The sequence below is a fragment of the Elaeis guineensis genome, chromosome 4, assembly GCF_000442705.2.
Source record: "Elaeis guineensis isolate ETL-2024a chromosome 4, EG11, whole genome shotgun sequence".
Taxonomy (NCBI): domain Eukaryota; kingdom Viridiplantae; phylum Streptophyta; class Magnoliopsida; order Arecales; family Arecaceae; genus Elaeis; species Elaeis guineensis.
In genome coordinates this window covers 122,903,502-122,958,234 of record NC_025996.2, presented here as the reverse complement: position 1 = coordinate 122,958,234, position 54,733 = coordinate 122,903,502, and the positions used below count along the sequence as shown (strand labels likewise).

At 36.0% G+C, this 54,733-nt stretch overlaps 1 protein-coding gene across 1 annotated transcript; it reads right to left on the bottom strand.

Annotated features, from left to right (window-relative positions):
• Positions 1–29,074: 29,074 nt before the first annotated feature.
• LOC105042718 (uncharacterized) lies at positions 29,075–53,694 on the bottom strand. Its single transcript, XM_010920017.3, has 10 exons — positions 53,262–53,694; positions 53,075–53,180; positions 52,923–52,983; positions 52,541–52,836; positions 48,369–48,508; positions 42,335–42,409; positions 36,371–36,461; positions 34,484–34,687; positions 32,517–32,561; positions 29,075–29,684 (listed from the first exon to the last, which is right to left on the bottom strand). The coding sequence occupies exons 1-10, from the start codon at positions 53,508–53,510 to the stop codon at positions 29,599–29,601; spliced, it is 1,353 nt and encodes a 450-aa protein (XP_010918319.1). The 5' UTR covers positions 53,511–53,694; the 3' UTR covers positions 29,075–29,598.
• Positions 53,695–54,733: the final 1,039 nt, after the last annotated feature.

Here is a 54,733-nt window from a genome sequence, read left to right as displayed (position 1 = left end):
TATTTGCACAAAAAAAAATCAAAACCTAATCAGTATATAAATTAATTAAGCCTAAAGATATGGACTTTAGTCTAAAGGTTCTCCCACTATTTTATATAAATTGATAGCTTCTACCTCCAATTCAAAGAATTACCTTAATTCCTTAGCGGGTACTAGAATCCGCACAGATTGCACACGAGCCTGACTTTGGTTGGCTCACCCATGTGCATCTATGGATAGATTTTTTAACTAATTATTTTATCAAATAATTTTTAATATTTGATTTAGCCCAGATAACTTTTCAGTTGACTTTGATCTTCTCTGCAAGCTCTGGTTAGGTCCAACCATTAACATGATCATTCTTAAAAATCAACTATCAAATGATCAAGTCCAATTTTGGTCGGCTAACCTGATCACTTGCTAGAGAGACTCGACTAAGTCATCATATTATAAATGATAATTTCAATAATAGATGAGCACCAGGTCTTTGGACCTCCAATGATCATCATACTAATGGACCTATTATCACCCAACATAATGGAAAGCTATGATTTAGTTATTACCATAACTATCTTATTTAAGAAACCTAATAATTTAGAAGATTTAATTTATGAATTAAGAGAAGAGAAGAGAAGAGAAAAGATCAATCAGTAAACCACAATCCTCCCACTGACTTCATCAAGTCATTGAATCGGATTAGTGTCATGCTGGTTAAAATGGCACCTAAATCAGTCACACTGATAAATCTTAATGACATAGATGAACTCGAATCATTTAGCGATCTAATCAAGATATAATTCATCATATTGATCAGATAAGTGAGATCGATGGGAGGGTATACTAAGCTTGTCTTAGATATAATCAAAATGGCCAGATAAGCCACTCCCAATTAAAAATTATCGATCAAAATATTAAACTTATCTTAGATACCAATTGATTAATTAGTTTCAATTTGACTAGCCTAATAATTCGGATTCAACCACTGAGCCATAATCAAAGTCTATTTAGTCTAATCAAAGCATAAACTTGACCATCTACAACTATTGTACTGGTTTTAAAAAAATTCTGGTTTAATCTAATTCAACATTTGGTTAGATTTAATCAATTTCTCTATATGGTCCATTAACTCTTTGATTCTAACCTTGGTCTAACCCAATTAAGAGGATCTGATTTGAGCTAACCCATGCCCCTATATTTTATGCAATGTCATTAGATCTTAAATTATAATTCTAGATCTAATCGATTCTATACTTAATTCTTAATTAAGTTTCAGCATCAACATGGATTTAGGTTAAGTTTTGAAACTATTTCTTATGTAAATTTTTTACATTAAATCATAAAATCTTTTCGATCACATCTAAATTTTTATGATTTCAAATCAAAATAATTTTGATTATTAAGATTAGATGTAATTACTTTTCTCTGCAACTTGCATCACATACAACAAATCCTAAGATTTCAAGATCTAAGATTTTGTTGGAAAGTAAGCTTTTCTTTTTGCTTTCTTCTTCATGAGACCTCACAGTGGCATCTCTACATGCCAAAAGAGTACTCCATCGAATGGAAGGAGAGGGTCATGTAATCCTACTTACTCCTTTGATCATACGATCTTGTGATTATCCAATCTGAGTACTTTACTACTCAGATCATCTAATCTGGCATGTAAAGGACTGATCAAATATCAAATCTAAAATTAAAACATATTTAGATCTAATCTAAATAACATATAATCAGATCTAAAAATATAAGAAATCATATCATAATGAAACAAGGCTCTGATACTAATTAAAAGAAAAGCAAGATAGTACTATACTTGTAATTTCAAAATTTTTTACAATGGATCTATTAAATTAAATAATTTAATCTATTTTATATGCATAAGATCTAATCTAGACTATCAGATCAAGATATATGATATGATTTAATATGACATAAAGATTTGAAAATAAAGATCTACATCGATCTAATCGATGCTGCAGACTAGATCTAACTCTTAGATCTATCAAAAACAATCAAATAAGTTCAGGAACTATTATCGAACTATAATCTGCTGATCCAACACTTGAACATGTGCTCCTTCAGGTTGCTTGCAGCCACACAAAGGTGTCCGACCTCTACATATCTTTTATTATTGTCTCGTCTCTCGTCTCAGTCCAAGGAGAGTTATGTTCCAAGCAGTTACCTTCCTTTAGAGCCATTGGAAGTCCTTTAACAAGTAGCATCGGAGAAAGGTCTTAGTCTGGTGGATGATAACATGGTTGGTTGGGTCTTATCCCATACCATGGGGTGCAAAAAGACCAGTAATGGTTATGCGCTGCCAAAAGAATAAAGTCCACTATGGTGTATCATGGCAGATCATCCACACAAAGATCGATACAGATCAGGCTCCTCGAGAGTGCTAGCTCGTAAGAATCTTTGAAGGCTGATGTACTTTTTCTTCTCTTGAACTCTTAGACACTCCAAAGAAGAGGAAGAATTAGAGGAGGAACGGAAGAGAGGAGAGGGCTCTTGTGGAGAAACAAAAATCAGCAAGCAACAATATGGGGCATCCACTATTGGAGCCCCCTTTAAATAACAAGGGACTAGAGTTTTGGGTCAAGAGGAGAGGCACCAAAGTCTCCACGCCAAAACCAATTTTGGCATCTCAAAAATTTCAAAAATAGCATATGGCATGAGGAAGAGATTTGATATTTTTCATGCCAAAAAACTCTTCAAAAAATTCAAGAAAAAAAATCTCTTGGCGCCACCCTTGTTTCCAAACATAAAAAATTTCTTTTCTTCTTATCTCCTTATCTCTAATTTGGATAATATTTAAATTAAGCAGGAGATAAGGCTGAAGCAAAATTCAGTGTAGCGGTAAAATGGTAATTTTAAAATTTTTTTAAAATTATGATTTTACAGTGAAAAAATATTAATTAATCTAATTAATTAACATGAATTTACCTTACACTAGGATCTAAATATGATATATAGTATGCATGCATTAAAATTTGAAATTCGAATTTGAACAATAAATACTTTACTGTAATGTGTTTAGAACACAATATCTTTGTGCGGGTAGTAGATCACCGCAATCTGATCATCGTTGGAAGAGTCTGATCATCGCGATACAGTCACACAGCGTGTCTGGCCTCTGCGAATCATCCACATGAAGTTTTCGATCTGATCGACTCCTCACGAGTGCTAGCTCGTTGTAGAGCCTTTCGACGGCCGATATTGATCGAACTCCTTCGACCGATGTCTATCGATTCTTCGGATGCTCTGGATTGTCAGCAGACATGCTTGAGAGGATGATGAAGATCTTCCTGAAATGTGGTGGGCTCACGACACTCGTAGCTCACCTTCTCACTTCCCTGACCACAAGCTGAAACCCTGGGGAACTCACTGAAACCCTGTGCACCTTTTTTTTTCTCTCAAAAGGATATGGATCTTCACCTCACGCACAAGGATTCCTCACACCCAGATTTTCTCTCCAAAATTTTTTCAATTACCCATGCCCAACTCTTCTCCTCCTTTTAAAACAACAACAAACGTCTTATCCACGTGAGAGGATAAAGATGAGTAATTGCACATTTGAATTCAAATCAAATTTTGAATTCAAATGGAAACCAATTTATCCCTATCCACTAAGGGTGTGAGAAGAGAAGGGCATGGCTTAATTTGTGCGTCAGTGATTTCATGAGAAACATTTTCTCGTGTAATAAATGGGGTGTTAAAAGAGGATAAGGTCAAGGCGCTAAGATTGGTTGCTCATTCAAATTCAAACTTTATTTTGAATTTGAATGGCCAACCAATCATCCTTATCCACTCATTTGGCGCATTAAAGTAGGGTGTGAGGAAGGCTTTGCGTGAGAAAAATTCATGAGAACTTCCTTCTCGTGAATTCAAATGGGCGCAGTGGAAGTGAGGTGGCGCAGGGAGAATGGGTCAAGGTGGTTTCATTATTTAAACCAACCTAATTGAACCAAATAAGTTAGGCCCAATTAGACTAATTTAAACCCAACTTAATTAGGCTTAATTAGGCTCAATAAAATCTTAATCAAATCAAAAATTGATTAAGCTCAACCCCTAATCATATCAAGGACCAAACCATCTCGATGATTAGGTCAACTCTTAACCTAATCGGGTCAAATCCAACTGAATCCAATTCAATTGGACTTGATCCAAAAATAATTACTCAATCAATTTGAGTTAATTAACAATCAAATCACTAATTAAACCTCTCATAAATATTGAGTCCAAATCCGATGGGTAATCGGACATCAGAATTCATCGATATGTAACCCTGATCAAAGAGTCCTAAACCAGTGCGACTCTTGACCCCGGTACCCAAAATGTGTGAAATTTGTGATCAGAGAATCTTGATTCTCGATCACAGAATCTCAGACATGAAGGACTCTTCACCAGCTATCAGATCAGATAGAAATCTCTAATGTGTGTAACCCCGCAGGTTCGAACCTAAGCCAGTAGCACAGGAACCAATTCCTGTACTAATCGAAGTGACCATCTAGCAATGATACCCGATATCCGGATAGGTCGAATAGTCGCAATCACAACATTCAGAACCTACGTGAATATGGTTACTGTATAATTCATCCTTTTGACCCCTGTGTTTAGGATGACTCAGGGTTAAACTGTCAACCCTGATCAGATCATCCGAATCGTGCTCAACTCAAACAGTCCTGTGACTCCTCACTAGGACTACCTTGACCAAGGTTTTGCTAAATTGAAACACGACTGTACACAGCTCCTAAATTGGAGTGGTCAATCCCATCTTGACACACGCACCGACAAGTCAAGTACTTGACTACATCTAGTAGCCTTCCATCACTGAATTAGAAATTCAGATAGTCCAGTGCCTAAGTGTAGTGAGTTGCTTGCAAGTCACCGTGGCAGTCTCAGGTCGGATGGACATTTATACCCATATTCCATTGGAGCAAATCTTGACAGTAGAAATAGCTTCGGAGTCGGTCACGTTCAGTGCAGATGTACCCTTACATCTCACCTGTATGCCATACCAGTGTCTCCACACTCTTTGGTTAAGAGGACAACCATCCTATATGGCATACAACGATCAATGCTTGATAAATATTGTCGTCCTTGGTAGCAACGTATCATTTGGTCGCGAACAGATTTAAGGACTAAACGACAAATCCTCTTTTATCGAGTCTAAATAGTCCTAAGGACTTCACCACAACATAAGAGTTCATTAGAAGATGAAATATTTTGTAATGAAAAAAAAATATCAAAATAATTTTTATTAATTCATAATTCATGTACATATACAAAAGGAGCACAACCGTCAACAGGCTGACGATTGGCTTTAGGACACTATTCCCAACAATCTCCCACTTGACCTAAAGTCAATCAGTGCAGTATCTAATATCCATCTTCGACTTGTAGTTGTCGAACTCCTTCACCACAATGGCTTTAGTGAATGGATCGGCCAAGTTCTCTTTTCCGTCGATCTTCTGAAGGTCGACGTCACCTCGATCCATAATTTTTCGGATGAGATGGTAGCGGCACAGAATATGCTTCGTCCGCTAGTGTGTCTTCGGTTCCTTCGCCTGAGCAATGGCTCCAGAGCTGTCACAGTAGAGCAGAACTGGACCAACAATGGAGGGTGCTACTCCGAGCTCGGTGATGAACTTTCTTAGCCATACCGCTTCTTTGGCAGCATCTGATGCAGTGACATACTCCGCCTCGCAAACTGAATCAGCCACTGTATGCTGCTTGAAACTCTTCCAGCAGATAGCCCCACCATAAAGGGTAAAAATAAATTCCGACACACTTTTGCTGTCATCATGATCAAACAGGAAACTAGAGTCTGTAAACCCTATAAGTCTCAAGTCTGATTCACCATAAACAAGCCACTGGTCCTTAGTATTTCTTAAATACTTCAGGATGGTTTTAACAACCTTCCAGTGATTCTCTCCTAGATCAGATTGGTATCTACTCACTACCCCTAGTGAGTATGCCACATCTGGTCGTGTACATATCATGGCGTACATGATAGATCCCACTGTCGAAGCATATGAAATTCTACCCATACGTTCTCTCTCTTGAGGTGTTGTCGGACAATCCCTCTTCGAGAGAGAAATTCCATGGCCTATCAGTAGATAGCCTTTCTTGGAATTCTCCATGCTGAATCTTTTCAGTATAGTATCAATGTACGTGGACTGGGATAAGCCAAGCAGCCTTTTAGATCTATCCCTATAGATCCTCATCCCTAGGATGTAGGAAGCTTCTTCCAGATCCTTCATGGAGAATTATGACGACAACCAAATTTTTATTCCCCGTAATGCAAGGACATCATTCCCGATTAAGAGAATGTCATCCACATACAATACAAGAAATACTATTACTGGACTATTAGCCCACTTATAAATGCAGGGCTCTTCTCCGTTCTTAACGAAGCCATACGTCTTGATCATCCTATCAAAATGTATGTTCCAACTCCGGGATGCCTGCTTAAGTCCATAAATGGACCTCTGTAGCCTGCATACCTTAGACTCATCTGTGGATGTGAATCCTTCAGGTTGTATCATATACACCTCTTCGTCCAGCTCTCCATTTAGAAAAGTTGTCTTCACATCCATCTGTCAGATTTCATAGTCCAGATGGGCAGCTATCGCAAGCATAATCTGAATGGATTTGAGCATTACCACAGGAGAAAATGTCTCATCATAGTCTATACCATAACGTTGACGATATCCCTTGGCAACCAGACAGGCTTTATAGGTTTTCACCTTTCCGTCTGCACCCTTCTTCCTCTTGAAGACCCACTTACACCCTATGGGTTTTACTCCTTCGGGTGGGTCAACCAATGTCCACACATCATTGACCTTCATGGACTCTATTTCGGATTTCATGGCCTTTAGCCATTTTTCAGAGTCGGATCTCTGTATTGCATCTATGTAGGTGATCGGATCATCATCATTTTCATCAAGTTCGATAAAATCGTCATCCCGGACCAAGAAACCATAGTATCTGTCCAGTTAACATGGTACTCTACCAGATCGCCTTAAGGGTGCTTGAACAAAGGGCTCCGGATCTGATCTAATCAAATCCAGTTCAGGTTCAGCAACTTGCGTCGGATTTTTCATCTGTCGAATTTCGTCAAGTTCGACCTTAGAGGCAACAGTCCCTTCACCAAGGAACTCCCTTTCCAAAAAGATTGCCTTAAGGCTGACAAACACTTTTTGCTCATCAGCTAGGTAGAAGTAATACCCTTTGGTCTCTTTTAGGTACCCTATAAAATTACACTTGTCAGACCTAGGTCCAAGTTTGTCCGTAATTAAACGTTTAACATAAGTCGGACACCCACAAATCCTAAGGTGCGAGAGTACTGGCTTACGTCCTATCCATATCTCATATGGTATTTTGGTTACAGACTTACTCGAAACCCTATTTAGAAGGTAACAAGCTGATTCAAGCACATATCCCCAAAGAGAGATAGGCAGACCAGCAAACCCCATCATAGATTGAGCCATATCCAACAAAGTCCGATTCCTCCTTTCAGACACACCATTATGCTGTGGTGTTCTAGGAGGTGTCCACTGAGAGAGAATTTCATTCTCCTCAAGATATGTCAGAAAATCATTGGAAAGGTATTCACCTTCTCGATCAGATCGAAGAATTTTAATACACTTTTTAATTTGTTTTTCTACCTCATTTCAAAATAGTTTGAATATTTCAAACGACTCCGACTTATGCTTCATTAAATAGACATACCCATACCTCGATAGGTCATCCGTGAAGGTTATGAAGTAGAAATATCCACCTCTTGCACTTGAGCTCATGGGTCCACATACATCAGAATGTACCAGAGCCAAGAGTTCACTGGCTCGCTCACCTTTTTCAGTAAAAGGTGACTTGATCATTTTACCAAGAAGACAGAACTCACAGGTTGGAAGTGATTCACAATCACCTACTTCAAGAATTTTTTCTTGAGCCAACCTGTTTATCCTGTTCTTATTGATATGACCTAGTCTACAGTGCCAAAGGTTGACTTCTGACACATTATCTATTCTAGGACATTTACCGGAGGTTTGAACCACATTAACAGATTGTGATAGAAAGTAAATTTCATTATTAAGTTGTCCAACAAACATTGTAACACCATTCAAAATGATATTGCAAATATTTTTTTTTATTAAAAATTGATAACCGTTCATGGCCAAAAGGCCTACAGAAATAATATTTAATAAAAAGCTTGGACTATAGTGACATTCACTTAGAATTATATTTCGAGAATTGATTACAAGGTTCATGATTCCTAATGCTAGAACCGAAACTTTGCTTCCATCTCCAACATTCAGGAATCTCTCACCTTCATCAAATCTCCTACTGACCTGCAGACCCTGCATCGAATTACAAATATGATAAGGACTTTCGGTATCCAATACCCAGGCAGTAGTATCACAAATGAAAAAGTTGCAAGGTGTTATCATATAAGTACCTTGCTTCTTCTTCGGCCTGTTCGGGTCTAGTGAGGCAACGTATAGAGGACAGTTCCTCTTCTAGTGCCCCTGCTTCTTGCAAAAGAAGCACTCCATCTGGCTCTGATCGGGCTTGCGCTTCTTAGTCTGACCCTGTGCAGACATCCCAGCATGCGGCTGCACCTTCTTATTCTTCTTCTTCTTGTTCTTCTTCCCTTTCTTAAAGGGTCGACGACCAGAAGAAGACCCTCCCACAATATTTACCAACTCCTTATGGAGCTGGTGGTCCTTCTCAAAGTTCTACAGCAACCCCAACAAGCCATGGTAGTTCACTGCAGGCTTTGTCATTCGAAAATGAGTAAGGAAGGGAAGGTAGGACTTGAGCAGAGAATTAAGGATCGCATCCTTACCGAGCTGCTCGTGCAGGGGAAAGCCCAGTTTACTTAGGCGCTCAATTATTTCGATTATGTACAGTACATGATTAGTGACTGAGGCTCCATCCCTCATCCGAGCATTGAAAATGGCACAACTAGTTTTATGCCTTTCAACATCATCAGGCGTGCCAAAGGAGTCATTCAATATTTGAAGCATCTCTTGTGGTTGGGCGTTCTCGAACCTGCGGCTGAACTTATCATTCATTGCCGCCAGCATAATGCACCGAATGGTGGTGCGGTCGTTGAGCCACTTCTGGTAAGTGTCTCGGACCACCCCTCTAGCATTCGGGGCTGGCTCCTCAGGTGTCGGATCCGTTACTACATAAAGGATCCACTCATGCTCAAGGATGATTTTTAATTTTTGATACCAGCTATCGAAATTAGGTCCCATGAGCTTGTCATTATCTAATAATGACCGGAGTGAAAGGGTAGTGGCCATAGCTGCATAAAGAAAAATCAGACCTATATTAGTACATAAATTATTAATACTAAAGACTTGGACTTTAGTCTAAAGTTTCTCTCAGTATTTTTACGAACTGATAGCCTCAACCTCCAATTCGAAGAATTACTTTAATTTCTTAGTGGGTACTAGAATTCACACAGACTACACACAAGCCCAACTTTGGTTGGTCAACCCATGTGCATCAATGGGTAGGTTCATAACCAGTTGTTTCTCTAAACAACTTCTAGTAATTGATTTTGCTCCAGAACCTAATCAGTAGGCTTTGGCCTCCACTGAAAAGATCTGGTTAGGTCCAACCATTAACATGACTTGATCTGATGAATCGGACCAATAAATGATCAGGTCCGACTTTGGCCGGCCAACCTGACCACCATCAGAAAGACTCAAACCAAATTATCATATTATGAATGATAATTCTATTAGTCAATAAGCACCAGGCCTTTGGGCCTCCAATGATTATTAAACTAATGGACTGATTATCACTCACTTAATGGGAGGCTATGACTTAGTTATCACTATAACTTAATCATTTTAGGGACCTAATAATTTTGAAGATTTTATTAAAAGATAGATGAGAAGAAAATATCATATCCAGTCAATTTCAATCCTCTCACTGATTTCACCAAGTCAGATTAAAAAAGATTTAATTAAAGTCGGTATTAGGAGCACCTAAATCAGTCACACTGATTTACCTAATGACATGGGTGAGCCCTAATCACCAAGTGATCTAATCAAAACCTAATTCACCAGGTTGGCCAGGTAAGTGAGATCGGTGGTGGGGATAAGCCATTAACTCGTCAGAGATCGAATCACTGCGAGTAGCTCCCACTTAAAAATCACTGGTCAAACTGCCAAACTTACCTTAGACACCAACTGGTTCATTAGTTTTAATTTAATCAACTTAGTAAATAGGGTTCCACCGCGTAGCCATGAATTAAGTCCATCTTGGTCTAGTTAAAGACATTGACCCATTCAACTACAACTATTGGAGTTGACTCTAGAGTATCCTTGACCAAATCTAATTCAACTTTTGATTAGATTTGATCAATTACTCTAATTTAGTCTATTTCTTTAAGCTAACCTTAGGTCTAACCCATTGACCCACAAGTTTATGCAATTGTCTTAGGTCTTAATTCACAATTCTAGACCTATTAGACAACACTTTTTTTTTTTAATTAAGTATTTGGACTGATGGGTCAGGATTTGGTATTTCGAAAATAATTTTTAAATTTGAAAGATTTTATTTTCTGTTCACCAAATATGTTGACTCATTTCATAAATAGATCAGCACATTTCATAAATAGCAATCCTATTGCTAATTACATAACAGAAAATAACTCAATCAAAATAAATCATGAATATTCTTTTAGATCTAATCTAACACATTCATGATAAATTTTATAATTGAACATATACAATTAATTTCTTTCGCTGCTTCATCAGCATGGGATATAATTGCAGCGGCACCCCAACCGCCATAGGAGACCCCATCGAATGGGAGGAAAGGACCTTTAAACCCTACTTTTCTCCTATGATCGGACGGCCATGGCAAGCAACCCAATTCGATTACTTGCTACTTGGATCAAGTATATCTAAATATACCAATTTCAAAATTTAAATTTTAAATTTCAAATTTTAAATTTTAAATTTTAAATTTCAAATAAATTTTAAATTTTAAATTTCAAAATTTTGAATTTCAAATTTTGAATTTCAAATTTTGAATTTTAAATTTTGAATTTTAAATTTGAAATTTCTACCAAATTTTAAATTTTAAATTTTAAATTTCAAATTTTTGAATTTTAAATTTCAAATTTCAAATTTCAAATTTCAAAATTCAAATTTCAAATTTTGAATTTCAAATTTTAAATTTTGAACAATTTTTAAAATTTAAATTTTAAATTTTGAATTTTAAATTTTAAATTTAAACTTTTTTAGATTACAACTTAATCTACGCATGCAAATATATATATCATATCTTAGAACCTTGCTCTGATACCATTTGAAGCGAAATTCAGTACAGGGGTAAAATAATAATTTTAAAACTTTTTTAAAATTATGATTTTACAGCAGAAAAATATTAATTAATCTAATTAATTAACATAAATTTATCCTACACTAGGATTTAAATATGATATATAACATGCATATATTTAAATTTAAAATTCGAATTTGAACAATAAACACTTTACTGTAATGTGTTCAGAACACAATACCTTTGTGCGGGTAGTAGATCGCCGAAATCTGATCACCGTTGGAAGAGTCTGATCATCGTGATATAGTCACACAGCGTGTCTGGCCTCTGTGGATCGTCCACACAAAATTTTCGATCTGATCGACTCCTCACGAGTACAAGCTCGTTGTAGAGCCCTTTCAACGGTCGATGTTGATCGAACTCCTTTGATCGATGTCTGTTGATTCTTTAGATACTCTAGATCATCAGCAGACGTACTTGAGAGGATGATGAAGATCTTTCTGAAATTTGGTGGGCTCACGACACTCGTAGCTCACCTTCTCACTTCCCTAACCCTAGGCTGAAACCCTGGGGAACTCACTGAAACTCTACGCACCTTTTTTTTTCTCTCGAAAGGATATGGACCTTCACCTCACACACAAGGATTCCTCACACCCAGATTTTCTCTCCAAAATTTTTTCAATTATCCACGCCCAACTCTTCTCCTCCTTTTAAAACAACAACAAACGTCTTATCCACGTGAGAGGATAAAGATGAGTAATTGCACATTTGAATTCAAATCAAATTTTGAATTCAAATGGAAATCAATTTATCCCTATCCACTAAGGGCGTGAGAAGAGGAGGGCGTGGCTTAATTTGTGCGTCAGTGATTTCCTGAGAAATATTTTCTCATGTAATAAATGGGGCGTTAAAAGAGGATAAGGTCAAGGCACTAAGATTGGTTGCTCATTCAAATTCAAACTTTATTTTGAATTTGAATGGCCAACCAATCATCCTTATCCACTCATTTGGCACATTAAAGTAGAGCGTGAGGAAGGCTTTGAATGAGAAAAAATTCATGAAAACTTCCTTCTCGTGAATTCAATGGGCACAGTGGAAGTGAGGTGGCGCAGGCAGAATGGGTCAAGATGGTTTCATTATTTAAACCAACCTAATTGAACCAAATAAGTTAGGCCCAATTAGACTAATTTAAACCCAACTTAATTAGGCTTAACTAGGCTCAATAAAATCTTAATCAAATCAAAAATTGATTAAGCCCAACCTCTGATCATATCAGGGACCAAACCATCTCGACGATTAGGTCAACTCTTAACCTAATCAGGTCAAACCCAACTGAATCCAATTCAATTGGACTTGATCCAAAAATAATTACTCAATCAAATTGAGTTAATTAGTGATCAAATCACTAATTAAACCTCTCATAAATATTGAGTCCAAATCCGATGGGTAATCGGGCATCAGAATTCATCGATATGTAACCCTGACCGAAGAGTCCTAAACCAGTGGGACTCTTGACCCCGGTACCCAAAATGTGTGAAATTCATGATCAGAGAATCCTGATTCTCGATCACAGAATCTCAGACATGAAGGACTCTTCACCAGCTATCAGATCAGATAGGAACCTCTAATGTGTGTGACCCCGCAAGTTCGAACCTAAGCCGGTAGCACAGGAACCAATTCCTGTACTAATTGAAGTGACCATCTAGCAATGGTACCCGATATCCGGATAGATCGAATAGTCACAATCACAACACTCAGAACCTACATGAATATGGTTACTGTATAATTCATTCTTTTGACCCCTGTGTTTAGGATGACTCAGGGTTAAACTGTCAACCCTGATCAGATCATCCGAATCGTGCTCAACTCAAACAATCCTGTGACTCCTCACTAGGACTATCTTGATCAAGGTTTTGCTAAATTGAAACACGACTATACATAGCTCCTAAATTGGAGTGGTCAATCCCATCTTGACACACGCACCGACAAGTCAAGTACTTGACTACACCCAACAGTCTTCCGTCACTGAATTAGAAATTCAGGTAGTCCAGTGCCTAAGTGCAGTGAGTTGCTTGCAAGTCACCGTGGCGGTCTCAGGTCAAAAGGATATTTATACCCATATTCCATCGGAGCAAATCTTGATAGTAGAAATAGCTCCGGAGTCGGTCACGTTCAGTGCAGATGTACCCTTACATCTCACCTATATGCCATACCAGTGTCTACACACTCTTTGGTTAAGAGAACCACCATCCTATATGGCATACAACGATCTATGCTTGATAAACGTTGTCGTCCTTGGTAGCAACATATTATTTGGTCGCGAACAGATTTAAGGACTAAACGATAAATCCTCCTTTGTCGAGTCTAAATAGTCATAAGGACTTCACCATAACATAGGAGTTCATTAGAAGATGAAATATTTTATGATGAAAAAAAATGTTGAAATAATTTTTATTAATTCATAATTCATGTACATATACAAAAGGAGTACAACCGTCAATAGGCTGATGATTGGCTTTGGGACACTATTTCCAACAAAGGCCATGACTCATCATGCTTTGCTACCCACCCTCTTTGTGCCATCTCTCTTCATGCTAAAAATTCACATGCCAAAACCCTTTTGGCATTGAGAAGAGAGGCATGGGTCCAAGGTGGCGCAAGGGGAAGAGATAGAGTCCTAGCTGACTTAGACTCTTCATTGCCAATTTGATTCTAAATCAAATTAAATTTGGTTTGAACCCAATGATAAGAAAGAATCTAATCTAATTAGGAACACAATCACTCTAATAAATTTTTAATTCAATTAAAAATTTATTGAGCTCAAATCCTGATCAAATCAGAAATAAGCTTGCAATCAGGCTTGATCAAATCAAACCCAATCCAAGTCAAACTGAATCTAATTCAATTAGACTTGATTCAAAACTCTTTGCTCAATCAAATTGAGTCAATCAGTAATATAATTGCTAATAAATTCTTCATTAATAGCAAAGTCCAGTCCAGTGGGACTCTCCTCCAGAGTTCCAATCCCAGTGAGACTCTTCACCAGAATCACAATCCAATTGGACTCTTCAGCCATCAGATCAAATCGAATCTTCTAATGTGTGTGATCCCATAGGTTTGAACCTAAGTCGGTAGTATAAAAATAAATTCTTATACTAATCGATGTAACTATCTAGCAATGAGACCTGACGTCCGGATAGATCGAAAGATTACAAAACAATATTCTAGAACTTACTGATGTATGGTTACTGTATATTCATCCCTTTGATCCAAATGCTCAAGGTGACTTAGGGTTTGCCTGTCAACCTCAAAATAGTCAACCACATTATATTTCAACCTTTTAAATCCATCACATAGATTATCCTGATCAAGATTTTATTAAATTTAAATACACTGATGCATATCGCCTACTTATTCAGAGAGGTCAATTTCATCTTGACTCACGAACCGACTTGATAAGTACTTGACTACACCCAGATACCTTCCGTCACTGAATTAAAAATTCAGATAATTCGATACTAAAGTACAATGAGTTGCTTACAAGTCACTGTGGTGATCTTAGATCGGAGGGACACTTATACCCATACCCTTCACAAGCTACTCTTGACAGTAGAGTGCTTGGCAAATGGTCACGTTCAATATAAATGTACTCCTATATTCTACTTGCATGCTATACCAGTATCTTTACCTCTTTGGTTAAGAGGACAACCAATCTATATGGCACACAATGATCTATACTTGATATAGCTATCGTCTTATTAACAGTATATCATTTGGACGCGAATATATTTTAAAGACTAAATGATAAATCTTTCTTTGTCAATTAATTATAGTCCTAAGGACTTCATCACAACACAGGAGTTCAAATAAGATGCACAAAATATGATGAAAAATTTAAATAATTTTTATTAATAAAAATTTATATATAATTTATAATTATAAGCACAATCATCAACAGGCTGATGATTGACTTTGGAACATAATTTTCAACATTAAATTTTCAAACAGTTATACAAGTAATCTAGCTCGATGCGTCAATATCAAAGATTACAGGTTTTATGGGCTAAAGAGCCATGACTGCCATGTATTCATACAATGATTACTTTCATTGGCTTGGTATGATCTCCTTTCCAACTCCATATAGAATTTTTTGATCGAGCTTAGCCTTCTATTCAGAGATATTTGTGCTACCAAACTATCCATCGATCACATCTCTAGTCTCGAGATTAGCAGTGTAGAGACCATATGTAAGTTGGAGAAGATATTTTCTTTCATCTTTTTTGACTTCATGGAGTACCTCATGATTCATCTGGTATATAAAGCTAGGGTGAGGGGTCCCGTGTAGTACAGATGGATATATCCATTTAAAAGATACATGCACAGTCTCAAGAAGAAAGTGAAAAATAAGGTCCGAGTCAAAGGTTCTATTATGGAGGCTTATATAATAGAAGAGATTTTAAATTTTAATCGATACTACTTTAATCTCAGTGTGCAAATCAAGCTGACTCAAGTGAGCTGAAACGATGACGGTGGTGTTAAGGGATCAAAGTAGAAGATTCAATATTTGCCTATCCCACTCGAAAATTTGGGCATGAGGTTCGTTGGGTTTTCTTCGATACTAAACTTCAACAAGCAGAGATATATATTTTGCTAAACTACATGAAGATCGACCCATATATCCTGTAAGTGTCCATCATAATCTCAACTCTTTAATCACTTATTTCAGTATACTTATTTTATGCATGTTTAGGCAATATGATGAGATACTGAAAGAAAAAAATTCAAGCATAAATGATGAAGAAATATCAACAAAATGCTCAAGAACTTTACATGTTGGTTCCATCAATTGGTAAGCATCCATTGTCATTTTATATATTTTAATTTTTTAATTTATTTTTTTATAATATACAGGTCATTCAAGGGAGCGAGTCCATACCAACGAAGCTGAGACCATTAGGTTACAGGACTGAAAAATACATGACATGCTATAATGGCTGTGATGTAAATGGTTTCAAATTTCATACCCAGTAATATGAAAATTATAAAAGCACAATAAATAGTGGTGTGTGTATAAAAGGCAGCTGATGGGAAGATAAGGTGGAGAGTGATTACTATGAAATCCTCGAAGAAATGATCAAGATGAGTTACATTAGAGATAATAGTGTCATTCTATTTAAGTGTCAATGGTTCGATACTGACAATAGTATGAAGGTTGATCCATGGTACAAGCTTATTGAAATCAAACATGGATCAAAAGCTTATGTCAATGAGCCATTTGTACTAGCTGCACAAGCTGCTCAAGTATATTATACTCCTTTTTCATTAAAGAAAAGAAGAAGAAAAGATTGGTGGGCTATATGCAAAATTAAATCTTGAGCCGTTCATTGCGCACTCGAAGAAGAAGAAGAGCCCTAATTATCAGAATACTTTCAAAAGGATGAGACAGTAAGAGTTCATCAATCATTCGATGATGTGGAATTAGATGCTTCAGAAATTCTCTAATATGAAGATAGCCAATATGAGGAGGTTGATCCAACTAAGATTGTTTTAAAGAACAATCTTTCCTAAGAAAGGGAAGAAGAGGAAGAGGTAGAAGAAGAGGAAGAATTGAAAAAAGATTCCGAAGGATACCAAACATCTGAAGAGGTCGATGAGTAGTGCTAAGTATATAATTCTTGGATCATTTTAATTACTTGTCTTGCATCATTTACATTGCCATCCATAATTATATAATTAATTTGATGAATCTATTTATTTTTATTTTTAGAGAACCTACATCATATCTTCCAGAGGGAGCCGCGCCAGTCGAGGAGAGAGCTATCACGTGGCCAGCTCATATTGTTCTACACCTCTCTCATCGGACGATAAGCTCTAACACTTAATTTATAATTTTTGTTTATATCATTTTGTCATTTATTAACTAATATAATATTCTTTGTATTAGATATTTTACGCTCAGGTTCGAAGGATAGGAGGTCACTAATAACCCCATAATCGCATGCAGTAGCGACCACCAGCTCTCAGACACAGTGCCATGGTCGAGGACCTGTCCAACTCGCGGCACCTCTAACTCGACCAGAGGATAGAAAGATCATCCATATCTAGAGCCACTCATAAGTACTACATACTCAATTAATATGTTTAGAATTTGATAATTTTAGAGTAAATATTTATTCTTCAAAATCAATTTTACAATATATTCAGAGAGCCTTCTACATCTCATGTTGTTATCGGGATCATACGCCAATTACTACTGGGATCGATGAATGAGATCTCGAGTTGGTCATTAAAAATCATGATACAGCTTGGGAGATATTTCTGATAAGTCAAAACTAGTTTAATTTTTAATTTTTCAGTATGTTGGTATTTTAATTACATATTAATACATACTTGCTTCTATCTTGCAGGAGTACTATCAATTCGAGACTCTCCAGGACGAGAAGGTTGGCCGTCAGACCTTCAAGGAGGTGGCGACACAGAGGTTTCGAGATGGCCTCTACAGCCTCAGATAGTCTGCCATCCAGCACACCGATTTTCAGTCACCATCAAACTGGAGGTCCTTCACGGATCACTGGATATGAGCAGACATATGGTAGGCCCTCTGCAATCAGTAGAGCAGTGAGGAGTACTCCAATAGGTGACAGAGGATCCGACAGAATCAGATCATTCAACAGGATCCGATCAGAAATACGGTAGCTCGATCGGCACACATGTTGTGGCCGACAGACTGGTAAAAAATCTATACCAAAATTCTTCACTAGAACTATAAAAATTTTTATATATTTTTTTTAATTAATTTAATTTTATTATTTACTTATTATAGACACGGTAGTTTGATCATCACCAGACCAGTTACAGTTGTGGGAGGCCACACACCAGTCTAGGAGGACTGGTGACTATTTAGATTCTACGTCATGACAGATCGCATTAAGAACTTCAAATTTTATTTACTAATTAAATTGTTGCATAATCTAATTTTTATATTAGAACTAATGTATTTCTGAACTGTGCAGACGTGTTACACGAAGTATGTTGCTAGAGGTACGGCGATGATCCATCTTCTCAGCCCCCTTTGATCTTGAAGGATGGCTCAGCACCACCAAGGGGTGAGTAGGAGCTGGGTCATAGAATTCGGCCACAGTTTCGATCCTCCACCAACTCGATATCCTTCGACATCCTCACTGACCTCAACGTCCCAGACCTAGAGTGATCCACACATGAAGGAGATCATGCAGAGGCTTCTGAGCCAACGACCTTAGAACTTTCTGGATGCCATCCGTGATACGATCGTAGAACTTCTCTGGGACCCGTAGCTATGCGATTGGTGGGCTCGTCATCACAACCATCACATCAGGTAATTATATTACTAAACCCTTTTATTTGTTTTAAATTTTCATATTTAGAAGCTTCATATATTTAAGTTTGAGTCCAAGAAGGAGATCTAGATACTAAAAATTTAATCTAACCATCCAATTGATGGGTCGGGGTGTCTGTAGCTCCGTATTATCGAATAGAATATTAAGAACAATCTGTTCGAGAATCGAATTAGTGTATCGAAAGATACGCCTCCATATCGAAAGATACACATGTATTGAAACTTATTAATATTATTTTATTTTTTTTATTACAGGATGCTGGGATATCCAGCTCTCATCTACCAACTGCTGGAGAGGAGCAGGAGGAGAAGGAGGTGGACAACGACGAGGATCGGACCTAATTTTTTTTTATGTATTATATTTTTTTTGATGTATTGTATTTTTTTTATGTATTGTATTTTTTTATACTGATTTTTTAAAAAAATTATATAATTTATATTTTTAATATAATATAATTAATTTTTAATTTCTGTTGTCATATTATCTTTAGATTTTAATTATAACATGTATTAAGAACCATAATTCATTATGATTAATTAAAATAGATTTTAAAATATAAAATAAAATTAATTATTAGCGACGGTATTAATGACGAAAAATATCATTGCTAATACTTATTAGCGATGGCATTAACAACGATATCGCCATCTCTAATTTTTTTAAAAAAATTATTTAATTTAAAATTTTAAAAAAAATAGAGATGGCATTAGTGATGGTATTGTTTGTTACTAGTAATTATTAGCGACAAAACTAGCCACGAAAATACCATTGCTAATATTTTTTAAATTTTTAAAAAAAATTAATTTAAAAATTAAAAAATAATTAACGATGGAGTTCTTCCATCGCTAGCGCCGTCGCTAATAGTCATACTAGCGACGGTGATATTTTTCATCGCTAATAAATGTATTTAGTAATAAGATTTTTTCAGATTAGTTGTTGCGATGGATTTAGCGACGGTTGGTGGACTGTTAGCGAGATAGATAGCCGTCGCTAATAGTTAGGATTCTTGTGATATAAAAAGTATCGGTAGATGACGCCGCAATATAAAATATTAAAAATATTACTTTTTATTCTTCACCTATTGATGTTTTTTTTGATGTTTTAAAAAATATCGAAAGATTATTTTGCAATGCTTATAAGCATCACTATATAACACATCGATAATGATCCAATGTACTGTCATGATAATTATTTAAATTAATTCAACCACTGTTGAATGGGACCGTCCACTACAATAAATAATTTTAGATACACCAGGACTACTATATAATCATTTAAATTAATCCAACTACTGCAAAAATGGAACTGGCCACTATAATAAATAATTTCAGGTACATTGCTAATCCAACCACTACTAAATAGGAATGGCTACTATAATAAATAATTTTAGATATGATAGAACTATGATATAATCATTTAAACTAATCCAATGGGACTGACCACCATGATAAATAATTTCAAACATTCATTCGCCCAAAAAAAAAAAAAAATTACAAACTCACAAAAAACTAATACCCATAGACTAGTTTCTCATCCTAAGTTTGATATTTTGAAAAGAAACGGCATGATCCCCATACAACTGTTCTCGAAAAACAAAAGATTCATCTTATAAATTAGAAAATCAAAAAAAAAAAAGGCAATGTACCTTTTACCCGATTTTCCACTTACTTTTCCACTTCGATTAGGTGGATGGATGCTTCAATTTGATGGAAAAGTCTTCGACTTAGAGAAATATGCCTTTAATTTTTGTGATTTGGGAAAGAACAGAGCTTCAAAATCATACAAAATTGTATATTTGGAAAAAAAAAAAAAAAAAAAAAAAGAGGAAGAAGAAGAAGAAAACCTTCTCTGCTACCAAAATTAATAAACAATGAGCCAACTCCAAGTTGCATGCTTTCATGCAATTCAAATCTGGAAGTTCTTCATTGCTTCATCCGCCTCTCATGCGAACATACCCACCAGCTTTCTTCTTTTTGGGACAACTAGATGTTTGCTACTCCACCAGCAAGGATGAGAGTAAGTTGGATTCCACTGGCATATTGATGTACGGGTATCTATGAAAAGAAAGAAATGAGGCGACCTTTAACAACAATAGCTCCTCATTCATCAAAACCATTGCCGCCGTCACCTTCGTCTTCATCGACTGATCAGAGACAAGCAACCCAAGAAGATCTGAGCTGCTTGGAATATAGTGCTCATGTTCTCTCTCTCTCTTATACATCTCAAGCCACTGATTTTTTTCCTTGTACTTTGATCTCAGACCCAACAAAATCTGGGTCAGGTCTTTGAAACAAAAACAAAATGCCCGTTAGTGCAACAGCCATAAAATAAAGGCTAATATGTTTCGCTCGATTCAGCGGGTCAATTCTTCAAGTTTGGCTTGTACAGTTCTCAGAAAAATTCTAAGCTAGCATGGCTTGCTGGTGTAGGATGAAAAGGCTCTTGCTGCAAGATTAACAGGTCCAACAGCCCAAAAGTTCCCTAGATGATGACCTCTCAGGTGCTTCAAGCCCAAGTGTAATAGGGTTATGTGGAGGCACTTGACTGATCGCCTTAGTCCCATGAGCTCAAATTATCTGGTGTTAGTCTAGAAGGATATGTTGTGGTAGTTAGCAAAATCTAGCTAGATTCACAACCTGAAGTTGGAACTTCTGCTCGTCTTCTACCGGCAAGAAACATCAAGTCTCACACTTCTACATCCTCGACAACAAAAAATTATGACATTTAATTGCACACCGACATCTTGTACCGTTAACTTTACCATATATATATATATACCATTAATCACCTCCTTCACACACTAACTCCCATCAAACCAAACTCTTTAAGGTGTTGCAACCTACCATACCTCCACTTAGCCCCTCACTCCCACCTTTCCCCTTGTTCCACAGCCAAGCCTTGACCCAGTGCAGGCCGCTAGCTCAACTCCCAGACTCATCCTATGTGGTCCATTGTTCACCTCCCTAATTTGCTTTTATAATGCATGAATCCATAGCTAATACACTCAAACTGTAGCAGCTTCACTAGAAATTTTATTGAACTTGTCGAATCCTAACTTCTAAATCAGATTTTAATTATTTGCGATGGATTTACGGAAAGAGATTCTAATCCAGCGTGCTCAAAGAGCACGTATCAAATGATTATCTTTAGAAACTTAAGATGCAATACCTTTGCATGGATCTAGATCGGCTCCCTCACATATGCTTTGTGCATCAAAATTCGCATTTGTGAAGCTGTCCCATGGTCCCCACCTAAACAAGCAAGGAATAAACAAGCCATTTCATACCCCTATTTCTACCTAACTTTGACATTATTTTTGACCAGGGTCATGCGTATGGCCCCTTAAAAATTTTGAGCTATATTACACAACAACAGGCCTAGCTAGCCTGGTGCCGTTCTCAAGGCTCAAAGTTCAGTGGGACCCATGCAGACCAATCATTCGCGTACTATACGTAGTAGGTGCTTATTTTCTAACATAATTAAAAAAAATTGCATGCAATATTGTAGCATTTTTCTTTGCTAAAGGAAGCAAAAAAGGCTGTCTGCGGATCAGGGAACAGTCCAACCCTAGAAGCAATCGCGGGACCACGGCCAAGTTGTGAGCCCCACACAAATGGGACTGTACGTTACGTGGTCCCTCCATTTTGAGGTGCAGGGATTGGTAACGTAGCATTTAAAACTTTGGCACAAAAAAATGAGCAAAAAAAAAAAAAAAAACCTCATTAGGAAACGAATGAGTAGTTATATATATATATATTTATTTATTATACGCGTTTGACCGGTCCACTACGCGTGTCAGAGGTGTCAGTCATGGTCGTATCGTTTCTGACAGTGATGCGTAGCTGCCACTTGTCGTACGGACGAAATCCCAACCGTCTGATCGTTGGCCGGGGTTGATCTCGGGCTGGTCGTGGATTTGGACAGATCTGGACCGTCTGCCGGGTGGGGGCCCCATTTGATTGCAGCACTAGCCGTTACGGATGGGGATGGGACCACGCAAAGTTCTCTCGGCCTTCTTTTTCTTTTTCTTTTTCTTTTTTTGGGTGAAGTCTCGGTCTCTTTGATGGTCACACCCAACTTAACTGGATGGAGAAAATGTGATATGTAAATTTTTTTTTTTTGAAAAAATTATTAGCAAGTAGCAAGTGACAATCCACATTAATATGCAATAAAAATCTTCTACTAAAATAAAGTTGTAGTTCATTTTTGAGGATAAAAACTCGAGTTTTATCTTATTTTTTAAAAAAATTATTGATTTGATTTAGATTAAAAAATAATGTGCTTGCAAAAAAAAAAAAAAAAATTGGCCAAGTTTGCTCAAAACTTGGCCTTAAGTTATGAGTCTATCATGAGTAAACATTAGATGAGCCAACATGGTTTGACCTCAAAAGTAGTTCTTTGTATACTGAAGACTTTATTGAAATGTGAGTTAAAATGTTGATGACTTTAATGGTAGCAACTTGCACAAACATCCTTTTTAAGCTTTGTCTGCTTTTTGGTCATGTCATAATTACTTCTATATAAAAATGGCTAAAATATTTTCTTTGATCATGTATTGGACCTTAACCTAGATGTGACCTAATAATCCAAAATACTCTGATTTGGGATGTAGGTTATGCTTGACTGCCCTTGCCGCGATGACTTGATTAGCTAAAATATCATCGACTAAACCCAATCTAACTAGTGAATAATTAGGCTTTGGTCTAGATCTAAAATATGACTAAGGAAAATGTAGTCAATTCTGTATCATATGCTTGATCTCTGCATTTCGGTCATCTCTAGCTAAACCCAACCTTCTTTGTAACCCATTATTAGCCAATCTCTATCCCTAATTGTCCCATCCCCTCACCCTTCTCCCAACTATGACCCTCTTTAAACCATAATCCCTAATTTGGCAGAACACAGCATGTTCCCTTTCCCAACTTTTAGTAGTCCAGCCTTGTTATTTTCCTTGATCAGCCAAAGCCTCCAATAGCCATTCCCACTCCAACCAACCATCCATAGCTGTCCTCCCAAGTAAGCACCCCTCTCAAGCGAGCAGTTTTAACCTTCCAAGTTCATATGGCATATAGTTAAATAATTAAGATTCGCATACATCATGCCGATGTCAAAGGTTTAATTGCATCATTAATTTTTTTTGGTTCTTGATTCCATCATTAATTAGCCTATCGTAACCATAACTACAGCTACCAAACCCATATATCAAATTATGAAGCATCCCTCGCACTGCAAGGTACCTTAATTAGATCCCATGTCCTAAAGCATCAAAAGATGACTACATTAATTATATCCAATGTGCAAGGAAAAGCATATGTTTTATGTTTGAATTTGGTGTTTATATTGCATTAGATGGCTTCCCATGTTTACCAAGATGGGTGTTGAATGTTTTATTTTAGATTTTTTTTATCATAAATCGTCATAAGTATTTGAGATTATATATATATTGCAGTCAACATAATATTTTATATTATAAAAAATAAAAAAATTATTTAAAAAATTAAAATGATTAAAATATCTTTAATTCAATTAGAATGGATTTGCAAAAGAAAATAATTTATAATAAATTTTAGAGATTTATAAAAATAAACATGAAAATTTTTTTTATTATTTGAACAAAACAAAAATTTTAAAATATATCTGAAGTCATCATTGATAGCTGCTAATACGAAGCTGAATCTCTATTTTAGTCCACATTATTTATCTAATAAAATTTTAAAAAGACAATCATGGAATCAACCAATCCATTCTTATAAGATTCTCAAGATTTTTTTTTTTTTTTCCTTTTCCCTTTGACGAAACACATGATGCCCATGATTAAATCAACCGTAGCCCAACCTAATCATCAGCACCAAATTTATGCCTGGAAAAAAAAAAAAATTCCATAACAATGCGACACGTTGCTACAAGAATTATTGAAAAATTGGCATCGCTCTCGATACAATCGATTGGCGTTGAATCGAAGGATGCTAAATATGAAAAGAAGTCAGCAGTCACATCCTGTTCATTGTTGATTAGCCCTCACAAACCGAGCAAAAAGCTTTCCTTTCTTGTGCAGTTAAATTAATTAAAGAAACTTTTCTCACTTGCAAGCTGCCTGCAGGCCGTTAACCCATTGAGGTATTGGAATCATATTGCGAGTGTCGTACGTGGAATAATGATTGTTATTAAAGTATAATAAAGATAGGGAAGAGGGAAAGATCAAAGACAGTGTTTGAGCTTTTTTTTTAAACAAGGCAGCAAGATGAAGGACTATGGGGGAGATTAATTTACTAATTGTGGTGGCTTCTTTTAAGTAATGGTTTTGATAAGATAAGGTGTAGCTGATATGAGTGGAGAGTATGGGTGCCATGATTTAGTTCGTTGTTTGTGAAAGCTGACTAATATCCGTACTGGTTGGGTGTCGGTTTGCATGAGGGAGGGAATCTAATGTGGTGAAATGAAGCATATGGTGGTAGAGGTTGAGGTTTTAATATTCTTTTTTTTTTTCTTTTTTGTACATGAATATTTTTAAGTATTTCGCTGACAAATATATATATATATATACATATAAAATCTTATATATATATATATATATATATATATTTTTATATTATATATTATATATATTTTATATATATATATATATATATATATATATATATATATATATATATATATATATCGATCATTATTATCCAACAGGTGTGAAGAAATGAGATGATTGGAATTGAAGTAACTGAAATACTGTTAACTCAATAATGATAGATATACAAAAAAGAAATACTTTACAACACTATCATGCAAATAATAAATTTAGGAAGATGCATATAAAATTTTAAATATTCATATAAATATAGGTGGAAAATTTTTTGACGTTAATACTAATTAGACTAACGTTATCAAGAAGATTGTGAGAGAAGACATATAATCAAAAACAATTTATAAAGATACTATATATAAATAATGAACTTGTAAAGGTATATATAATTTCAAATAAATATAAGGGTGTGTGTGTGTGTAATATAAAAGAAAAATAGAAAGAGAGATGCTTGGACTCTGTGATCAGACAACATTTTATCATTAGAAAGTCATGATACAAGGGGCCTACTGGTCTCATGCATCCAGGATTTGGAATTGGGAACCGCGAGTGCAGAAAGGAATCTAATATTCTGTGGATTGTCTCACATTCACTAGGTCTGAATACTTTTTTCATAGGGACGGCTAAGAGAAATTATCAATTAGCCAAAGTAGAGATCAACATAAAGCGTTCCTTTTTGAACAAATCCCACAACCTCAATAGATGCATGATTACGATGAAGATATTAAAAAGGATGGTAAACTTTATGAACAATCAATAAATAGTAAACTTTTGGAACAATCAATTTATTTTCAATTAATTTAACAAACAAAGTAACTGAAAGAATTATTTTGATAAGAAAAATTAAGAATGGTCCAGATATGTTTTGAAGTCTTGGGATATAGATTGGGAGAACATTGGTATGACATGGACCTTTTTGTATTATTTTTATGACATCTCATGCTTAAGATTTAGAGATTAATATCGTCACAATGGTTATTGTAAAATTATTATTTTAATATTAGATTATCTCAAATCATATATTGTAGAATAAATAGTAGTTGTTTTAAAAGTCAATATTGTTTTCAATGAACATCCGTTCCTACAACATCTCTGTAATTGAAACCTTATAAGAAATTTCATAGGACAAAGGATTTTTTAGATGGCTCGACAAGCAGGGCACTAAATATATAGTGTATATTGAATAAGTTGGTCAGAATTAGCATGGGAGTGTAAGAGTTCCAAAAGATTTTGGTGTTCAGAATTCAGAAAAAATTAAGATATTTAAGATCACCTTTTAGAAAGAATCCATCATCAATCAACAAAATGAAAGAATCCATTATCCTTATATTTTTTGATTTTCTAATCAGCAAGTCCCTCATTACTTCAATCTCGCTTCATCGTCGTGGCCTCTATCCCTTCCATGGCAAAATAGTACTTATATTTGGATAGATTGTTGGGGCATCCAATGAAGCCCTAAATCGCAATGTATTACTCATATGAAATATATATATATATATCCTCAATAAAGATCCTTGCCAAGATGAAAATTTTACTAGTGAGCAAAGGTTAAATAATCCTATTTGCTTAAAAGAATCTTGTAAATATGCTTAAGGAAAAAATGATATCAAAACTGAAATAAAACTTAGGGGTCTCCAAATTCATCATACTCTAATCCCATAAGCTAGATTGTCACTTGAAGTACTTGAAAATGGGGTCTCATTTGTAAATATATGATGAATGAAGGAAAGAAAAAAAAAAAAGATATGAGTGATACTAAAGGATTTCTATCACAACCCAATGAACAATTTTCTTGCCATGTAGCATGATGGGATTGATACACTTTCATCATACTCTAGTCCCATAAGCTAGATTGTCACTTGAAGTACTTGAAAATGGGGTCTCATTTGTAAATATACGATGAATGAAGGAAAGAAAAAAAAGATATGAGTGATACTAAAGGATTTCTATCACAATCCCATGAACAATTTTCTTGCCATGTAGCATGATGGGATTAAAACTTTAAAGGATCCATTGCTTATAGACTTGATAAACTTTTCATGTGCAAATAAAAAGTCCCAAAATCATGCTAATATATATATATATATATATATATATATATATATATATATATATATATATATATATATATATATATATATATATATATATATATATGTATGTATATGTATATGTGTGTGTGTGTGTGTGTGTGTGTGTGTGTGTGTGAATCTCAGCCCTGTTATATTGGTATATATAAACTGATAATATCTAAATTATTGGCCGATATGATATATTCATCTCAGCCAATATCTTTGATTCATTATTTTTATGTTCTTAAATAAATTATTAATGAACAAATTATGAACTTGATCTTTGAGTACAATTTTTAATCTTGAATTTTATGATATCCATCTAGATTTTGATATCTCGGTTCAAAAATATAGATGGATGTCTTGGAAAATCTCAATTCCCTCCAAAATTTTCCATTAACCATGTGAACCGAGATAAACTGAGATAATTAATATATGGAGATTTGAAAGCCTTGAGCAGTAGATTAGCTAAATTTATCAACTGCAAGAGTAATTAATCCAAAGTATATTTTCCCCTGAGTCCATTTCAATCCATGAAATGTCCTTCTCAACAGGACGAATGGGTTCATCTCCACCATGATGTATCCTCCTTGGAATCCCCCATTTTAGAGGCACAAAAGATACAAGGCTTACCACTTTGAGTCACCTGAGCTTGTCTATTGTAATAATGAGCTACGGATTGTCAGTCTTTTGCTTTATTCTCTGACTCACCAGCACCAAATGTTTTGAACAGTGGAGGATATTTTTGCGTCCAACTTTTGTCTGCTGATGAGCGAAGGCTGAACAATGGAATTCCACGACAAGCTACAGTCATATGCTGGCAAGGAAGCCAATTTACCATGCTTCAGTTGGATCATTCTTCCTCAACTTGTTGGTTATCATTGGATTTTCTTCCCTACTTTGTTGGATATCTTTGGAACAAATGGTTCAAAGATGCTGCATTTCACAGTATTCACAAGGGAACTTATTGGCAGGATCACCACAAAAGGTCTAGCAAATTTTATCAACCTGTCCGCTTTCTCTTGTACACCATGTAGACAAGTAATGCTCATTGACATGTGATCTTGATGGGTCCATTTTATGGTTATTCACTGATGTCCCCGGATCGCCACCAAGATTTCTACTTCTTCCCAATTTCATTGTAAAATCCATTGTTTGGTTACAATGTGGCTAGAGTAACAATTCTCCACTAGCAATTCAAGTATAATCTCAAGCTAAGTTCAAGAAAAATTATATCTTATACTGTGTACATCAGCATCACTGTGCACTGCCAATCATCTCACCTCCTTCCTATAGCTCGATCAATATGACAAGTTCATCTTGCATGGGGCACATATAAAACAGATAAGATGATTGATATAGTGCACAGCCAGATGAGAGAATGAAGTATAGGGATAATTTTTCCTAGTCCAAACACATTCTTCAAAAAATTGTTGTGATTTAGCACCCATCATACAGATGTTGATGGTTGGCCTTTTGAGGAAGACAGATCTAGGAGAAAATCCAACCATTTGTCATAGAGTTGCACCATGAAGCCTAGAAGTCCTGTTCATTTGCACCAGCATCGTACAGCTGCTGCTTTCATGCAGAAAGCACTCCCATCGTTGTCCTTGTTGATAATTACAGATCAGTCGTATTAATTTCTCCACCCCCAATAATTGCTTCAGCTGTCCTAGCCATTCTGATATATGTGAACCCAGATGCCAGATGGAAGGAATAATAGTTTGAGAAACACAGAAAAGCAATACCCAAACAAGCAATGAGAATCCACCCAAGTCCTTGCTAATACCCTCAAGTTGTTTTCAGTCTCATAATAATATATCAAAGGAAAAAAGAGAGAATTTCCTAGAACTTGTTGAAAAAATTAAATCTCACATACTAATTATAGTTCCTCTCTGGAGCCACATCCTCCTTATTTGAGCGCAAACTTGAATGGAAGGAAAACTAGGAGGAAAAAGGGGGGAAATCAGTTGTTTGTAGTTCAACATAGAAACTACCGGATATTCTATCGCATTAGATATCAGACAAAAACATTGTTACCAATCTGTGAACCCAAACTTGAGAACCGTATGTCCAGCTACTACCCAAATTGAATTGATCTGCAGGTGAACAAATTTTGGGATTTGGACAATGTATCTCTATTGTAACTTGGCTGTGGTACTGCTTGTCAGAACATAAAAACTATAAAAGCAGGGGGATCCAGGTTAGATTTGTGATGCACTTTGATACTCTCCACAGTAAAACTGATCAAACATCTCTGCAGAAGCTGACTATGGTGCATCAGTCATGAAGAGTGGTGCTCTGGAGCCAACCACAGTTTCACTTTTTTGTCAGCACCGGCTGTGGCTAAACCCATAGTGGGTCCACCACCTGCAAAAGTTGGCAGGAAACAGTGATATAAGCAAACCAGTGTACCAATAAGTAAACGTGGTTAGATCTATTAAATGCTACCGTATGTAACAGCGGTCTGGTGGTAAATATGCTACACTCTCGTAACTAGGTGAAGTTTATTCATGATGTATCTTTGGTTGTATCTGGGGTGGTCATCAATGTGAACCAAGTTGGGCTCTGTCACATTTTGGAGCTACTGATTCAAGAAATACTTGGGCAACTAAATCAAGCGGCCAGGTTTATGGGCTGTCAACATCAACTTGATGTAATAATTACAAGCTAATAGCCTGATTTGAGTGCACAAAAAAAACCATAAGATTTTACAGAATATGGGCTTTCAGATGTTTTCCTAAACCATTGGATAAATAATTCCTAATTGACTATTCAGGTATCTAGTCATAGACCAAAAAACCATAGTAATTCGGCAGGTCCATAAGAATTAAAGAAAAAATCTGATGGGACTCAGTTTCCCCCACAATTTGTATGAACGAGTCCACAATGTACATGACTTTTTCCTCAAGATCTCTTCCAAGCTCTAGCCTATTTTCCACCTTTCCTTTTCCTTCTGAAGCCCTACAAATCTTTGCTGCTGCGGTAAAGGATTTAATTGCCTACAATTGGGCAGTTTACAATTCTACTTGCAGCAATTGGAATTCTAAGCAGCTAATGCAGCTATTTGGCTTGCAATTCAATTGCAGAAAAATGCCCCAAAAGTCACATTTAGTATGGTAGGTCAAAACCAGCCATGTAACAGTTGTGACTTGGGTTGCAAATCCTATCTCACCTATCTTGTATTCTCACACCCTCTCACTAGCTTAATTTATATTACAATTTAATATATGTAATTATTATTATATAAAATGATTTCATAACAATATACTACAATAACAATTATTGTTATAATATCATAACAATAGTTTAATAATAAGATTACTATTTTTATCATATATATCACAATAATATGACCATTATGATATTGTAAGATTTTTTTTATTTTAATCATTATTACATAATACTTTAATTATTTTTACATTAAAATGATCACCATATAATGATTTTCAGAATAACATGATTGTTGTCAGTTATTTATATAATAATAATAAAACTTCTATAATATTGCAATTTTGTCATAATGATTTATATTTTAACATTTATTATCAAATATGATTATAATCATTTAATAATATATAATATACTAATACAATATGTATTAGATTTAATTATTATATAATAATACAATTATTATATTTTTTGGAGAAAAATTACATATTATAAAACATTTTGAAGAAGCTAATAGTTGGTCATCTATTATTCAAATATAACAATGAAAAAAGAAAGTAGTTCACTACTCCTAAAGGGGTAAACTTACCTGGTTATTTGTAAGGCTACTACACCTCTTTTCGCATCATACAACCAAATAGCTGTAGATGTATTTGAAGTTGCTGATCATGGACAACCAAACATATCTTTGCATTTGCATTTCTAATGGTAGCAATTCCAATTGCAATTGCAATTTCTATTGCAACAATTGGAATTGCAGGCAACCAAACAGCATCTAAACACACCACTCCAACTGCCCCTCCACCAGGAATCCTCCATCGCTTATTTATCTCGTGCTAATTTAAGGTTTGAGGTGGGGTTGGGAGTGGCCACAAGGAGCAGTGAGGATTGGATAGCTTGGTTCAAGTGCAAAGGCCATCAATGGGAACAAGGAAGTCGAATTCTGTAGAGAACAGTGACTTAAATAAAATATGCAGGGAAGGCAGGGTGAAAGACCAAGTGGATCCTGCACTAAAGGCCTTCCAGTACAGATGCCTGGATGAGGAAGGAGAAGATAAAGGTAGCAATCCTAAGAAAACCAGAGCTTGTTAACTGAAAGATGGTCACTGTCTGCTGCTCCATCAGCAACTGTGTCGTTCTGTAGCTCTGTGCTAAATTAAGGTTTGAGGTGGGGTTAGGAGCGGACATAAGGAGTGGCAAGAACTGGATAGTATAGATCAAGTGCAAAGGCCATAAATGGGAACAAGGAAGTAGAATTCTGGAAAAAATGATGATTTGAATAAACAAGCGAGGGAATGCACGGTTGAAGGACAAAGTGCATCTTGCACTGAAGGCCTTCCAATAAAGATTCCTAGATGAGATGGAAGAAGACAGGTAGCAATCCCAAGAAAACCAGAGGCTTCTTTACTGAAAGATGGTGCATGTGTTGAAGAGAAGAGGGACCTCATTAGAGATCCAATGTTTATAAAGCATGAGATATGTTTCAGTCTGCCCCTAAGGCATAAAAGAGGCGATCCATGACCACTATTCCATGGCACAAAGAAATGATGGCAGGATCGCTAACAACTAAACTTTCTTTTCATGCTTGTTTGAAATCAAGCTTGTCCCAATGTTTAGCAAGGCATGACCCACATATTCATCAGTAAAATAGAGTTCTTTTATTCAGCTTAAATGATTTTTTTCCTCTTTAAGTGTATGCTTTCTTAACTCTATGATCCATATGCTGAAAATTAGGTTAACTTTGAAGGATATTTACACATTTACATCTACAGGCTTCCAATGACTGCTCTTGATCATAGTAAATTTTCTGCAAACAATTCACAAGACTTAGCCAGACGGAACAGACTAAAGAACAGCCAAGTAAATTTTAGGATTCTTTAGTAGCATCACTACAATCGTTTGGTAAATCCTCTAGTGATTTCCACCATGCAAACAAGCAGGCCAAAAAGCAATTATATATCTAAAGGTAGATAGAAGGCACCAGAGTCTTGAGAATTGGAAGAAGTTCTAAAGAAATCTGAAGATTCTTACCCATAGGAATCAATTGAGGAGCCCAAGCAATGCCTGTGATGTCACCTGCATCATGTGGTAATTAACATGATAAGAAAGCAGGATAACAAAATAACTCTTTAACATGTTCTTTGAGCTAATCATCATGCTCCCAAGGTGGAATACACACTAAATTTGCAACAATGAGCCCATCTACATATAATTATGATCAGAACTTCATTTGGACATACCTTACAAAGGAAGATTTAGCCAGCTCATATCATATTCATTATTGAGGAGCAAATTGCAAACAAAGATAAACATCTGGACCATTCTGAAACTACGCGATCCTCTTACATGTTAATGCAAGATGCCTTATCTAATAAATACAAGCAGCAAGGTTTCAAAGTGTTGATGCTGGTGAGCATGCCAAAGTCCACTGGCCAACAAGGCACATGCTGTGCTGGCTAACATGCCACATCATGGTGAGATATAAAAAAGAAAAAAAATAAATCCATATAATAATAGTGAAGCAATATACGGGTAAAGGGGTGGCATTCCATGTTGACACGCAAGATTATATGATATTCTCCCGCAACACCACATGTCAAATTTTATTTTTTCATTTTTTATATTTTTTAAATAAGAAATAAAAGTATAAATAGTATAGAAAAAAATAATACCAAATACAGCAACCTTCACTGATATGGGAGACCATCTTTGGAAAGAAGAATTCTCAGAGACCCTTTTGATCTCATCATGGGATTAATTGGTGAGAGCAACCTTTAATGTAAAATGCTATCATTATTATCAATTAAGTCCCTGCAACATAGGGGTTGAGTGCTAGTTTTTAAGTAAAGCGTTTAATAATAACTTAGTAGGTGTTGTGCTGACCAGTGCAGGGTGCTGGTATTGGCCCCTGCATGGTTCATGCTGGCCAGCATGGACCAGCATTTGAAAATATTGATATGAAGCAACTAAGTATTAGTAATATCACGTCTAAACCATCTTCATTGTATGATAAAAGTAAGGTCCAACATATGTCATCCTTGCATGTGTGTATTTCCTGTTTCTTCTGTTTATATTATTTTTATATGCCTCCATTAGAGACAATTAGCTTCTAGTGTTACACCTGACACAATACAGCATCATTTGATTATGTTTGGTTTGAATTATCTAGGCAAATACATGACAATTAAACCTCATAAATCTAAACCAACGAACAAAATTAGATGAACAGAACAATTAGTTATATATCACAATGTCATAGTGGCACATGGAACAAATGCAAGGGAGGTCACCACCAAGTTTGTCGATCACCACCCCTAGGCTTCAAACCTCCAATGCATGAATAAAACTAAACCTACCTACCAATAGATGACCATAAACCAGATGATTTTGCATGCCATCTAGGTATGAAAGCCAAGGTTGATACTTGACAATGCTTCTCCAAATACGTGTATTACTTTCCATATTTTTTTCCTTGCCAAATACATTATAATTCATCCGAAAGTATAATTTAATACACATCTTCTATTCAGCATTCTTTTGAGCTTTACTTAGGATCCGTTGTCGCTAGTTCAAAAAGGTTCAAAGGCCTCTCCAACGCAACCAGTAAGGCCTGGTCAAACTCATGATATGTGGCAGAAGGCCATTGGCTGAGCAAAAAGCTAACTACTGACACATAACATTGAAATATATCAAGGGACGCAAGAATGTGGAAATATAGCCAGATCAAGAAATACACTGACCAAGCCTAGCATGGTACCAAAACCTAACAAGGAATCAGCTTTCCAATTACAAGCTATTCTTTTTGGTATTCTTTTTTCTATTTAGCAAGGACTTAACAATTACCAAAGCACAATCAATGAACATCACACTAAGGCCAATTTTACAGGTGCTATATCAGTCAAGCTAAAATAGATATCAACACTTTAAATTCAGGAAAAAAAAAAAGTTAGCGAATGACTAAGCCATAGAGAGATCAAAGGCATTTAAACTTCACAAACCTTCATGTGCTTTAACAGCCGTATCCAAAACCCTCCCTGTTTCAGCACATAACCATTGCAATGTTGAGCCACTAGTGACTGCCAGAATTTTTCCGTTGGGAGAGATGCTAATGCGGTCATAATGTGAAACAGATCCTTTGGCATCATGAAGTGGAATTGCAAACACTTTTAGGGTTTTCGGGTCCTCATCAAGATGATATCGAACTAAAGAAAGAAAACAAGCAGAAGCAAGGAGCAACAAAGTTAGAAAAACAGAAGTCTGTGCGATCATCATGAATGGTCAAGAGAAATCATATGCATAGTATATGAAATGGGTTGCTATTATTGATAGGAAACAATGCTTACATAATTATAAGTGGGTTATTGGAAAGTCAAGAATTCCATTACCATGAACATCCAGCCTTTTCCAACTATTTGGGTTGGCCTTATCTTTCCTTATTCACCAATTATATAGGAATGAAAATATAATAATATAAGAAATGCATACAAATTTAGGTTGCAGGGAAATTATATTAAGGCTTTATCATGATACACAAGCCTCCATTACTCAAGAATCAAAGATAAAAATTCAGCCTAAGTAGCCTCCTTGTTCTATCGTAAGGGAATCTGTGCATGTTGAACTAGAGAGAAATAGACAAATTCAAATTTGAAAATGTTGTTAAGAAAGTTCACATGATAATCCAAAAACAAGATATTGTTAAAATACTGACAATTATATCAAGTACAAATGCCCCTCATTACATTTGACATATGAAACAGCTATTCAAATTATGGCTGTTATTGAGTTGTTATCCTGTTATAACTGCTATCATATAACAGGAACAATAACTCACTGAGAAAATAATATTTTATTCTATGAACAGTGACATGAACAAATGATGCTGTTATTTTACGATGCTGTTCTATCGTAAGGGAATCTGTGCATGTTGAACTAGAGAGAAATAGACAAATTCAAATTTGAAAATGTTGTTAAGAAAGTTCACATGATAATCCAAAAACAAGATATTGTTAAAATACTGACAATTATATCAAGTACAAATGCCCCTCATTACATTTGACATATGAAACAGCTATTCAAGTTATGGCTGTTATTGAGTTGTTATCCTGTTATAACTGCTATCATATAACAGGAACAATAACTCACTGAGAAAATAATATTTTATTCTATGAACAGTGACATGAACAAATGATGCTGTTATTTTACGATGCTGTTCTATCGTAAGGGAATCTGTGCATGTTGAACTAGAGAGAAATAGACAAATTCAAATTTGAAAATGTTGTTAAGAAAGTTCACATGATAATCCAAAAACAAGATATTGTTAAAATACTGACAATTATATCAAGTACAAATGCCCCTCATTACATTTGACATATGAAACAGCTATTCAAATTATGGCTGTTATTGAGTTGTTATCCTGTTATAACTGCTATCATATAACAGGAACAATAACTCACTGAGAAAATAATATTTTATTCTATGAACAGTGACATGAACAAATGATGCTGTTATTTTACAGCAGTTGCCATATTATGTTATGCCAGAAAATTCCAGTCAAACAGTTGACTGAACTAACAACTGTTATTTACATTATAGCACGGAATTCATGTCGAGGGATATCCGCAATATTGAAACCTTGGAATGAAAAGCATTAGAATATAGCAACTGCAAAACTTCAATGTTCCAGTAACATAAATAAATCGGTATTTGATATAAATCAGCTAACTGAAGTGCAAAAGCTATTTCAACTTTGAGATAGTAAAGGCAGTAAAAAGGTAAAGCTAATGGAACAGCATGCCCATCGCAATCTATTTCCTACAGTACTAATTTTTGGGTGCTAAAGAAATCTATTTCTGACTGAAGAATTCAGTTATCTTATTTGAACATACCATTGATATTCCATATTCGTAAGGAACCATCCTTTGATGCGGTAATTATCTGCTCTGAATTTGGAGTGAAACACAACCAAGTTACCGCGCTCTGAGAACCAATCGATGTCATTGCATATGTTGAAAGAAAGAGAACATGTATCTATTTAGTACATTCTAGTCGCAATGTGATTAGAAGGACCAAATAATGATAATTACATAAAACAGTTGACATAGATAAACCAACAAAATAACAGCTGCAAAAACACCAACAGTCACAAATTGAACATTGAAGAAAATAATGAAACGAAGACAAGGTATCAAAGTGAGATGTCCAAAATAAAAACTGTAAAAGTACAATTACAGCTAATAATAAAACCTTTTAAGCCAAAATAAAGTACAAAGCCAAATTCATAAGCAATCATACGACGAAAAAAAGTTATAAGAAAGAAAACAAGAAAATGAATCATTAAACTAAATGGTCATCCTCAGGTTGAAAACCAAAGATATAAGACAGAAAACAAGAAAATGAATCATTAAACTAAATAGTCATTCCTCAGGTTGAAAACCAAAATGGCTGATAAAAGCAGTAAAGCAGTACATCTCCTGAAGATAAACCTATATCTTAAATTGCAGTTGTATTTATTTTATCTGTTTAGTTGTAAAGGAAGATTTGGAGATGCGAGACAGCAAAAACTGCTTTTAGATTCATCTCCATGCATAAATCTAGAAAGGATGTATAAGCTACATAGATATTTTGATGTAGATAAGTTATCTAAAACTCATTCTGAATCTAATCTGATTTCAATTCTCATAACTTATCGACTGCACTTGTTTGATTTAGAGTCTAGGAGACTGTTAACAATCCCCACTAATATTTAATAACAAAGGCAAGATGAAATACGTACTGCACAGTAAATGTTGATCATCCAAACATGATGCTAAAACCCAAAAGCAGAGTTCACCACTGTCCCGAACTGGGTAGTTCTGGGCATGCCAAACTGGCAGCCACTGGAGGCTCTCTCTCCCTCTCCTTCCCTTCCCCACTCCTCTCTCTCTTTTCTTCTCTTTTCTTCTCCCTCCGCCCTGCTGTATCAGTTCGAGCCCCAGTATGGATTGGTTTGGGGGCATACCAAACCATACTGCCCGCCGGCCGGCCAGCATGGGGTCCGGTTCCAGTTCAGCGATCCTTGCCCATAAGAATCTTTCAAAGGGTGTGCAATACAAAGGGACAAAAGCATGGATACCCACACATGCATGCATGTGAACTTCAACTTCATTTTAAGATTTGACAGAATTTCATCTTTCCTGTTTTACTAGTCCATAAAAGGGCCAATCAACCCTAGAGCTATTCCATTGGACCATTTCCATTAACTTTCAGTTCCATTTTCAGAAAAGGATCAGTCCTCTCTAAGCTCTACATGTTTGGTGTTCCTAGAGCCACATGGAAACTAGTATATGCTCCCATAAGGGCACCCATTTACTCCACCAGAGTGGTAACATCCACTTATATCTGTTAACTTGAGTGCATTGATAATGCATCATAGATGGATATATTGCACACTCTGCTGACAAATTATCAGCAACATACTGGAGCAGGTGCCTCTCTACAGTGAGCACCGAGTCGTAAAGGTGCACAGTAAACCAGATCACGATAAATATAGCCTAGCTATGCAAGATGAAATTAAGGCAGCATAAGCCCGTACCCTGCTTTTCCATTTTTGAATTTAAGTGATTAAACAGCTTTTATTCCTACTTTGTATGGTAACAAACTCTGCTATGTTGAGTACTTTTTTCTTTCTTTTTTAGTGATGATGTGATCATACAATTACAATCTACATATGGGACATAATGATTATGCAAAGGGACGTGAACTACATCAGACCAAAGGTTAGACATTAAACTATATGAAAGCACACAAGCCACCACAACATTGGTATATGAGTTTCCCATACTATCAGCAGCATGTATAAACATAGCTACTTGTGCCCATGAAGACTCGTCATGAATTAAGCTTACTGCTGTCCACTACCTAGATACTCACATCCAGCTCCTTCGACTTGTGTCAAATACATAATCAAATCAGATACATGTCAGACAGTTGGATATTTCTTTTTAATTACAGCTTTTGCTCTTTTTCAAGATTGGTTAATAATGTACATTTTTATTAAAAAATTGCTAAATATCATTTTTAAAATCCTTGAGGTAGCTAGGAATTTGGATGAGAAACATGCATATTGGAAACCTTAACATATAATATCTTTTAATTGTTATAATATTTAATATATTTTTTATTAAAATTATCTTTTCTCCATATCCCTGTATCTTGCTACTTTTGCTTTCCAAGTCCAACACTTGGGCACACGTCCAATCTAATTCTAGCATCCATGTCCATGCAAAACCAAATATTTTGTAAGATATTTGTTTACAGTTACTCTGTATGATAAATTACTTATAAGCATGAAATGCTTGATTTGAACTTCACACGAAACAGATAGTCAAGTGCCTGTTTGGTTGCAAATTTTACTAGAAGAGGTTTACAAAAAAACTCAGAATGAAAGAATTCCACAAAAAAATGGTTTTTCAGTTGTTTTACATAAAACCTGTTTTGTCAAAACTGAGAAGACAACACCTACAAAATTAGTTTCATGAAAAACAAGTCTGTCCATGTTTCTCATGAAAAATGTTTTACAGAAAATCATGTTTTACGATGATGTATTTTGGAAAAACTCATATGCAACCAAACGGCCCCCATGTAATTTATAATCTTATTTTTATATAAATTAGTTAGAAATTTTATTTATTTCATGTAAAACATATCTATAGATTAGCATGAAACAATTTAATTGGTCTGTGCCTCACAAGATCAGGGAAAGCAGTTATCTAAATATGTTATTGCACATATTTTTCAAACTTGCATACTATCTGTTCTAGCACATATCATGTTCAATACTTACTCTGTTCGGTCATCATGCCTCTAATCTATATGGTAACTCTTAGTGCTCCTTAGTGTTATGACAAGTCTAGAGCTTTTTACCCATGGTTCACCAAACTGTCCTGAATGGTTTGGAATGTGCTAAATCATACCAACGGTTGACCGGAATGGTTCCAGAGTTCGAAATGAGAAACTAGTGAGAGGGTAGCAAGGAGGGGCAAAGGGAGAAAAAAAGAGAAGAGAGAGGAGGAAGGGAAGAAGAGAAAGAGAAGGAAGGGCCTCTGGACGCCATTGGAGGGCAGCCGAGATCGCTACATTGCTACCGAGCTCGACGAAACCCAGAGGAGAGTGGGAGGAAAGGAGAGGGAGAGGAGGCCACCGAAAGCCTTCGGGTTGCCGGTGAGGCTGCCGCTATGCTAGTGAACGCTTTGGATTTGTCACATAAAGTCAGCGACAGTTGCCGACTTCACTAGTTTTTTAAATTTTCTTGGGATTTTCATTTGAAGTTAGCAACTGGTGAAGTTGACAACTATGTTGCCCACTTCACATGGTAAACCCAAAAAAAAAATCGAAATAGAGACCAAAGCCTCTATTTTGATCAAAAGGAGGACGAAGCCCCTCCTTCAGCCTTTTCCAGCATAGCAGCAAGCACAGTAGCCTCCTCTCCCTCTCCTCTCTCTCCCCCCTCCTCTGGGTTCCACCAAGCTCAACAATGGCACAGCGAGCTTAGCTACCCTCCGGCAGCATCTGAAGGCCCTCTCCCCCTCTCCCTCTCTGCCTCTCTATCTTTTCCCCTCACATTTGTCCTTCACCTCTCTCTATGTCGATTTGGATCCGATATGGAATGGCAAAGGACATACCAAACCATACCGCTGGCCAACTGGCTTAAGTTCGGATACCGGCACGGCGAATCTTGTTTTTACCTTTTCTTTTCTTTGTTCCTTCACTTTTGTTTTTTTTATTCTTCTAGTCTTTCAAATATATTAGCCTTAATTATACAAAAAACCACAGAAAATCAAGAAGTCATGAACCCAATCCTGTATCCTGATTATAACAAGATCTTACCAATCTTCATCTTAGCTTTTGTTGTTGACCCTACTCAAATTCAGATTTGCTGTCAACTTACAGCAACTTAAGTTCTTATTCCTCTACATAAACCATCATTACCAAACCATAATAGAGATCTCAATTCCATGCATTTAACCCTACATATCCAACACAAAATCTATGACGGAATCCATCTTCCTATTCAGAACTTCAATGGAGAAAGGGTAGAACCATAATCGGTTCCCTTGTATGAGCAATGGCTACTAACTTCACTTCAAAAAAAAAAAAAAAGGCTGAAACCCCTATTGCATTCAAAATAAGGGCTCCACCCCTATTATAGTGCTACAAAGGAGGGTGGGCTTCAAAAGCCGCCTTTCTCCCTCCCTCCGTCTCTCTCTCTCCATTGCCCTCTCCCTCCCTCCCTCTCTTTTCCTCTCTCTCTCTCACCTTCTCCCTCTCCACCTCCCTTGCTAGTTTCTTGAACCAAGGAGTGGAACCATGCCGATCCACCCCCAGTACAGCTTGGTACAACCCAAAACAGATAATTAGGGTGGTAAATCCTTTGTAGTCTCCCCGCTCTAAAGATTAGTTAAAAACAGATTTTCCGATCAATTCAGATTATCCTAGAAAATTTGTTCAGGAAACAGATTCAATTCATCTAAGAAATAAATCTGCAGACTCCAGCATTCACATAAAGGAACATAAAACTGCTCCTTCCTAATGCAAACATTGACCACCCATTATTGTCATTAAGGTTCGGAATCTTGGTAATGAACCATTCAAGTGTTGGTACAATACATACACTGGTACCAACACCCAATACAAGAGGCATACCACTCTTGCTACACTACCTATACGGCACAATATGCCCTGCACCAGATGGTTACATCATGTCCATAGATATCAATACCAAATGATCATTTTATCCCTAAATGTATGAGACCAGTATGGTACTTATAGTGTCAGAACCTACCAAGACCCTCAAAATCAATAAAAATGAAAATCAACTAGCACAATATTAACATAGTTTGTCAACATCAATCCATACAAACTGATATAGTTGGGACATACCTATCCAGTCGATTGCAATGTCCCAAGAGTGGTACCAATCCCAGGTTCCATCCATCATTGTTCATGGGGGGGAGAGAGAGAGAGAGAGAGAGAGAGAGAGAGAGGAAGTGCCAATACCAACTACCACCTCTATATTTCTACCAACCTTCATTATTTAAACCCAAAGAGGGAAAGAGAAAAGCATGCGGCCCTCACTATGATGTGACTTTACAGTATTACATATATTCTCATTTAAGAATTATAAGATTTCCATGCACCTCTTTGGTTTCATCATATAAAGAAAAGGTGTTTCTATTAGAAGAGAGAAGTCTACTAATCAACACTCACATTGAGCAAATAAGTCCATTTATTTTCCAAACTAACCTCCTTGATTGCGCAAGCCCGAACCTATTGCTTAGAAATTTCTTGCTGCTTTATTTTCAGTTTCTATACTTTTGATTTGTTGCTTATCTTACTATGTAGTTTCCAGTTTCCAGCATTAAGGACATTTTCATATATGATTTCCCATACCCCGCGCTCATTGTGATTCCTAAACTCATTTCCGTTGCTGGCAATGATGCGCTTAAGAGGGAGTGGGAAGAAATAAAATAAGCATGCAAAATAAGACCAGCAATCCAGATGAAATAGAATGTTTACAAATAGCATTAGCACCATCCACGTCTGAAATGTTCTAGCGGAACAATTACAAGCTTCATAGTGGACATTCATCGCCAACAATATCTTTTAACATGTGACATTTGTACAATCTTTGATTAGCATTAAAAATATCTTCTTTTCCCAATTGCAAGTGACCATCATGATAATAAAGAGAGTAGCATTGCTCCATCATAATATAGACTGTATTCAATTGGCATAAATTCATCCAATTTTTTTTGCATAACAAAAGAAGGCTAAATACATTCTCATGTAACACTATTTTGAGCAAGTTTTACCTTATGACCCTTGAGTTGCATAACTTTCACAATCTCCTTCACTGAACCATCCTTGGAATAGATGATCTCCCAAACCTGAAAGACCAATGGAGCAAAAAGTTTTATAAAAAGACTAATACCTTGACAAAGTTACATTTCAAAGCATCCAGAGAGGATGTCACGCAAGACTTACAAGAGAAAAATGACATCCCAAAAAAAGAAGATTTCCTTAACAAAGGAAACAACAAAAAGGGTTAGCCTATTGCTTTCTGGAAGGTAAAAAACTCAAAAATATCAACACAACTAAGAAAACAGTATGATGTCACAAGGCACACAAGAACAGATTTAAGTATCAATCATAATCAGATCAATCCTTTATACTGAGTGCTTCAGCAACCTTATGTAGTCAATACTTGATCTATTGCCTGGTCCATGACTAGAAAATGGAAAAGATATTTGGTTTCATGATATCCATAAACAAGAAAACTGAAATTGTCAAGGTACAATAAGGTTGCAGTAACTGATTATTTCAGATAGAACATACTTCCTGTTGCAACAGACATTAACATAAATTTCTATAGAATAAAAAATCATATTAGGTGCACCATAAATACAATATCCATTGAACGGTGAAGAGTTTTGACTTTAGAAGCACCTATCCATACGGAGGCAATATCTACACACAACTTCATAGGCTTGAAACGTGTATATAGCAGAAAAAAATGAGTTCTCTAGAGAAAACACAAATTTGCTATATAATATAAAAACCTTAACTCAATCTGCAAACCAATATCCTTATTTATGAAGGGGGAGAATGTTGGGATTCGGATACACAGCAGAAAATAGATTTTAAAATTTTAATCATGCATCGACACTTTACTCCATGTGATCGAACCCCAATCCCATAATCACCTTGATGATTCTAATCAAACATGAAACATATAGATATCAAAGGAGCAAAAGGAATTGATATACCTTCTAATCAATCTGATTTGATTGCTGATTGGTCTCCCTTGAGGCACACAAGTGTATGCCCTCCAACGGTAATCCACATGAGTCTCGATCAAGGACTTTCCCAATCTAGTTTCGCTGAATTTCTTCTGAAAAATTCAGCACACTCCTTTCTTCCTCTTCTCCTTGCGCCACCAACCTTTGGCTTATGACTTCTCTCTTTTCCTCTCTCTTAGGCATGTGGAAAATCAGTCTCTAAACCCCTTGGGCGTCAGCCCCTTTTATAGACAAGTATCCATATAGGACCCCAACTCTTGGGCATCCCATGTGAGTCATCCCTGGAGTCGTTTTAGGACTCCACCATAAACCCAACGCCCAACCCTTGAGCGTGTGAAATGGGGGGCATGGAGGGATCCTTGTCCAACAAGGATTCAAAGGAAAGAGACGGAGAGAGTTAGTTAGGCACCAACCAATTATCATAACTAATTCCTAATCCAATTAGGAATCCTAATAGATGGGGATTCATAGATTTAATCAGGTGCTAGCATGCTTAACCTAAACCAATTAGGATTTCTACCAAATCCTTATTGATTTAGAACTTCTTAAGCCTAATCAAAAGTCCAAGACCAATTTTCTTTTGTGTGTGATCCATTGGATTTCACATCTATCCAGTAGTAGGTCCGGACTTAAGTCAACCTAATCTGATTAGGTCCTAGACTAAATCAGCCCGTACGTTACAATTAATTAGAACTCTTCTAATTAAATTGCTGAATTAAACTCTTTAATTAATGAGAACCTACAAGTCAAAATTGACGTTTAGCAATGTGTCATGACTATCCAGAAGATGTGAAATTTGACGGAATATCAAAATATCCTTCCGTGATGAATTATCGTGCAATTCAATTCTTCGATCACACAACATCCCAGACAGATTATGAACATGAAATCATGTCAAGCCCGAATACCTATCAATACATTATATATATATATATATATATATATATATATATATATATATATATATATATATATATATATCGATCTAATGATGATGACTTAGTTGATGAATCATTAAAAACTCTTTCTAATGTTCATCCTGCTCTGGCCAGAGACTCACTAAGTCATTATCTTGTGAGATCACATCGGATGTTCTCTCATCTTATAAGGAGTAATCGATTTCTTGTTGACCACTCACAACATTCATGCACGCTTCACCATATCCAAAGCATCCCACACACGTCTCAGAAAGTTATGCTAAGATATGAACCAAAATACAGATCCATATGCACAAAGTATCATAGCAATCTCAAATCTAAAAATCACTTGCGCCACTCCCACTGGAGAACCATCTTTGACATACTGGTAAAGCTCCATCAGATGTTCTCCCTCTGGATCAGCTTAGTAAATTCATTCTTTTAATGAGCATCCACATTCTTGTGTTAGTATTCCTACACAAGTGATTGTGAGATCAATCATCCTCTCTATCGAGCATACAAAGGACGTGCCAGTCTTATCGGTATCATCAATCTCCAACTCGATGATCCTACGACTGAGAACATTTAAGACTAAAGCTATCATGATTTTAGATCTCACTGGCATAATCTCATCACGGTCCTAAATCCATTGTCCTAATCTATGAGATTTGTCATAATCTTAGGGATTCGTCATAATCTTAATTAAGTCATAGTGAAATAAAAGATACAGCATATGACGAAATATAATGCCTCATATTATTAATATTTAACAAATGTAATGTACATGAGTATGGAGATATTACAGAAAAGGTCCATCACATCATCCATGCAATTGACTTGCAGGGCACATTCTTTCAGAGAAGTCCAAGGGCTTTCTCTTCAAACTACCAGAAGGGGAATGAGGCTGTCAGGCCAAATGATGTCCAAAGCCATCCCATTGTCCTACTCTAGAACAGGGTGGACTAAAGCTAAGAGAGGAAAGGGGTTGAGAGGGATCTTTGGGTTCCAAGGCATCCATCAAGAAAACTAGCAGATAGAGAGGTGACTTAGTTATACTTACTGAGACAGCTCCATCTAGGAGCAGTCTTTCAAGGGACTTACTTCATATAAGACTCATTTGAAAGTCAGGCTCAGCTTGCCGGTGGTTCAAAATGGCAGAAGAACAACCTTTTGTGAAACGAGAAGATCAGGAATAATGAGAATGCCCATAAGAAAACCATATCTCAAGGATATATTGGTGATTCTTAGAGTTGGTCTATGACTCTGTGGAGGCTATGCAATTGTTGTGAGACTGAAGCAAGGCAGGCCTGAACTTCAAAAAGATTTGATAGATTGGAATAGAAGGTATCAACTTAAACTTCAGAGGAAAGGGAGGCAAGGTGATTAAAAAGAATGAAATAGGAGTGTTTAGAAAAATCAGGAAGACTTATTGTGATTAAAAAATAATGAAATCAGAGTGTTTAGAAAAATCAGGAAGACTTATTGAAGAATTACACTCTCAATGCTAATTGTTAAAGACACAATAACATAATGAAATACATAATGGATAGGTTAGTGTTCTTTGTCTATTTTATTTGCATAAGAGAAGATTAAAATTTAACTGTAGTCATCATGATATATATAAGATCATGTGAGGGAAGATATCTGTAGATTACTTAAAAATGTTCTTATTTTTCAAGTCAAATCTATACATCAATATAAAGCAACACAAATTGGTATAAGTTTGGGGAAAAAAGTTTGAAGCAGACTGTAGAAGTGTAGAAGTTTGATTGGACAGCCTTTCTACGTGAAACCTTGTTAATTGTTTTTTGAACATTTATTAACTATATTGTTGTTCATTTTTCACACCACCCATACACAGACTTTTTAATCCTTGTTGGAATTGCTGTTAGTGATAGAACTTTTGTCAGTGGGATTTTTTTTTTTTTTTTTTGCTTGCTTGCTTTGGCAGTAGAGCTTTTAATAAAAAGTTTTTGCAAACTACATTTCTAAAATGTTGTGGAACTTTAACATCCATTTGGTAAACCAATCATCTATTTGGTAACTAAACTAAGAAAGTACTTTTAGTATGAGAAAATGATAATAAAGGATATTATATAGTGCTTTCAATTTTTTAACTCCTTGTACCATCAAGAATTATTATTATAAAGTATTCTTGATTTAGTTGAATAGGATAATATTAGAATAGTATAATATTGTAAGATAAATATATAATGGTATAATATTATAGGATTATAAAAATGTTATACTATTAAAATATCATTATTATAGTATAATAGTGATAGGAACATAGTATTGCATAATATTAGCATAATATAATATAATATCATGCAATATAATATTGTATACTATAGTGCAATAATAAAATGTATTATAATAATATAATACTATTATATTATTATAATACTATTATAATATAATATAATAATCTATTATAAAAAGAATATAATATCATATTATTATTATAATATAATATGATATAACTTAAGTAACATAACATAATGTACCAATATTTGTTGATAATTATAATAAAATATTTTGATATAAAGTATGACAATTATTATTACTACACATTAATATATTATGACAGAATATAATATTTTTGTAATATATGATGTGATATTATTATTTTGGTAATAATAATATAATAGTATAGTCTAATATTATTTTCACATTAACAAAATATAGTGTAAAGTTTGTTAATCTATAATTCATACATTGTAATTTAGTTTAAGTATTATAATAAGCAATGTAATTATTTTTGGTTAGAGGTATTTTGGTCATATAAACTTCTTCCTAATGGCCTTCAGAAAGCACTTTTGGGGAGAATATCCAACTTGAAGCTTTTGCCAAGTAGAGATTTTTCAACTTCTGGGAGCAACAGAAAGTTGTTTCAGTTTTTCTTTTTTTTTTTTAAACCAAACACCTATATATCGCCCGAAAGTGCTTTTTGGGCTCCAGAAAACACTTATGGCCCCTCCAAAAGCAAACTCAAATAGGGCCTGCGCCTTAGACCATCACACTCATCACCTTAAGTTAGAAACCTAGTGTTGAATGGTGGTTGGCAATGATGCTTCAAGGATGTGAAGACACAATAAGAAAAGAACAAAACCCTCAAGGAACAACAGGTGATGCCCAGAGCCACAGGATATGGGGCTCTCTCTAAAGAATAAGTGATACTCATTTAGTAAGGCTACACCAAGCCATAAGGCCTCAAAATCCAGAGAGCTTGATGGAAAAGAGGATAATCTGAAAGATTCATTACCCAGCAGGTTGGGGACCATGGAAAGTTCTAATTTTTTACCTTGAGCTTCTCTCTCTATGAATACGCCACCAAGGCAAAACCTTTAAGCAACACGTTCTAGAACTTACAAGTATTACATTTTTAGACAACTTCCTTATAGATAACTGTCTATATACAAAATATATATATATATATATATATATATATATAATAAATCTAAGTTTGAGAAGTTTCAAGGTTCCTGTATGATATCAAACTTTAGCAACATGCCAAAACATTTTCTTTAAAAATAAAACAATGTGCACCAGCATCCTACTATAATTCAATGCAACTCTTTTGAGTAAAAATAAATGCAGCAGCAGCACCATAATGTATAACTCCACTATTATAATTATTAAAAAAATATAGAGATATAAGGAAATTCAAATATATGCAGATGAATTTTCATAGCAGCAAAGGTAAATTGATCTTATGTAAGCAGCAGCACCATATTGTAAAACTTCCACATCATAACTATTAAAAAGTATAGAGGTATATGGCAATGAAAATATATGCATATGCATTTCTAGAGCAGCAAAGATATGCTAATTTTATATACTTTATGTATGACACCGCTAGTTCAATATACTCTTTTTCTTGATTTAAACATTCTGGGTGATTCATGAATGAAAGAGGTCACAAGTATTGCTAATAGGCCCTTTGGTTCAGTAGTCAGGGCACCAAAATTTCATGGAGAAGTTGCTTTTGTCTACTGGTTAAAGTATGCCTGAACTACTTCCTCTAGCAATAAAAAAAAGTACTTAGAATTCATGAAGATGAGACCCACTTCCCATAGTCATGAAATGAGGCACCACCAAGTTGTTAGGGCCCTACAAAGAAAACCAACCTTCACATCTGCAGTAAAGGCTGCAGCAGCCAGGAAACGTCCATTTGGTGATATAGTAGCCATGTTGTTTTTCAACTGATTTGTGTCAACAGTTCCCAAGTCTTTCCCACTTTTACCATGCCAAAGTTTAATATCAGTCCCTGAAACAGAAAGTGATTGGTGACTGCCAGATATAATTGTACAGCAGAAGCCTCTTAAGAGAATGCTACAGGAAACTTCTCTTATGACACAATAAACACCAAAATGTCAATATGTTCTTAAAGAATTTTAACTCTTAGCAGGCAAATGAAAACATGATAAACTGAACTGCTCATTGCAGACTATGCTTCACAGCAAATAATTCAGAAGTTCCCACCAAACAGATGATTATCTGGTGACTAGAGTAAAAGTGGAACTTATTTGAGCTATTAGACAATAATAATGATGCCAAGCATCAAAAAACTATATCTTGCATGACAGCAGCAACTCACATGAAAGACTAATGATAGTCAAACCAAGTTCATTTACCAAAGGAGGCTATTTGCATAGCTACTGTTTGATCAAGGGAAGTAATTTGCTGCACTCAAATTTAGTAGAAAGAATAACTTTAGTCAATTTTTTTTTTTCTCATGGTCCTGATTTTCAGAACTATTTTAGGACTGGCTGGTCTAGTAACTTGTAACTCATCATTTGACTTTTCATCATGTAAATATTAAGTTGTCATCTGATTCTAAAGCTACCATGCAACTACTTTATAAGCAAATTTTAGTGTGTTTGAAGCATGTCAGCAGATAGTTCTTTAATTTATGACTAGGGGTCCTGTTTTGTGTAGAATGTATCTATGAGGTTCTTGGTTTATTCATAAATTTGTTGCAAAAAGTTTCTATTAGCTATAAGATAAAATTTGTGGTCAGTCTTGGAATGTTTTCATAATCTTATACTTTATATGACATGGTCTGATGATATATTTGGTCAGTAACATTTTCTTTTATAATGATTGACATGGTGGATGGGCTTCATTTCAATCTGATTATGTAACTTTTAAATAACCTGCACAATTTATTTTATATATATTGTGGCACTATTACAATTAAAATGTACCTATCGGCCAACTCTGGCAAGTAGCCATAATTGCTTTTAACATCAAATTTTCATTCTATATTTTGAATTCTTTTTTACTTCATGAAGAGCTAAGCATTCTTTTAGGAACTTCTCTTCATGGCATTTAGGAACTTCTCATTGTCGTTGCATTCATAATGCCTACCATCCCCATTTCAATAATTCTTGATATTGATAGACCAACAAAGCCTTGGCTAACCATCAACCAAACTATCAAGGATACGTGTTAGCTAGGAAGGAATGGGCCAACAATGTATATCAAACTTAGCTTAGATACCATCTTACTTACCTCTTGGCAAAAGTTTAAGCTGTTGGGGAATGTATCGACAATGTATATCAGGCTTCACACTAAATGTCTCTTTATGAGTGAACTTGCATTAATACTATTAAATTAGACTCTTGAGCACCGCCACAATCTTCTAAGCTCAAGACACTTCACCAATTGTCTGGGTGTCTCCAACCTTTCAACATTTTGACCTCCAAAAATCATGACTAGCAAACAATTTTGCATATAAAATTTATAAAAATAGAAATATATGTAGACTAGCCAGTGGCGCTACTAGTTAAAGAAAATTGCATTCATGCTACAATAACATCAAAGAAAAGAGTGGTTGTAACAATTTAGAAGAAGATTCTAGCACTTCAAACCATAATTTTTATTTGGAAATCCAATTGAAAATTTTAAGCGTCACTAATAGTCATGAGATGTTATTCAACAAAGGACTCTTATTAGAAATGCCAAGTACCCATACTCCTAGCTAATATAAGCGAGACACTCTACTTGGAGCATCATGCCATGTGATCCAAGTGTTCCAGAGCATCAAAACTCTAGAATTACTAAAATAAAATGTTTAGGTAACACACAGCAAATTCAACATTCTTTGATTACCTCTATTCCCTTACAATTCCTCCCAGCTTTGTTTATATGCGTGTTGTTTACCTTTATATTCTACCAGAACTTCTATAAATAAGATATGCAATTATATATCCATAAGCACTTTTCTTTTTTCTTTTTTTTTTTTTTTGGGGGGGGGGCGCGATTTGTTTCTTACTTGCATATTCTCTTCCATGTTTTCTCTTTCTTATAGCCTTGTCTTCTTTCTTTACATCCATATCGATGTATTAAAAAGAGGATAGGAATGACATAGCGTTTGGGGATTTCAAAGTGGATAGTGAACAATAGGCACTATAGTAGGCAAGGTTTTAAGTCCTAGCGGGATAGGGGCATCTTGACCATCTTGTCCCATTCCTTTGAGAAAAGGGGACATGAACAAGGTCAAGACTTTGAAACCCATCCATGCAGGGAGAGAAGAAGAAAGAGGAAAGAAAAGAAGGAAAGACGAAAGAAAAAAAGGAGAAAAAAAGGAAAGAAAGAAAGAGAGAAGAAAAAGAAAGAATGAAAAGAGAAAGCAGAAGAAAAAAGAAATAAAGGGATAGGAAAAAGAAAGAAAAATGAAAGGAAGATAGAAGGAAAAAAAGAACAGAAAGAAAGAAAAAAAGAACGAAAGAAAGAAAGAAAAAAGGATGGAAAGAAGGAGAGAGAGATGAACGATATCTACTAGGATGCGTAATCCAGACCACCACCAAGATGAGGTAGGCAATAGAGTATCTTGTTCCATGGAGAAACTAGGACACCCCCACCACACAGGACTTGAGACCTTGATAATAGGTGCTACATATTCAAAACAGGCTACTAAGATTTATAAATATTTCCTTACTAAGTACCAAAAGTTATTCACATTATCCTGATGCAAAAAGAAATAATGAAAAGAATCAAGTGCTATAAAATAGCATCCACATAACATTATCATATGGTCAACATTCATATAATGCAAAGATTCATAATCTAATGACAAATATCATTATCCACCAAACATAGTAGCATCACTCACAAGATTTAAAGTATCAAGAATAGGATAACTTCAACAATAAAATAAATATGTTCACGGTTATATAAAATCAATCATAGAAGAAAGATATCCATAATCAAAAAACATAACATCAAATAAAATATCATGATCAATAGACATTAGACTCTAGACAATAACTGCAAATGACAAATTGATAATCGACAATTTCAATAGAAAATCATAATCTGCCAGCTCTCGAATGTCTGCTCCTTGAGCATCAAAATGAAAGGTGTCCAAGTTTTTCAAATAGAAACCGGTCTAGCAAACTATGGAACAAATCAGCCACTTTGAACCTGTAGCATAGCAGATACTATAGCAAGTTATGGCTCAATATATTGGGCATTTCATATCCAAGCATCATATAGCACTGCTATGACACTTAGCTTGGCCTGAAACTGCCATAGCAGCCACTAGAGTGCCTATGGTAGCCAAGTACTAGAACAGCATCATTTGTATGCTCTCTTAATACCATTTTGCCAGTGTTTGGGACATGGAAGGGTGGCAACTGCAGAAATTACTTAGCACAGGGTACCTACCTTAATGATTTGGAGAGGCCTACAATAAGGATTTTAACTCATAATGTCACTACATATCTAGAAATACAAATGTCTACCCTCAAACAAGCAAAAAGTGCACGTTGTTTGACAAATATTATGTTATTTACAGAAATGAAGTAGAATGCAAAATTAGTATCACGGTGAAAAGCTTTGGAGGTGAAAGATCTAAATATAACAGAAATAACACGGGAAATGGGCTACGTGCAAGGATTGGCACCTATTAGCTTTGACGACAAGAAATTCCCTCAGAGTACTCATTTTTGTTATCACAAATCTACGACACGAGTGGAAGAAAAATAGATGCAAAATATGGCAGATGAAGTAAAATAGGCTTTAAGGAGTTTGCATACATAAGTCCAAACGTGAACAGCTCAAAACATAATTAGCTCAAAAGCCTGTTTTTTAAATGAATGTTCCAATGGTTTCCCTATGAATGATGCAAAGTTACAGAAGACATTTCAGATACTGATGTAGGATAGATACAGTACTACTCCAGGTTAGTAATCAGATTCGAGCCCATTGTTCCTCAACTACACACATTTCATTCTCCATTTCTATCAATTTGTTATTATCACTGAACATCAAGCATCCACAAAGTTGTACACACCTTCTGAGCATGAAGCAAGGATTGTACTCCCATCCCCGCTTCCATATGTTGCACAAACCCCTACCAGGGTCAACACAGAGCTCTTGTGATGGATCTTCTGATGCTCCCACTTGATCTCAGGGAGGGGAAGCTTGGCCTGCTGCTTGCTCTCACCATTAGGTTTGGCAAATACATCTCCATACATGTAGAGAGAGGCACCAGAGAGGAGCTGAGCTGCCACTACCACCGATGAAGCCTCCTCGGAAAAGGCAATTGCCGTCGGGTGGGCCCCTGCCGGCAAGTTTATCCTCAGCAGCCTGCATAATTCCCAGAATTTCCAAATAAAAAAATGCAAAGAAATCATAGACGGCTGTAGACAAAGCGGTCATTACAAAATCCGTACTTGAAGCTTTTACTGGAAGCATCATCAATCCTGAATACTCTGACAACTCCATCGGCACAAGCTGCAATAAAGATTCATAATTTGAAGCCTGATGAGTCCAAACAACAGAGCCCGCATTGAATTATTCATTGATGAGAGAACGATGAGCTCACCAGTTGCCAAATTGCGGCCATCAGAGGAAAAGCAGAGGGCAGTAACCGCATCCCCATGGCCCTTCAGGGTGTTAACATCGAGAGCGTGGTGTTTCTTGTTCTGGTCCTGGAATTACCAATAGAAAGACAAAGTTTTAGAAGGTGGAAACGATCCAGGTGATCGTGGAAAATATGGAATCCGGAAGACCTTGTCGGTGTGGTGGGAGTGGGATCTCGGATGAGACTTCTTGGCGGCGGAGGGGGCGGGCTTGGGGGCCTTATGATCGGCAGCGCTCCGGTCGGGGACGGCGGCGGGAGCGATCATGGCGACTTCGGCCCGCTTCCGGCGGAAGTAGTCGGCGAAGAGGAGGAGGGCGAGGACGCCGCCGACGATGGCGGAAAGTAGGGGCACGGAGGCAGCCGAGAACCCTAGGGACGCCGGAGACGGTGTCGGCATCTTTCTTCTTCTATGGAAAAAAATGAAGGAGAGAAGAGGAAACTGGAGAAGAGGGTGGAGAGGAGGAATGGAGATGTGGAATTCTTCGAATTTTTGATATTTTTTCGGCTGGGTAGGGAACGGTCCCTACGAGAAAAGGGAAATGAAAGGAGGAAGAAGGCCAGAATGTCCCTGATCTTGCCCACCACGGATCTTGCAGGACACGTGGGAGTCGCGCTACTCACTGCTCGTTTGCGTGCTGTGAGAAAGGGCGGTTTGAATACCCGCAACAAATTGCCGGGGATAGCATGAGTCGGCTAAAATTAGGCATCTAAATGCAGGAAAGTGGCGTAGGGTTCATGCAAGAGTACAAAATTCCCACATTTGCAGTACTTTGTTCTAATGCCAAAATCAATCCTAAGTTAAAAGCTTGCAACTTGCAACGTTCATAACTTCAACCCATTTCATGCTAGGATGTCAAAGGGAGCACCACGACTAACATCTCCCCGAACCATGCCTATCCCTTCCTAACCATTCTCTGCATCCGTGCTTCACCGGCTACTCAAAGTTTGCTTCATGACTCATGCTCTCACTCATCCCTCCTCTCTACATCTTTCTTCTTACCCTCCTTCCATCCATCTTGCTCATTTATCATCAACTTCTAACTTAGTTAGAAACCATTCTCTATCTTTCTATCCTCTACATGCCCAATTGGCATCCCGATACCTTGCTTTTTCATTTTAAAGCTAAAATCTTAAATCATACCATCAGATTCAGATCGTAAATCCTAATCACACTCATTTCACTCACTAAGGCCTTATTCCTCTAATTTGGAGCTTTTCCATGGTATTCGACTTTGAGATGGTGATTGATCTACTTTGAATCAACCCTAACTAATAAACCCTAATCTCATCCCTAGTGTCCATTTATTTTACCTAAACCTTATCTTGATTTCTTCTAATTTACCTTTAATTTGCATCCTATCCGCGTAGCTTTAGCACCCACTGGTGCCGATATACTTAATCTACAATTGATCAAGTATGTAATAGCATCTATGATGCCTTCATTCTCAATTTTCAAATGCCACAATTATCAAGTATTCTATCTTTCCTGCTATTTATTAGTCATCATTGATACGTATATCAAAATATTCTTTCTATTTGTACTAAATATTTGTATTTACTATGCTTCAGTGCCGCATAACCTCACGGCATAATTTTGTAACCAAAATCCTTATCTAACAT

Coding starts and splice junctions, on each gene's coding strand:
- LOC105042718 (XM_010920017.3), bottom strand. CDS start 53,510: ATGCCGACACCGTCTCCGGCGTCCCTAGGGTTCTCGGCTGCCTCCGTG. Junction 52,837..52,922: donor GCTTCCAGTAAAAGCTTCAA/GTACGGATTTTG, acceptor GGAATTATGCAG/GCTGCTGAGGATAAACTTGC. Junction 48,509..52,540: donor CCTTGCTTCATGCTCAGAAG/GTGTGTACAACT, acceptor TTTCTGTTTCAG/GGACTGATATTAAACTTTGG.